Raw genomic sequence first — 60948 nt, forward strand, 5'->3', positions numbered from 1 at the left:
GGCTTTTGTGAGCAATGACTACAGCATCTTTTAACAGGACTCCCTTGAGTCACTGGTCTGTCTATTCAAGATCTATACATCTGAGAAACCTGAGCAAGTTTATAGAATAGACTGTTCCTGCTCATGAACTGCATTATGAATTGTAAAGTGCAACTGTGGGTAGACTGTCAATTAATTTCTAAATTAATCTCTCTTTTGAATAACAAACTTGTACTAATAAATAGTAACAATCCTTTTGCCAGATATTGCAAGTAGAATCTACTACTCTCATTTGATATTTCTGCACTGAGTAAACAGCTGCAGATTATTACAAACTTCCAAATCCCTGACCAAATGAGGTCATCCAAACAGCATCCCTTCTTCCTCTGCTTCTTTTGCATTCTCACTCTGCTCCCTCGTTACATTGCACAGGAACACAGACTTCAGAGCAAGGGCAAAACTAAGTGCTCTGTGGTCTGCCACTCAAAACACTTTAGCCAATGTCAATGACAGAAGCAATTTAAATTCATGTATGGTGGACAAGAAGCTCAACATGAGCTCTCAATGTGCACTTGCAGCTCGCAAAGCCAATCAGATCCTGGGCTGCATCAGGAGAAGTGTGGCCAGCAGGTCAAGGGAGGTGATCCTCCCCCTCTACTCAGCTCTGGCGAGACTTCACCTGGAGTACTGCGTCCAATTCTGGAGCCCCTATTACAAGAGGGATATGGACATGCTGGAACGAGTCCAGAGAAGGGCCACGAGGATGATCAGAGGGCTGGAGCACCTCTCCTGTGAGGACAGACTGAAGGAGTTGGGGCTGTTCAGTCTGCAGAAGAGAAGGCTCCAAGGTGACCTAATTGTGGCCTTCCAGTATCTGAAGGGAGCCTAAAGGAAGGCTGGGGAAGGACTTCTCAGGATCTCAGGTAGTGATAGGACTAGGGGGAATGGAATGAAGCTGGAGGTGGGGAGATTCAGGCTGGATGTGAGGAGGAGGTTCTTCACCATGAGAGTGGTGAAGCCCTGGAATGGGTTGTCCAGGGAGGTGGTCGAGGCCCCGTCCCTGGAGGTGTTTAAGACCAGGCTGGACAGGGCTCGGGCCAGCCTGATCTAGTGTGGGGTGTCCCTGCCCATGGCAGGGGGGTTGGAACTAGTTGATCCTTGTGATCCCTTCCAACCCTGACTGATACTATGATACTATGACAATTTTCCATAAAGACAGAGGACTGGCAAACTGTAAAGCAGCCAACCCACTGCTAAAATTCAATCTGCATGAGCTGACAAGCTGAATGATTAATGTACATTTGCAAATGGGAATGAATCTGTCCAAGATGGAAGAAACCAGGCAATAGTCACTGAAGGGAGAAGCAGCAGATTCTAAAAAGAATCTCAGATCACAGGGTCCAACTAATTGAACATTTTAGCATTGTTTATAAAGATCTGATGGCTGGTGGTGAGAAGTAAAGAAGAATGAGCCAGACTCTTTTGAAAAAATACCTTTTTTTTTCTTTTTTTTTTTTTCCCCCCATGTAGGAAAACCCTTTGATGAGAAGATCAGCTGAGGTACTTTTTAACTCCATGAAAGTGTTTTTGAAGAAAAAAAAATACCTTTGAAAAAAGAAAAATATAGCACAAGACAGCTCTGTCCAACCCATCTCTCTCTTGCACTGCACTATGGATTTTCAAAGGGAAAATAGTATTGGTCCATCCTTTAGGCTGTGGTTTCAAAGAGTATTTAAGAATGAAGAAATCTAATAAAAGTACAACTGTAATCATGATGCCAAACTTCAGTAATACTTATAAATTTATGGAAAATGTGGCCACCTCCTCCTGACTAGAGAGAATGATATGGTGTGACAGGCACAGAACTAAGGCCTACAAAGATATTTAGAATTTTAAGCTAGGTTGAAACACAAGGGACATGTACATATGAGTGGTGCATTTTCTAGATTACTGTGTCACCAGGACAGCAGCCAGTGTATGCAGCATGATGCACAAGAGCAGAGTGCCTTAAGGCCTGCTACAGTCCAAGAATTTCTTTTGCAGCCTGCACATTGATTAGGCCTGTGCAGCCTCTTTGTCCATCTATAATGAGCTGCAAGCATTCAGGTTACAGTGACCGGTTTCCTGTGCATCCTGCTTCTATGAAAAGCAGAACATCCTTTCCAAATCTCCTTCTGAATGCCAATTTTCAGAAGTGAAGGTGGAACAGCTTGTCTGCCTCTTTTGTGGATTACCTGAGTAGTGACAGCCTGGTCTCCACACTGGCATGCAGCAGACCCAGAGAGCTGAGGGCTGTTATTTGCAGCCTTCTGTCAGGCAGACAGATCAAATCCTTTTGGACACAAAGAGGATATTTTTAGAATAACTAATGTTCAATCAGTAACAGGTCAGACAAAGTGATGTATTTCAGAAAAATTGCTGCTCAGGAAGGAAGACTGATGATATCAGGGAAAGAGAGTTATCAGCTTTACAGAGTCATGTTAAATACTGCCAAATCTTTCCAAAAAGAAAAGAGGTAAAACTAAGTTGGTTAAAACCACAAAGTACCCCTTATAAACAAAATATTAGATTTGACCTGAGCTCTCCCTCTTGTGAAAAGAATAAAGAAAAGTTTTTCACTGGGACAGTGAAAGTTTTTCCTTTCTACAGATGAGGAAGCTGGTTGTAATGTAAATGCTTCCAGCCTTCCACCCTAACTGATGTGACCAGAGATATGCCTGTAGATAGGACTACATGGCAAAACCCCACAGAAGCAAAGCTCTGCATTTCTGATGCTTTGGAGCACTCTGGAATATAGATCTTTGAATCTGCAAAAAGTTGGGCTTGGGAATGGCATCTAACCAGCTTCTCCCTCAACCTTTCACTCAGCTTTCATTAACAGAAAACCAAACAAAAGTAGCACACATGCACACACAGAGAGGAATATAAAGAACATTTCTCAGTCTTACACATGCAGACTCCCCAGACACCGAGCGAAAATAACTGGGGAGGCTGCAGAAACCTTGTCATGTGAGTGCAAAAAGGGCGTAACTCACTCTCTCACATAAGCAAATTTCTGAATACCCAGAAAGGGCAAATTATGTGCTGGGTCTAGTGCTTTGTTTGTGTGATTCACCCGCAAAGTTCACTTTGTAAAAGAAGTGCAAGCAAGCACCACCACCATTTCTCTCTCTAAATCCGAGTCTGATGATTAGCAGAGGCCTATACCAGCTCCTCAGGCTGCCAAATGATGGGTTCTCTGCCAAACACAGAGGTAAAAGAGTAGTTTGCAACTTGTGAAAAAGAACTTTTTTACTTTTCTTTATTTCCTTTTTTTTTTTTTTTCCTTCTTCGCCCCTCCCCCCCCCTTTCAGGGTCAAATAGAATAAAATGAACTAAAATAAAAGCAAACAATAATACCCCCCACCCCCCCCCCTCCATTAGTGACTTCTAACATTTGCTGATTTTCTAAAATGCACCAGCATCATGCTTAGGTAGCAATGGTGACACAAATTCTTACAATTCATCAAACACGAAATAGTGCCAATTGTTTTTGCAGAAACCAGCTGCATTCAAAACCCAAGGACCACAACTTTCTTGACCAGCCCCCATACATTGTTAATATCTAGGTATGTAAAAATATGTATTTACTAATCACAGGTTACTCACATTTAATAGATCAGAAAGAAACTGTAGTGTAAGTTAAAATTTAACAGTGGCCTTCTCACTTGTGTGGCTGCAGACTTTGAAGCCATGCCCAGAATAAAGTAGGAGTTCTTTGTTGGACTAACCTGATTTGAGAATGGTTAGAGGGTAACCTTTGAAGGACTGCCAATACAAATGATCCTTCTTGATAACATCTGCCTTGAGCATGGTGAAATATCCCTTGGATCCAATTCATTGAACATTTCTGTTTGAGCACCTTTCAAGTTAAAAAAAATAAATCAAAAAAAATCACAGAATTGTAGTGAAAAGTTTACCCTAATGATAAGTCTAGATTGTTGACCTAAAATGGGGATTGCCCAAGCCCCTTTTATATTTTACTAAATGGAGATATTTGCTGTAGCATGATGTTAATTAATAACTGTCTGATGGGCTAATTTGAAGACCTCGGGATGGGACTGAGTGATCAAAAGCAGAAGCTCTTATCACTTAATTTACATTTGCTGCTACAATCAGTCCTTTAGACCTCTGCTTCAGTTCTTGTATGATGAATTAAAAGCAATGAAGGTTGTGTACAAAAATAGTTATATTTGCTTGCTGGAGCTGGGATGTAGAGGCACAGTTATTCTCATTCCCTATTTTTCTCCTTTCTTCCCCAATATGATAGTACCATTTTTTTAGGTATACAGCTTATGCTGAAAGTACCACAGAGCCCATAAGTAGGCAGCTACAGCTATGCAACAGAGAATTGCAGTCCACATTGAACTTTAAATCTCTGGCTTATGCAGTACTTTGTCAAATGGAAGCCTAAACATTCACCATATGTACCTTTCTTTGCAGCTCCAACAGTGGAGGGAAGCACAAGGTACAGCTTTTTGGTCCATTTTTCTCAGTGTACTTTATGCTGGTGTGCAGATTTGAGGAGTTTTCATCTGGAAGCCCAGGCCAAGCATTTCCCTTTATTAGCTACAAGATTTCCCAAACTTCTGAGGGCTGCTCCTCTTGCTTCAGGAAAAGAACGGTCCTGGCCCTGTACTGCTGAAGCCCTGCATCCTTCCTCTCATCCCTGTCGCATCTTGCATATTCCTGAGGCTTGTCACCACTGGATGGTGCCTTGTTTTGTCAAAAACAGCACCCCAAGTTGTAATTAAAAAAATCAAAAAAACCCCTAACAGCTTCTCTTCAGTATTTTAAGAGGTTGTTGGCAGTGTTAATATTGGTATTCACTACACCTGCATGCCTTGTGTATGAAACAGGTTTCACCTGTTATCCTTTCAGTGAAGTCTTATCACACTTAAATCCAATTATCACTAACTCAAAAGTCAGCCAGCAGTGGATGGCTTGTCTGTGTTTTCAGAAGCTAGAGTGTAAGTATCACAGGTTGAACTCTCTGTTCCTGATCGTTAAGTTTTGACTTTATTCCCAGAATGAAAGGATGAACTCTCCCCTTTAGCTCAGGTACAGGGTCCCTAGGAATCACCAAAACATTACAGGCATCTCTAGAGCCCTGGTTGGAGATGCCATGAAGCAAATTTGCAGTGGGCCAAAGAACCTCTGCTTTGGGTAAAATGGGCTCTAATCACCAAAACACATCAGCACATACACAGTATTCCAATACCAGCTGCCCAGTTCAGCAGCATGTGTAAACTTGGATTTTGTGATACGACACTTAATGACTGTAGGCATGCAAGGAAATACTAATAAAGCCATAAGCCTTTGCTGGGGCTTCTGCAGCATTAACGCTAATGCAGCAGAAAGTAGAGATTATTTTTCTGGTTATGGGAGAAATACAACTCTTGACAAAATCTTGTACCATGTATGAAGAACATAAAATGCTCAGGAAATGTAAGATTCTTCTTTTTCCTAATGTATTTTAGATACAGTCTTCCACTAATGTCTTCCAGAAACACAGAGGACAGCCTTGCTGCAGCTTAAAAAGTTACTCCTTTGCTCTGTGCTTTGTGTTTCAACACACTTCCCCAGATGCCACTGTCAGCTGAAAGAGATGTGCTATTTTTACATTTAGCAAATAAAACCGTAAACAATCTGAAGTTTAATGAACTATGCCACGAAGCAGACATCTTCCTGCACTCCCCAAACAAGCATTTCAATTGGCCTCTAAGCAAGTATTTAAACTTCTTTGAAGGCAACATTGCCAAAGTCAAAGTGGCTTTTATTCTATCTTCACACCTACTAGCTATTAAATGTAAAAATATCCTGGGACTTATTAACTGACAGGCTTCTGTTAACTAAAGAAGCTACTTTGTATACTTCAATGTGAGGTAAATGAACATCACTGAAAGAAAGGAAAAGACAGAGCTAGGGAAAATATTCAGCCACTGCAGACAGAGAAAAACCATCAGAGACTACCTATGCCATACCTTTGGTATCAAAATGCCCTTGCTTTCATCAGGCAGAGAAGCTTGATTCTGAGCTGAGCTAGTCTGCTCACATACCAATCCTGTTTCATGACATCTCTCTTTCCTTTCCCCTAGTCACCCAGTCTAGAAGGTCCAGGTGAGCTCCAGCTAAGCAGGGGCTTCCCCCAGGAGCTGGACACTTCTCTGGCTGCAGCTTTCCCCTTTTGAAGCAGGTTCAGAATTTTCTTCCCCAAGCATCCCCAACAAAAAGAAATCTTTGGAAACCCTGCAGTCTTTAGAACTGATTAAAAAAAAGTCAATCTAATATTCAGCAGACAAACATGCATATGCATGTCACCCTTGTATACGCTGCTTTGTGTTCATTCTAGATACACTGAAGAGGCTCTTCTCAGGGACGCTGGGCTGAGACCACACTAACATTATCAGGCTAGTGTAAGTTCTCCCTGCCCCTGGCAGGGGAGGGATTGGAACCAGATGATCTTTAAGATCCCTCCCAACCCTAAACCATTCTATTATTCTATACCATGTTGCATATCTATTTGTCCTGGTAAAGAGAGAAGTCAGTAGCACAGAGATGTGTGTTTCAGCTTCTAGACTTGTTCTGCTGATGCAATGCTAATAGAACACGTCCTGTAGGAAACTCTTTCTTTGGGGAATATGAACACCCTTCTGCTTAAATATGGTGGAGGTTTGAACAAAGAGTTATTCCATGTGTAAGAAAAATTTGCTGCTTATTGAAGAACACTCTTTAAAAAACTGACTGTGGGTCAATCTCAGAAAAGAATATTTGAGAACACCTTTCTGAGGGTGAAAAGGGGATACAGTAATACTTACACAGCATTGTTCTTTATTGATGCTATTTGGTTTCACCAGCTGACTCAAAGTTGTGTGTTTAGCCGCCCTTAATCATGGAAGTGTGTTAGTGTCATGCTATTTTAAGAAATTGCAAAGGATGCCCAGAAACACAAAGTTTGTTTCTCAATCTGTGAAGACATAGTTAGGAGTAGGCTGAGCCAGATGCAGAGAAATATGAAACAACCATATAAAGGCAAGGCAAGCTTGTTGTAATCACTGTCTGAGGTAAATCTGTATTTGTAAGAAGCATGTCAACTCAACGAACAGAAGCTGGCAGCTGTGTGTGCTATGTGTGCTAATTTTCCCAAAGAAAGGCCGATGGAAAAGTGGAGTGTGTATTCTGGCATCAAGACACCTCACCCCAGCTGAAAGCTTGCTATGTTTGTTCTAAGTCTAGAATTATCCTCATTCTATTCAGTGTATTATCATTCCTTTCAAATATATAGATATGCTTAAAACATAGGATAGTTAATTCTGGTGAGATTACCTGAATGCTCAGGAAGCAACAGGGTACTTTCTGCAGTTTTCTATTGTCTGGTGTCCTTCAGTATCCAGAGCTTTTACTAAAACACTGCATTGCTCCCACTTTCTCATATGTCAAAACCAAAGCCTAGGGGGATTACATGATTTACTGTAGGGTCAATGATTTCCAATCTTATTGCAGCCTCATTGGATAAAACTGACAACACACCATAATTCCCAGGTAAAGACTACTGGCTTTCAAAAAGACTGATAGTGAAGCAGACTCACATTCACAAAAGTAATGTCACTCATAAGCTATGTAGCTCAGGGAACGAGCTGGCTGAACTAAACCCAAAAGCAAAACAATGAAGTTTACCTTATTAGAGAGAGATGGGTGTCTCCCTCAATTTACAATGGCTCTAACCGGAGAAGCTACCTGGCAGCTGCAATGAGCAGGGCTTTGTGATGCAGTTCAGCGCCCCCAGGCTTGGGACGGCTGCTACTGCACCACCCAGCCTTACCCAGGGCCATGATCCGCGTCCAACATGTCCCATCTGTTCCCCATGCCCCACTGGGCTGCACATGAGTGCCAGCTGCTGCTTAATCTAGGTCACCCAAAAAGCCTTGGTACAGAGCCAGATGCTGAGTCCAGATCTATGGAGCTTCAAGCAAGCGCCCTCATAACAACCCCCCTTAATTTCCTACCAAATTACTTGCACTTATTCTCCAAGGTGTATGTATTTCTGTGAATAGAAAGAAAATAAGAAGGAAAAAAATAACAACAAAAATAAAATAAAATAAAAAAGAGACAGAATTTTAGATAAGCAGAGTCTCACAGAAATGATAACTGTAGAATTATTAAGAATTATTACTTGGTCTTTCCACCCAGAGTTGTAGTCCTGCTAAGAGAGTTCTGCAGCAACCCTGAAAAGACCAGTTATGAAGCATTAAATGATAATTTGGCTCTTACATAAAGAAATCCAGGGAAATTATTTCCTTCTGCAAATAAGCAATTTCATACCTGAATGAGAGAGGGTTCACCTTCAACAAAGTTCACTGTCATTATAACTGAACAGTTCTCTGAAATACATTTCTTTTTACATTTCAAGTGAAGTACTGCAAGACGGCAAATTTGAATCTTTAGATATTTGCCCATCAAATACATGTTAAAACTCTTTTTTTCCCCCCCAGGATACCTGCATAACTGATGTAGCGTGCAATACAAATGCACATCATCATACTAACTTCCTACAAACATACTTTTTGCTCATAGCATGAAAAGAGTTAAATTCAGATCTAGGCTTGTGTCTTTACTCATTTAATTGCCAGCTGCATTTATTTAGAGATATTAGTAACCAATTATGAGTCCCAAAATACCAGTGAATTTAATAGCCTACTAGGTGGGTTTTAAATAAATAGATGCTTTACCAACTTTGCTTGTGTGGTTGCTGGAAAGGATTTTGGCATCTCAGAGGTCCAAAACAACTCCTCTCCCAGAGAAGACAGGCACAAAAGGTATCAGAGCCTGAATCTGAAGTACAGTATGTATCAATTTTGAATTGAATCCCTATGTTAATGGACTTCTGCTCAGAGCATGTACCCTGCCAGGAAGATTTGTTTTCATTACCTTCTTATTTGATTTTTATAATGCTAATCCTGAGACAAGCTTGAAAAAGCAGAACACAATTTAGATACCCATCTGGTTTTGGCTGATTGTTTGTGGAGGTTGCAAAAGGGTTTAGGAAAAGATCATTTATCATCAGGTCCATAGCTTTCAGATCATATTTATTAGGAAATCTGCTATGATGACCAGCATTAGGGAAGTAGGACAGACCTTGCTAATGAAATCCTTCTTGTTGCTAGTAGTTTTTGCTGTATCCAAGACTTCATGATTTGCATGAAATGATGCCTCTTGTCATAGGCTGCTGAAGATGCTGACACTGGTTTTAAGTAGTAAATTGGCAAATAAGGAATGAGCAGGCTCCTATGGTGTGCCATAGCTGGTGTGGCAGATTAGCCATTTCAATTTGGTGGGTGTTTTTTTCCCTCCTAGCATCTGATATTGTATTCTACTGAATCCTGCAATCATTCATGCTCTTACTAAACTGGCAACAACATGGGACTTGAGAATGCACAGGGAAAGAGGATATTTTACCTTGTCTGCCATTTTCCTCCTCATTTGTCTATGCTTGCTCAGGAAGTCCTGCTGCTGCAAGAATGGTGAGCCTGTAACTCTGGTGAGTAGGCTCAGCCAAATACATTTTCCTTATGGGAGCCTCAGAAGTAGTTGCTAATGTGAATCTAAACTCACAGAATTAGAAGTTTTAGCTAAGAAAACCATACAACCTGTTATGTCTCACTTCATGCCCCATCTCTTTGTCAACTGCCATGCTAGCCTTTAAGAGAAGTGTCTGCAATATGCCACAACACTGAGAATATTGGAAACTGGACTCAAGAAAGATCTGAAATAGCATTTAAATTTGCCTGAAGTGTGTCTGGTAATTGCCAAGTCACACTAACACACTGCCTGCAGAACCTTGATACTGATAGGGCAGGCTGATAGCCTCAAGACAAATCCAGTCCAGCTCACAAATAGGCTTTGGCCCCTTCCTGGAGCAGCCATGGTGAGTCACCTCAGTCCCTTCTCCTTCAGGTTAGCGTCAGAAGATGCAGAAAGGCACAGCAGCACTGCCAAGGGAGCAATCCTTTGGAACAGGAACCAAAGGTGCAGCCCTCTGCTAGGAAAAAGCTCCTATTGATAGACCAGACCACTTGAGGTGACAGAGGAGGCAGGGCCCACAAACCCATCTTTATATAATGGGTGCCAGAGGTACCATGGTACTCTGTACTGCAAGCAGTCTGACGTCCGTAAGGCATAAATTCCATGGTTAATAGGAATCTACTGTGTTTCAAAAATGCATTCATTATAATTAAAAGGTGAGGTAATCAGATAATGGATAATGCTCTTTGATTATGGAAAATAAAAGCTTTAAGTGGACAAAAATGATAATGCAAGACAGGGTATGTTTCTGCAGATCAAATTCGTTCAGGGGGTTTTAAGCACGGGTTTTCTTTTCTTTTTTAATTTATGTTTTTCCATCATACTTGTGAAGGCTCTTCTGAGCAAACACTCCTTCACCTTAGCATGAGGATTTAATGTGGAGCTAAAAGCTTGGGGTGGATTCTTGCCCAGCATGAACTCACACATTGAGGATGGAGGATGGCTCTGCATGTTTAAATAGCTGTCTCCTGTTAACATTGGGAATCACAGCTTTTAGTGCTGACAGTACACATGACCTGAGCAAGCTCCCCACATGAACTCCACGTCAACCTGTCAACAGCACTTCTTGCTTTGGACAGAGTCAAAATTCTTCAATGAGTTTAGAGGAAAACTGATAAATGCCTAATATCCTATTAAAAAAAAAAAAAAAAAAAAAAGAGAAGAGAAAAAAAAAGAGAGAAAAAAGATGAGAAAAAGAGCAACAGACTGATGATTACACACACACACACAAAGCTATTTTAGAATAAATAAAACCAAATGAAGCTGAACAACATTTTTTTTTTTGTATTAGAAGTATCTAAAAGAAATATTTTGGTTAAGGTGATGACTTATGCAAGCCCATGTGGAGATACCAATACAAACATGTACCTGCAGGAACTGAAAAAGATGCAGAATATTTCATGTAGTAGTATTTCAATGCATGGGGAAAACCTACAAGAACAGTATTTACCTTCTGATACTTGAAAACAAATACTTCCTCAATTAGAACTGAGAGTATTTGTGTTTCAAGAGTATTCTAAGAACACCCTTCTAAGAAGTAACTTAATAATAAATCAGTTTAGAAATATTTAGAGGCAATAACACGTTTTTATGGTGCTTTGGGTATAAACTCTCACAAAACATCCAGGCTTGATAGAGGGGGGAAATATTAGAAGTTAAAGCGTTAAAAATGCCTTTTCATTGTGCAGATTGCAATTCTGTACACTAAGTTATGATTTTCATAAATAAGGAAAGGATGAATGACCAAGTTTTTAGGTTTGGGGAACATATTTTGTCAACTAGTGAGCATATAAATAGTTGTTATTAAAGTCTTTGCCAATTGGGTTGTCAAACTGACATTTCTACAGTCAAAACTTGAGTTCTATGTTGACAGCATTTTTACAAGTTGGCAAATACGGGATTCATCCAAAGCCTCCAGAAATCAGTGAGTGTTTTCATGGGCTTGAGTATGGACGATATGCTTCATAATGCAAATGACAGAGCATTCTCAACACCTGTCTCTGAAAAATTGCTTGAAGCTTCATAATCAAAGTGGATTGTTTTCAGCTTAGAAAAAATGTCAACATTTCAAAAAGTTTCATGGAGACCCCAAATACATACTTTTCAACACAGTAGTCTTCAAAACTGTCCATATGTCATTTATCTGCATAGAAAAAAAACACACCAAAAACAAGGGGGAAAAAAAGAAAAGAAAAAAGCCAGTAAGCAGTAAGTAGAACAGAGAACCACAAGTCAGGAAATCTAGGTTAGGTTCCATGCTGCATGTGATTTTGTGCAAAATGCTCAGTTCTGCTGTGATGAAAACAGTTTCCAAAAGCCATAGGCATGCTCTCCCCCAGCACTTGAAGGGCAAAGGTTTCTCTACTACAAAAAATAATCTGCAAAATGCACACGTCAAACGAAGCAGTGAAACTTATTTCCTTAATTATCAGCAATGCAGAGCAGAGTTTTGCAGAAGAAATGGCCTAGAAAGCATTCTTAAACATCTACTGGCTGGAATGGCTTCTGCAAACACCCACTGAAAAAATACATTTACAAATCTCTCCATATGCTATAGAAGTGGAGATTCTAAGATGCCTTAAATCATATTTGTTCACACAGATCTACTATACCTAGTGTGGGATGTGGAGTGAAATATTGAAAAGTAGCATTAAGAATTGATGATTAGGAAATATTTGCTAGTAAATTTGCACCAGAAAATAAAGCCTGCATCTGATGTGAAGGAAGAGTCCATGAGCTGGAGGTTCCCTGCTTTCTCTACTTACTGGCTCTTCAGCTCAAAGCCTGATTGTACACAAGCCCTCCTCAGAGAAAAAGGCAGTTTTCCCAGAGAAAAGAATCCTTTCAATGGGTCAAAGGCCAGGCAAAGACTCATTTGAAGGATTATGAAGTTATATACACAGCTCAATACAGCACAAAGAATATAGTGTTGACATTACAGTAAAACATGTCATCTTCTGAGTTCAATAATAAAACAGGTTAGTGTTTTGTAATTACTAAACAGTTTGCCATTATGCTTTTCACAGTCTTCTCTGCATTTTCTGACAGTAAGGTCTTTCTAGCTTGTTATTTTTGTCATTGCTCAGGAAAATCTTGTACTGAGACATGAAGGACAGTGGTACTTTAGTTCTTTGCCTTACAACACTTTCCTGAATGCTTTCCCATTCTAAGCTCCTTCGGCCCTCTCAGGTCATACCTGTCTTGGAAGCAGGAAGGAGGGTTTCAGGGACGACTCCTGTCCATGTTTAATATTTTGATTTAGCGGTCAAAGTAAAACATTTTCAGAAAACAAAGATACATCAAATGAAGATTAAAGTGCAGTACAGGGTTGTTTTGTTTTCCTGAGGTATGGAAGCAAGAGGTCTGGTTCATGCTGAAACAGAAATTAAACTTTTATTCCACATTGGGATATTTAACAAGAGCAACCACAGAAGTTAAACACTAGAACTCGTCCAGCATTCATGACAGTGGGAGAACACAGCTCTCTCTGATCAGCCCAAGTGTGCCTACCTTGAGTAGGAGAGGGCCCCCTCTACCTGACACAAACCTGATTTAGGAGCTCACAGGCTACATAAGTTCAGATCCTGCCCTCAGAAGACTTGAATGCCAGTCACTGTTCTGGCCATCTGAGTGTTGGATGGAAAGGTGAGACACCTTCCCCCTTTGCAAGCAGACTCTCCCCACAATACTCACAAGCTGAAATTAGCCATTAAATTTTATCAGCAATTTTGGATCAAATAAAACATCAGGTTGGTTCTGAAAACACAAGGGAGTATTGCTGTGGGTTTGAATAACTCTTAAGTATGCATACCCCCGGGAGCTATATTTTATGAATCCTTTATCAAATGTATTTTTTTTTTTATGTATACTAACTTATCTTGCTGCAAAAATCTGATACACTTGCTGTAAAACCGTCATGAGTTTTAGTAAGTCATTAGTAAGTGAGCACTTACATTACTGGCTAGATTTTTTACTGAAGGCAGGGAGTAGTTACAAGCTAGAGCATTGCCCTAGAGTTACCTCTTGCTTTTTTAATTCCCTTCAGCCAAAGGCATCCTATCTTATGCTCGTGGGCAGTCTGGGAACCCCAATAAAAATACTGAAACAAAGCAAATAAAAAGCCCCTCTGCCCTTCAGTATGCAAAAATAAATTAACCTTTTTTTTCATTATATGCAAGTTGCCAATGTGCAGTTAAGTATTTTCTGTTGTTTTCTTGTCACAATATGTCTATCCTAACAAAAACAGATGCAGGAGACTAGGAAGGCTTTATTAGAATAATTAGAATAAACCAAACCAGGTTGGAAGAGACCTTCAAGATCATCGTGTCCAACCCATCAACCAATCCAACCCACCCAAACAGCTAACCCATGGCACCAAGCACCCCATCAAGTCTCCTCCTGAACACCTACAATGACAGCGACTCCACCACCTCCCCGGGCAACCCATTCCATAGCACAATCACTCTTTCTGTATAGAACTTCTTCCTATCATCCAACCTGAACCTCCCCTGGCGCAGCCTGAGACTGTGTCCTCTTGTTCTGGTACTGGGTGCCTGGGAGAAGAGACCATCATCAGCCTGTCTACAACCTCCCTTCAGGTAGTTGTAGAGAGTGATAAGGTCACCCCTGAGTCTCCTCTTCTACAGGCTGAGCAACCCCAGCTCCCTCAGCCTCTCCTCATAGGGCTTGTGTTCCAAACCCCTCACCAAATTTGTTGCTCTTCTCTGGACTCGTTCCAGCAAGTCAACATCCTTCCTAAACTGAGGGGCCCAGAACTGGACACAGTACTCGAGGTGTGGCCTAACCAGTGCAGTGTACAGGGGCAGAATGACCTCCCTGCTCCTGCTGGCCACACTGTTCTTGATGCAGGCCAGGATGCCATTGGCCCTCTTGGCTGCCTGGGCACACTGTTAGGCTGTTAGTTCTACAAGATAATATGGATGTGTCACGTTCAGAATGTATTGTATGTCAAAATAATATGAGACACCTTCATGCAGCTGCTTTGGACTGGCAGTATTCAGTAATTGTGATGAAGCTCTGATCTAAGCAATACATTTCCACATTCTTTTTATGTCACCACTTTTAGGTTTGATAAGCCTTAATTGACTGGCTGACATTAACAAGTGATAACTCCAAACTGAAGAACTGAGAAGCATTTAGGCCTGAAGTAAAGGGCTGCAGCCAAACCCTAGGAAGAGGCAGCCAGCTTGCTATGCCCCTGGCACAGTGCTAAGAGAAGCACTGCCAAGCCCCAGCCAGCAGCCTCTGCAACAGCTCTGCTGCAGCAGCAGGCTGTGTCTGGCTCTCACTGAGCAAACAAGAACATTGGTTAAAAGTGGCTCTGTCTAGACAACTTGAGATAGATATTGGTAACTATTTAGCTTTCTAAATATTGTCAAATAGGGCAGAATTTCATAAGGTCCAAGGCAAGTCTTGCCTTCTTTCTTATCTCTTATGTGCTCAATTGCTGGATTTAAATCTGCATTCTGACAGTCTGAAAACAAGTGAGACTCATAACTGGTAGAAATTATGCAAGCATGATCTAGGACAAGATCAATAGTAAAAAACCCAAACATTCCCAAGGTAATCCAAATAATAATCTAATTGCAAGAAAAGGGGAAGAGGAGGTCAAATTACAATAACTGTACTGAAATTTAGTGTTATCCTACAGGGATTTTTCTCCTAGAGAGGTTGCCTTCAATATGAAGCCTCCATGTAGCTCCTCAGAAAGCATATCAGAGCTCCTTATGCTTCCCCCTGCCACCACCAGTGTTTTAAAAGTCTTGGTGGTTTTTCTTTTTGTTTGGTGTTTTTTTTTTTTTTGGTTAGTTTGGGGTTTGTTTTTGAGGCAAAGGTTTGCAAATTGCACCCTAAACACAGCACCTCTATAGTTTCTCAGCAGCTTTGTTGATGTGTTCTTCATTAATACTAGAATCACTTTGATTCATGAAAATGTGCTGCATGTAGCTAGGATAAGGACTGTCAAGAGAGCTAGTCATATAATTCATCTATGTAAGAGACAACTCAGTTCTAAAATGTCTATTAAATTCCCCTAAGTTACTCTGTGTCTTGAGAAAATACAAAATGAAACCTGAGACCTAGTAATTATTTTTTTTTTTCCAAGAGAGAGAAAATAATTCAAATAGCCTAAGGGATGATTTCTCAATCTAATGAAATTCAAAGTTTCAACTTCTTTCCTACAATTGCATATCAGTTTTATTATGAATGACAGCAGAGATCTTGAACGTAGTGAAAGGCAACATCACTCTGCAAAGTACAGATTGTTGCTGTAAGAAGTAGAAAGAACAAATTAGCCAGGGATTAGTTGTGCTGCATGGCAGTAGTAAGTTGTTCTTCATGGTACACCTACAAGCACAAAAATGCTAACTGAATGCAAGCTTAAGCATAGCATCTGCACTTATGGCATATATAATTAATAAACTTTACTAATAAAGACAGCAACAAATAAATTGAAAAGAAAGGGAAGGGCAAAAGATAAATTAAGAATACCTGTGCACCATAAAATATAAGAGGATTGATTCATCATCACCTGCTGCCCTGGAGACAAGGAATAGAAACCCAAATTTATTTTTCCTCTTGAACAACTAACAGCATGAAAAGTGACACAAGTAATTATAACTTCAGGTTCACAAGTGCAGGGCATCCACTACAAACAGTTGCAAATGAGAAACACACGCAACTACAGCTAACACTTGGGCACAGGAAATCAAGAAAAGAGCTCAAAACCTTTCAACACTAATAAAAATTCACTCCTGTTGCATCTCTCACCTTTTGGTTACAAGCCTACAGTAGTTTACACAAAATATATATGGAATGAGGAACAGAAGACACAGCTTCCAGCATAGCTGAGTTGATGCTGCCTGAACAGCTTTGTTTGTTGTATGATGTTTAACTCTTAAGATCAAATACAGGAAAAAAGTTGTACTGACTTTTCTAAATTAATTTAATTGAGATTTTAGTTCTGGATGTGTGAGGAGTTCACTGTCCACTGTTGGAAAGGAAAAATTCATGGGTATTGAGTATTTTAGTGTAAGAAATATATTTTTTTAAAAGCTGGAAACATATGAAACCCATCACAGTAGAAACTGGGCAAGCATGGACTAGGAAATGATCAATAGGATGAAAGCAAACACCCCCTAGTTAATTCAAACACAGCTTGGTTGTAATAGCCCAGGAAATTTCAGCCTCTTACCTGGCAACTAACAGAGCAAATTAAAAGGAATTATTAACCTGGAATCCTTTTCACAGATTTACAGTAATCTTCAGTAGACAATACTACTGGAAAGAGAGTTTGCAACTTTCAGAATGTGCCATTTGAGATAGTTTAATGCATTTCAATCAATATATGGAAACATGATACTGAATAGACTCTGAATTCTAAAACAGTAACACCTGAACGAAAGCGCAATGAGGTTGTTTATATGCAGCAGGAATGGTATTACTTTAAAAGCTTCAGCTTGAATGAGTACCAAGTGGTTTCAATGTTTGAGAAAGCTTTTCTTACACTGCAAACACTGCCACAGAAGTCAGAGTTCTGAAAGAAAAGTGATGCAGTGCAATCAGACAGTGCAGTAAATACTATGCAGATGTGCATATAGGAATATATTGCAGTTTACTCATGTTTCAACTTTAGTGTGGTGATTGAATTAAGGAAAAATAATTTCAGTTCTTAAACTCTCCAAGATACAAATCAGCAGAAAAAATTGAACTTCTTCAGTTAAGGGAGTAAAATTTTATTTCTGCAACTCAAAATCAATTCTACAGAGCTCCTGCATAAGAAGGCAGATCTTTTCTTCCAGTACTAACCAGCTTTTTCCTGTGCTCATCTGTTTTATGTAAGTCACATTTACCTCTTGTAATCTATTAATTTTTCTAACAATGAAGTGAAACGTTTAAGAATGAATGCATTTAGTATCACAGAATATGTCTTGTTAGGGATTTTAAAAATATGAGGATACTCCTCCATCTCAGAATCCAGAAAGATTTGGGAAAAGATCCCTTTGCAGTGTCAGTGAGCAAGATGACAAAATCAAGAGCCTTCTCTGTTTACTGGGACACATTGCCGGCCCATTCTTTCCTACTAATCAAGGTCAATTTTCAAACCTGCAAGCAATGTACACGCTGTCACCACAACCCTTGAAAACAAAGTGTGTAAGGTTACATAGTATCACTTTAGGAGTACCAAAACCAAGACCCAGGGGTCTGAGTTTAAACTATACCGTCTTCAAAAAGACTCCGCTTTGGCTACTTTATATCCAGCTGGACCGATTTTCCAGGAGACAAAAGGCAGTTCTTGCCCTACACAGTACCGCTACCTACACGAAGTGAGTAACAAAGTAAATGAGTGTTCTAGCTCTCTGCTAGAGTGAAGAGATTGAGGAACTGAGCAAACTCACTCACTGACAAGATAGTAGGAATAACTTTTATCTGGTTACAGATAGTGCTGTTCTGATAATGTGTACAGAGACCAGCAGTGGATGGATTGGTATTATCCATACCATGGCAGTAGACAGACTAGTGTAAAGAAAGACTCTGGAAACAGATGCATTTCTCCTGGTTAATATGACAGCATGCTACAGAGTTAAAGAAACACATAAAGAAGAAGCCCATAAATAAAACTTGACCATCATATATCTACATAACCCAAGATAGATCTCATGGGAAGAATATGGTAGAAGACTATTCATTACTTACTACAAATATAAAATTATAAAAACTGACACCAAACCCAAAAATGGTAAATGAAGTCTTGCTGTGGTAGAACACAAAACTCCTGAAACATGCAACAAAATCATGAATGTATGTACTCTAGTATTACACATACAGGTATTACTTAACACTAGCTCTGCAGAGGAATCCAGGAGTGAACCTGGGTGCTGCCCAACTTACACAAACTTCTCTCACCCTTCCAGTTTAATGATCTACCAGATCACCATCTACAAAACCTCTCTGGCTTCCTTGACCTCCAAGGTCTTTCCTAAATGTAGCCTGTAGAACAACTTATTTCTGAATCAAATATCCATTCTACAGTTATGAACACACCAAATACATCAAACTGCAATAACCCTTGTTTATATTTTTCAGAAAGCCATGAGGGGTTTTAGGGACTTTAATGATAATTAAATCCACAATTTGAAAGGTTCAGATCTCTGGGGGCCCCATTTTTGCTTGTTAAAACAACAAAGCCCACTTGACTGAATGAGAACATTTCTAACACAAGTGAAATGGCTGTGGCAGTCCAAGCTGACCTGATATTCTCCTAGACACTATGAATCTTTTAAAATGCAAGAAACTTCAACAGCACATACAACATAAAAAAAAGCACAGATCCTCAAGGCCTGTCATTATGGAATGGAAAATTACTTGACCCAAACAATAACAAGAAAAGCTTTCTTGGAAGACGACTAGGGGAGAGAAAAAACTACACGCTCTTACAGTCTGCCAGCATTTCAGGACATGAAAATAGAGGCTTTCATGGAACGTCAAGATATTTAAATTTTTTCAGGGAAGGATTTTGAACATTCAATACCACAGCTATGAAAAATAACAAGACACAGCATTTAACATTTGGAGCAAGTCAGACAGTACCACCACCAGCTACCACTACAGAGAAGGAATCTCATCACTCTTAGCCAAAAAAGTCGAAAGGAAATACTGCATTTCAATTTCTAGCCCCAGCACTAACCATCTGATCCTTAGTCAGAACAGGACAAAGCCAGCTAGGTTTCTAACATCTTTCTAAATATCAGTCTTGAAGCTATTGATTATTACTGATCTCTGAAGACTTTGGCAGAGTCTCTCATTGATCCCAATAGCACATTGGAAACGTTTCATGGAAAGATGTTTTCAAAACCCAGCACTAGATAGAAAGAACTGCTTCTCCCTCCACCACATCCATCTGCTCGAAGCCAATTTGTATTTGCTGACTTTACAAATCAAAAATTATTTGTGATACACATTTACATGACACAACTTTTTTCTTCATTATTTGTACTTAAAGCATCTACTGGTAAGAAGAAAATCTGGCACCCAATTAAGTGGTTTCAATCCTCACCTTTGCTGCCATCTGTAGGTAGCTTGGGTGGTACAAAGGAGATCAGACATCAGCCCTGAGTCCATGAGAAAGCATGACATTCTTGTTAACTGCCCCTCCTCGTTTTAACATTACAAACAGTGAGAAAGACAAAACATATAGCAGCTTGGCTATGTCTCCCCTTGTACCTCAAAGTAACCTTGCAACTGAGGGAGAAAAAAAAAGTAAGAATAACGGAGAATCCTTGTTATTTTACAGCATTATTACACTAAGGTATGCACTGTAACATCTATAATTTTGCCTATAAATATGGATTAGAATTCTGGGTGTATGTCTGGTAGTTGAAACTCAGTTTCTTTTCAGTGAGCCATGCAATGTTTTGGCAAAACTGTCACTGTGAAGAAAGAAAAGAAGGAAAAATGCATGGTTTGACCAACTTTTTCAATCCATTATGATCAGTTTTGGAAATCTAAAATCAAACAAGTGAGGCAAGAGCTTGAAATATTTGATTTAATGACTGCACAATTTTAATACATAAAAATAGATACTTGGTAATGAACCAGTTTGTACAAACCAGATTTTCTTCTGTATGGTACAAAACAATGACAAAGATAAAAAAAGATATGCTAGATTACAGGGCAAGACAAAGAACAGCAAAACATCATAGAGGAATCAAGTTTTTAAATGATCTGATGCTTATTTAATAAATACAGTACAATGCTTTCATTTAACAAATACAAAATTTACTATTTAATTTATCAACATCAGGAAATATATAAAATGTCCTTGAATGACAACCTCATTTAAAAACTAATGCAAATACAATAGCCTTCTTTAGAATTCTGAGGTAATATTACACAGTAAATTAAAAAGAAAAGCTTCAATAAATAAAACTAAACCAAAGGCAAAGTGCAATTCAGTGAAAATAAGATAAAGCTTTTATTTTAACAATAACAGATAAACAGTTATTAAAAGTGGACTTCAGCCATAAAAAAATATTCTGGCTCATTTGCCATGTTTTCAGATAAACTGTATAGCTATCTATTCACAAGCAAACCTTCTATGTGTGCAATTCTACAGAGAGGGGAAAGGGGGAAGTGTTTGTTTCCAGATTTCTTATCTACATCCACATTCAGCCATTAGAAATGGAACATTGTTGAAGCTATCTAGTTAATTCAGTGCAAAGTTTCATTTATTTCTCAACATCTGAAATCTTGTAAATTAAACTTTATTTTAAAATCTCCATTTGGGAGACAATATAAAATAAGCAAGTTTGAAGTGCTGCTTTTAACACTCTCCATGCTAACCAGGCTGAAGTCAATGGCAATTTCACTACTGGTTTCAAGGAGAGCACTATGAATACAGTGCCAAATATTTTAAAATGTCCCACTATTTATCTGCTTTAAACAAAGCAGTAAAGTCAGTGCCACCTTCTCTTGGAAATGGTACACAAAAATGTTTAAGAAAGTCCAGGATGTTCCTGGAGAACTCAAGATCAGACTTGATGAGGCCCTGGGCAGCCTGATTTAGTTGGAGGTGTCCTTGCTCACTGCAGGGGCCTTGATCAAGATGACCTTTAAGAGGGTCTCTTCCAACCCGATGCTATATGCGAACCCACAACAGCTTTGAAACAATGGACTAGGCAGATTAATTTGCTCATTGTGTGTAAATCTGTTGGTTGTATGTAAATAATATAGAGGGAGAAATAAGAATAGTATTTCACTCTTATTGATAACAAGTAATTGAGTACAGACACTATGAGATATAGAAGCATTGGTGCCCCAGCAGAACTCTGTGGGGAAAGCTGACAAATTAGATGCCAAAGTGTTTTGAACAATCTGGGCCTCATTCAGCTGAAAGAAGTCTATAGAACACGCAGCAGCTGTTAAAAACTCCCAACTATTACTGCATACTTATAAATTCTTTACAACTAATGAATAGACCCCAGGCTTATAATTAGGTCTGCATTTTAGATACAGTTTATTTCCCAGCTCCTAACTGACTAACTCAGAGCAGGCATACCAGGAATCCTTTTCACGTAGTTTGTACAGTGAAACCCACAAAACGCTGTCTTGTAAGTGCTGGCCTTCAGGATAATGAAAGCTTCAACGTTCTGCTGAAATGCTATTCTATACACTTTTGTCACAAATTTCAACAAATAGTGGCAAATTTTGTCACAAAATTCAATGAAGTTGCAGGAAAAAATGGTAGCACGATATATGACGTCAGTTTTCCATATATTGGGGATTTAATGATTTTCCTGAAGTATTTCACTCTATGTGGAATTTATTTTAAATATCTAGTTTTGTTTACTATAATGCTATAGTAAACCTTGTTATTTTGCTGTCAAAGGATAAACATACCAGTTGCTTAATACATGTACCCCAAACTAGAATCTCCTCAGGCGGCAAAAAGACCCTTTTAAGACTCTTGCACTGTCAAGTGTAAAAGCTGCATATAGAACATTAAAACCTCTTATTCATAAAAAATAATTTTTCTAGCAATAAATGGCACTATCAAAACCCTATTTGTTCACAGGCAGTTATTTACATGCTGCTTAGACAGCCTGTTTCATTGAGAAAGAAACCCAGAATACTAAAACTGCAGACATTTTACAAAGACTAAAATTATCTATTTACCTTTGTGAAAAAATATGGCTACATGCTGTATGTTGGTTTCTTGGGGTCTTTTTGTGTGTGTGTGTGTGTGGGTTTAACTTTTTTTTCCTCTCCTTCTTCTATTAGTTAGGTTAATTGAAAACTTTCTGCCACTGGGAGCAGCTAATAAATAAATATTCCGTATACTACCTTCCAGTGGAATACCTGCGATGTAAAAAGAAATGTGATTAATGATAAAGTGCTATTAAGAAAAAACAGAGAAATGGTATCTTAGGGATTGTCATAGTTTGGTTTCCTTCAAATAGACTAGCTTTTTGTATGAAGAAAGCGACTTTGTGTGACATTGCAAGCAGGAAATGTATTGCCATCCAAGAAGAAACATACGCTTACTATTGGAAAAAAAAAAGCTAAGTTGGGTAGGACTGGCAGATGATCAAGAGACATAACAACAAAAAGCTTAAAGGCACAATTAGAAGAGTGAATGCTACATAAAAATGCTGGTTTTGAAGCATCTCGTTTTATTCTAGACCAAACCCCTCTGCATTTGAAATTCCAATTATCAATTTTTGCTTCAGCTCCTTCTTGCTCTTGTAAGGAGGGAGACAAAGTTGATTGAAGCAGGTATGAGCCACAGGTAACCTAAAATAAGTAAAAACATAAGCAATAAAACACATTAATAATAATAATACAATAGAACCATAGAATGTTAGGCATTGGAAGGGACCTCCAGGATGGAGTCCAACCCCTTTGCAAAGCAGGGCTATTTAGGGGCAGGTCACACAGGAACGCATCCAGGGTACATTCCATCCCTTTATCTAAGTCCTTGATGAAAATGTTTGATCAAGACTGGACCCAGCACTGACCTCTGGGGAACACCACTAGCTACAGGTCTCCAACTGGATACTGCACCATTGATCACAACCCTCGATCCTTTTCACCATCCACTTTTCCAGGCCTACACATCTGCAGTTAAATATTACAAAAACTCTGTAAAAGGAAAATTTATCCTAATACTGTTGGTCCAAGTTCCATTGAATCCAAGACATCCCTGTCATATGCACCTCAGGTGAATTTGTTTGCATGGAACTCCCTCCCTACTTAATTTGTTAAGTTGGAAACATCTCCTTCGAGGTTTTGGAGACTCCAGGTACACAGGGCTTCAAAGTAAGTTTTTTACTAAATACAAACTCTGGGTACCATATGAAGAAGGAACGTGGGTCCTGCAGAAGATACAGAAACATCTAGATGAACTGGTTACTACAAGCATACGGAACTCAAAGTTCAGCCTGGTAAAATGCATCCTTGCAAACATACATTTCAGTGCATTGAGCAAGCTAACTGAAACCCTGGCAAGACAAATTTTGGTCTTAGCCAAACCAACACTTTCAGTTGCAAGTTCCTTCTGAGAGCTGAGTTTGAGTACATATTGCAGATACCTCTTAGGATTGCCTGACTGAAACCCTGGAACTCTGCTCCTTACTAGAATGAATTAGTTTGATGAGAGCTGCTCTTCAGTAGCAGAAGCATTTGACTGCCATCAGTATGAGATGTCATTAACATCTTGCCTCATAGCCACAAACAATAAAAAGCTACAGGATCTTCTTGGCCTTTACATTCTCAAGTAACACATGAGACAGAACTGAGAATTCAGACTTGTCCTACAACTGATTACACTGGGGGAGAAAGACAAGCTCAACCTCACAAACTGAGCAAGCAAAGATCTGTTAATCAGACTGGAGTCATGTGCTTTGGAATATGAAAAGTTGAGACAGATTCAACAAATTTAGGAAAGTTCATGGTGATTCACAGTACATTTTCATTAGCTCAGCTGTCATGTTAGGAACAATGAAGCAAATGATCTATTTGACTTGAAAACATGTCAGGAATCATTATAAAGAATTCTTGGACTCAAATGTAAACATTGTCTGGAGATGGAATATTAGACGGCCACCTGCAAAGTTAATGCAATCAGTAAGTATAATAGTATTTTGATGATAAACTAACAGAGTCCATGCAGAGTCCATGCACATTAGTTTGGTCTTATTTAAAAAGATATTCAAGAGCAAGGAAAGCTCTCAGGAGCTTTTGTAATATATAACAAGAAAATGTTAAAAATCTGGAAAACTATTTACCAATTAGTAGATGTTTCACTCTTTGAAATCTTGAAATTCAAATCAGCCATTCCTCCCACAGGTACTCTATCACTTCCTGTAGCAAAATGTAGCAGCTTCTTCTGAAGGTCAAGAGAAAATCCAAGTACTACATCCCAAAAATATCTACATTGAGGGCAGAAGGAAAGCAAATGAATTAAAAAATGGTGCAATGTCATGCGAAGACAACGTGAGGATAGTGATACAACCACAAATACTACATGATGAATGTCACTTACCAGGAATTTAATTAACTTTACATGCAGGACATCAGCAGTATCCTAATAACCAAGATGAAATTAATTTCTAAGCACTACAAATTTTGGAATGATGCCTTGTCAAATGATGCCCAAATCCACTTTTCTATAAAAATATAAATGCCTTCTACTCCTTAATATGAATGTCCTTAGCATTAAATAGAACTGAAAGAGGGAAAAACAACCAAACCAAACAAAAAACCCCCCACAAAACAAAAAACAACCCCCAAACCCCAACAAAACAACAAAAAGCCCCCACACAGCCATCGCTGGAGGTGTTTAGGAGGAGACTTGATGGGGTGCTTGGTGCCATGGTTTAGTTGATTAGATGGAGTTGGATGATGCATTGGACACGATGATCTTGAAGGTGTCTTCCAACCTGGTTTATTCTATTCTAATTATGAGCCAGATTCCGCTAGGCAGGACTTGAAGCTCTTTATCTCCATTTCAATGTGACCATCACTTTTTAAAGGACTTCAGGAATACATGACGTCATTCAGGATCCATCTCTTTCTACTTGTAGATAATTTAATAGTGTCTTTGTTGTACTTGGAAATAGGGTTTTCAGGTAATGCTTGAGGATGTTATTCCTGACAGTCTACCGTTCTATGATGTTTTATAACACTTGGTATTTAGAAGGAAAACAAATTCAGTTTACCGTATAGTAAGATCACTTTTTTGGTAGCCCTCGTATTGGGTACTTCGCTGTAAAGCTGACATATCCAGTTCAGGACTGCCACAGACAAGAATTTCAACCTCTTCTGGACGAAGCAGCTGCCAGAAATTAAGGATAAAATACCCAATTACTGGATATAATCAAATACTGGATATAATATTTTAACATATTTCTTTTGTTCCCCACTCCTTTTTTGGTTTTCTACTTGTTATACTGACTTGCTTGTCATCTGATTAGATGACAAATGGAAGGAAGAAAATTAAGTTTGAATTCAGAGGGAGGGTCATGATCTTAAGTTTCATTACAACTTCCATCTTATTTACCCTGAAAAGTCTAAAGTAAGTTAATGAGTAGCAGTTCCTCACAGAACTTGAGACTTAATTGTGTACACTGCTGTGTAAAGCAAATAGACCCAGCAATAAAGTAAATAGTAAGATAAATATACACCTGCAGAACCTACTTATTTACTGCAACACTGTTAAATTGCACGAGAGTAAGTCATGGTCTTTTAATGGACTTTCATTCTCTTTCCAGAACCTTCCCTGCTGTTAGTCACATCTCACTTTGCTACAAATGTGTCATACTTAGCTAATTTCACAGAAATGAAGCAAATTGTAGTTGCCTCTTTTTGATCTTCTTACTGCACAGGAAATGGTGTAAATTGATTTGATGTCAGGAAGAAGTTCTTTACCATAAAGGGGGTGAGACACTGGAACAGGTTGCCCAAGGAGATTGTAGAAGCCCCATCCCTGGAGGTTTTTAAGGCCAGGCTGGATGGGGCTCTGGGCAATCTGATCTAGTGTGAGGTGTTCTTGCCCATGGCAGGGGGGTTGGAACTAAATGATCCTTGAGGTCCCTTCCAACCCTAGAAATTCTATTATTCTATGATAAACTATTAAATGGCATTCTAACAACCAAACAGGAATGAATACAGAAGAATGTTTAATCTCAGCCTCACTGAGTGTTCCTGCTACAAAAAGTAATAGAGAAGTCACTCACAGGAGAATCCTTGATATCATTCACATGACAGCTCATGCGTTCCTTGTGAATGCATCCTAATAAATCTCTGTCGTGGAGTTTTATTTATCTGTTTTCAATGTAACACTACAGAGAACACTGATTTACCTGCTCAATATCTTCTGCTTATGTTGGATTAACCAACTACCTTGTTTAATATAGATAAATCATTGCCACACATTTGAACCAGAAATGAAGAATTATGTTTCATTTTACTCTTACCAGTAACGCATATGAAGCGCAAACGCTGTGAAATCCGTAATAGAAAGCTGCAAATTGTTTGTAGATTGATTTGTTGAGAAGGAAATCAACGTAGAGCTGCACATACTCTAAAAGAAAATAACATTTCGTTATGTCATAATAATTTTAAATAATAATTTGTTGTGCTCTCTCAAATGGTACTGAATTGAGAAAATCATAATGGATTTCATTTTAGAGAGTATTAAATTGGTAGGCATACCAGAAAGGACTACAGTAATTTCATTTTCACACTTTATTAAAGAAAACCTAGGTTTATAAGAAGGAAAACAAGGACATATTAAATCTACCTTTCCTATTCTGATTTGTGACTGGAATTTTATCTCCATTTGGCTTTAAGTTGTATGATTTTATAACACCAAATTCTTCCTGAAAAACCTGGAGAAAAAGAGGAGTCAAGCTCAGTACTGGAAAATACATTTATATGCTCACAAATGACAAAAGTTGTTATTTTGTGTAGTTCCCCTGTCTCTCTCTTTCGCATATGCTGCAACTCTGAGGGTTGTGGTTTTTAAAGAAAGTTACGTATTACAGCTTTCATCAAACTGCTCAGAATTCAGTACTCAAAGTAGAATAAATTACCTTTTTACACAGTGGCATGCATGAAACTGATCCTCAGGCTCTGGAGCCACAGAGTTTTTCATACAAGAGAACAATTTAGAAGCATCAATTATGGTTAGGAAGGTTTTTTTCCACTGTAGCTCACATAGGAACACAAAAGTTATCTGCTTTACAAAAAATTCTCATATGTTCTGCTAAATAAGGGAATTCAAAGTTGAGGAAGAAGAAAGGCCAATACTGGTCCAATACATATCCATAAACCATCATAAAATTTTACTGACTAATGTGTGTTCTAAAACAATCAATATAAGAAAAAGGCTCCAAGTAGCAGTTAGACATACAGGTCAGGCAAAACTATCATAGCTTGAACAAGCTATTCATTGTTCAAGTGAGACTTCCTGGACAAAGCATATAAAATAATATAATACAATATAATCAGAGTAAGCATTGACTAGCATCTGGGTTAGACAGAAAAGGAATTGTTTTGCAGCAAGATCAATTCCACAAACCAGGTCACTGGGTGGAAAGTGATGGTGTCAGAGCTGGAAAAGCACCAGCAGCTGGCCATGCAACCCCAGCACTCAGTATTGAAATCCACCTACAATCCTAGGGGACTGACCCATAACAGAACTAGGTCAAGGCCCTAGGACTAGCCAGACTTGAAGCAACCTTTTATGTCCATGCACTTATATTCCAAACAAACAGCAATTGCACAGTACTAGGCCATGTCATTGCAAAAACATTGGTAAAATTTACTGTAGAAGCTTGGCAATCATTTACAATTTTGTATTTAATAACCTGAAAGGTTGAATAAAAATCCTCTTCAACATTGCCTTCATACGATAGAAGTTCACTTAGTCCATGGGCCAGTTCCTACAAGATGAGTAAAAACATTTTAGTAAATCTATGAAACTAAGTGATGGACATTGTAAAGATGTGCCAGAACGTCACTTCATACAGAAAGTAACTTGGAAAAAAAGCTGTATATTCAAAATGTGTGCATAAATTGGAACTCACTGTGCACATGTTTGTATATATTTATTTACTTTGGTTTCAGTATAAAATGCTATTTATTTTTGTTTTTCTGTTTACCCGGGAAAATCAGTCTGAATGCTCATAACAGATTTCAGCATTCTAACTCCAGGTAGATCAACAAAAAAAAAAGCCCAAATAAATCTGGTTTTCTGGAAAACAGAGAATTTCTGTTTTCAACAGAATGAGATTTTATCTGTGTGTTGAAAATAGTGCTGGTTTTAAATAGTTTACAATTTCAGCATGATATAACAGGCTTTAAATCAGTAGCTTAGCTGTGTATTCCTCACAGATGAAACTTGTATCCACCTGGAGGAAGAATTGAAATTATCCCTTTGTGCCAATTGGGATATGGAATATCCACTCAATACCGTGCTCTTTTGCCCAGTTCTTTACAAGGTTGTTCTTGAAATGAGTTCCGTTGTCTGACTCAGTCCTCTCTGGAGTTCCGTGTCTCCACAGGATCTGTCTCTCCAGACCAAGAATGGTGTTGCGTGCAGTTGCATGTGGAACTGGATAAGTTTCCAACCATCCAGTGTTTGCCTCTACCATAGTAAGCACGTATTGCTTACCAGAACGAGAATGTGAGAGTAATGTAGTCAATCTGCCAAGCTTCACCATACTTGTACTTGGACCATCTGTCACCATACCACAAGGGCTTAAAAAGGTAATACTTACAGGCATAATTTGAAACAGGTCATCTAATGTGACATCACAGATGCCTACAAGTGTGTTATGATCACATGGAACGATAGGAGGACTTAATAATTTCTTGTAACAGCAAGGTGGGAAACGAATATCCAAGGTGATGCTATTATACACAGCAAGTCCCATAAGCTGTACATGTCAAATGTTAAGGGCAAACCACATACATCCTCATGATAGTTAACATTTTAAGTGATTTGGAACAGATCTTTTAAGATTTTACTCAGTATACTCTAATATATGCTAAACAAACAGAAGGAATGGATATTACTGGGGGTTTTCTTGATTGACAATTTTAGATGCATTTTCAAATTGCAAATAAGTAGTAGTAAAAAATGAGTAAAAATGGCCAAATGTGGCACTTTGACAGGACTCTTAAGAATCTTCATCATACTATCACACACAGTATCACCAAGGTTGGAAGATACCTCAAAGATCACGAAGTCCACTTGATGATGCTTGTACTATTCTGTACAAGTATTTCTAGAATAAATTGTTCAAAAGCGTTGTTATGAAAAAAAGTTTTTAAAGAGAACTGCAGATATATTTTTAATCAAATAAGTCTAGACAACTGAATATATAAATTTTTCTTTTAAATGAATTTAAAAGCACAATGACAAATGTGCAGTGACACCACAGCTCATCAACTAGCACATTTAAACCTATCTCATGAAACAAATCTGAAGTTATACCAAAAATTGAAAGAATTGAGTTCATGATTCTGCTTCTCATTAGAACAGAACATTTCAGTTAGAAGAGACCGGCACCTGGTCCAACTGCAATCAGTAAACTGGGGGTGTCGTCACCTCATCTTAATGGAGTTATAAGCACATATTAGGACTGATCAATTGCTTGAGAGCTTCATAAATGAGCATGTGGCTTCCATTCAGTTAAAACAAAAGACAATAAAAAAGTCACACTGATAAACAGAAACTCAAATGAAATATTAATGCATGCAGGATCGTTTCTGTCTACTGAAACTTAAAGGTTTAATACACAAAAAGTGCAATTTATAAACAAAACAGTTGCATGTTTCATCTCAATTCTAGTATTTTCTGACTGTGAAATGTGCCATGTACCCACACACCACCATGTTCTTCCTATTTTTAGTTCACTTGCTTGAATGATGTACTTTTTAATCGATTTGAACTGCAGCACACTGGGCTGAGGCTCCCTCATCAGCTGCACGCACATCGCCTCACCTCGCTCCTACCAATTCACCTAGCCGCCGCTCGATTAGCGCCGCCTAGCGGACACAAAAGGATACGGCTCCAACCAACCGGAATTCAGAATAGTTATCGCACTTAAAGCTGCTGAACCAGTGGCAGTGCGAGTCCTTGTGGTAGGTGAACATGCCTGCAGAAGAGGAATGGTGACATTTACAAAGCCTGACCTTCAATAGCAAGTCATACAACCCTCTGTCTTTCTCACATAAACACCCTTAAGAGTGCTCCTTGGAGCAGCTGTATCTCCATACTTGTTCTCAGCCTCATCTTTCCACCTACAGCAAGAGGTGGGGACCACCAATGTCAGCACAAACCCAAAGAAGGCCCAAGCCCATAGTCTTTGAACCCAAGTGCTGAACAGTTCTAAGGACATCTTGTATGCAGTACCTCACCACATCTGTGTTTGAAGATGAATTTGGAGAAAAATGTTTAAGTGGAAAAAAATAATAATCAAAACTCCTTCAAATAAAAAAAAAATATTCAACCAATATCCCAAAGACATCTAGCTCTTATGAAGATTTATAGGTAAAATTCTGCTTTTCACCCTACTCTCCTGAACAATCTAACTTTATCTTTTGAACTTCAGCTCAAAAAAGGGCTCATCACAATAGGTTTAGCCAGTGCTTTTACCAGAAGCCTCAGAATAGATGTGTGTAAAGCAGAGAAGGTTTACATACTGAAAGATGGCAGTGTGGTTGGAATAAAAGTTTCAAATCCTTTTATTAACTGTCCACACAGAGATAAAGAAAGCATTGTAACACACATAGGAATGCAGACAACTGAGTTAGTTTGGGAGCTTTTTAATTTCAGGGATTAAATCTGCATGATCAGCTAATCTGCAAAGGGTAATAACAATATTTTCCTCTGTTTTTTTCCTTTCAAGCTTCTCACATACATTATTTGCAATCTAAACAAAGAAGAGTATAGTCCCTTTCCAAGGGAAAAGAGTATTTTTGAACTCCTCCCACACTTTGCTGATAGTCACATCAATGTAAAAATTTACACTTTAAAATGAGAAAGCATGTCAGAGGTAGGAAAACGAAAAAACTACTCTCAAATGTTTCCAAACTCATCATCCAAACTTGGCTGACAGCACAGTTCTACTAACAGAACTGTCAAATGTACAGAACACTTTCTCCAGAGTAAGTTGTTTCCTATTAAAGTTGCTACCACCAAATGTTATCTTTCCACACAGAGTCTTTTTAGAGGAAAAAGGGCTATAGGCAAATAGTGATCTCAGCTGACTCAAGAACATATTTATGACATAAAACTCTGCACCTCTACAAGGACTCCTATAAACAACAGAGGATCATATAATTAATGGACATAACACTTCCAGAGAGATAGAGACACCCTCTTGCATTCTGCCAATGACTATCAGCTGCATGTTGAAGAACATGGGAACACTTTAACGCTTTATAATATCAGTAACATATCCATGCGCAGTTGAGGAAAGATGACTCATTTGAGAAATACCAGAGAGTACAGAAAAAACCTCATCCAGATTCATCTACAGCAACAGAAAGAAAGTAGGTTGAACTGCTTCTTTATGAATACTCAATCATGCCTTCCTATCTCCTATTTAGAAAAAAAAAAAGGGGCAACAACAACAACAAAACCCAAACCCCATAAAAAACCCAACAAACCCCCCAACAAACAGTCAAACACAAAAAAAACCCAACTGCCTTTTTTTTGTCCCCCCCTTGAGCCTTAAAATATCTTTATGAGCTCACAGGTACTGCTAACAGCAGAAGCAGGCCATTTCATTCAGTCTCACATCTGCCTGTACTGTCTCTGCACCTGACTGCAGGACTTTTCTCTCCTGAGACCATCTCAGAATAATTTGAGAATATTCGGCACACAAACACTCCAAATACAATATGCGATGGCAAAGATTCAGGCAAGTGCTAACCTTTACCTATACTAATCACAGAAATAGTGCTAGAACTTGCAGATGCTATCAGTGCACGCGTTTGTGCAAATGGAAAACATTGATCCACAGCAGGAGAGAGTCAGCAGCTTGCCAGAACTCAGCACAGTAACAGTGTGCAACTGTATCTACTTAACTAGCAATATGAAGTTAGCTGAGAAGAGAAATGGAAACAACCCTTTCAAAGGCCTGATTCCATCTTACTCATAAAAGATTTAAATTATCCTTGTCCTGCTCCATAAAAGAGTTGGCCTTGTTCCAACTGCCCAGAGGTGAGTCAAGATCCTCTCTCTGGGTAGATGTAGTGGTTTGAGCCTTAACTGAAGAGCTCAGATGTCAGCAAACCGAGAATTCCTCCCCAACCCCCCTCTCCTTTTCCCTGATAAGAGAAAAGGGAGAGAAAGAAATAAAGGGGTAGGGGAAAAGATAAAGGGGTAAATTTACCAAAAGATAATCTGGAGTCAATTTGGAAGTAGAAGGAAATTTTGTAACAAAATATATATCTCTCTCTATATATATATCTATATATATATATATATATCTCAGTAACAGGAAGGGTTTACAAGGGTGAAGAATAAGGATAAATAGGAAAATATACAAAACCAAGCTTGGATGGGCTTGTATTTCCCTGGATGCATGTGGATTTCAGTACTTTAGAGAAATGTGGATGCAGTAGGGAAAGACCAGGCCTGGCCATGTGGAAGAATCAGGAGGCTAGCTGCAGCTGTTGGTCCTCTCAAACACACGAGGCACACCAGAGAGAGCAAATGGCTGTACTGTCTTCCTTTTCATAGGTGTGCTGGACAGGAAGGGGGAGTGGAATAGACCACAGTTGGCCCAGAGGACCCCTCCTCCTGTGAGGGGGAAACCAAGTCCCTCTCTGCTCACCTGGATCAAATTTCTTTTGTCCCCTGGGGAAGCAGGGCTCTTGCAGCCCTCCCCACAGGATGGGTATAACCCAGCACAGTAGAGATGAAACCTGTTACAACACTGATATATCAAAGTCTTGAATCCCCTTTCTTCATATTCAATATGCTCAGTAACACAGGGATACTAACAAACCATAAACATTGAGCCTCCAGTTTCACAGAATCACAGAACTGTCAGGTCCTTTACCAGCTTTCTTGTAGGCCCCCTTCAGACACTGGAAGGCCACAGTAAGGACTCAGAGTCTTCTCCAAACTGAACAACCCAACTCTCTCAGCCTGTCTTCATAGGGGAGGTGCTGGTGCTCCTATGAGGAGAGGTTGCTGAAAGAAGGTTTAGCATGACTAACATCTTAAAAAGCTGAATCCCGACTTCAATTCTAAACCTTGCCATTGATCAAATATTTTTTCACTCTCTAATTTTGCCATACGATTGGAGTAAAATCTTAGTTTTTCAGCAAATGCTTGAAACTCCTTGTCCAAAAGCTAAGATCTTCAAAGCTGTCCTACCCTTCCATCAAAACTTCTCCCCTATATACAATTCTGACTTGTCTGCTTTTGTTTTTACGTCAATTAGTATCTGGTCTGCCTAATACTGTATTACTGAAGAATTCTTATCATCACCATTTTCATGATTTAAAATGAACAGATTTTCACATTGTACTTAGTGAGGAGACTCACCATAATCTGGGTGGAAAATCTGTCGAATCAGAAGAAGAAACCATTCTTTTGTCAGGCCACCCATATCAAGACCAGCTTCCCCTACAAATGTGACTTTCAACTTCTTTTTCAGGTCTGCTCTCTTCCTTGCTAGCTATTGCAAAACAAATAGAGAAGAAAAAGGAAATCTAACATACTGCTACCTCTAGACATAAATAATACATTTCTCTACCTCTACTATTCTTGCTTTGTTTAAACTAGTAATTTGCATTGTCTCCTCCCACTAGGTCAAAACTACATTAAAACAATGAGTCTGTCTGGTACATTTTGGACCTATACAATTTCTTGCCCACACAGAAGACATTCTGCCAGAAAGAAATAATAGATTGAAAATAAAGAATTAGATACCTTTTGGAGATATTCAGAAATACAGAGGCAATTAAAACTTTCAGTATTTGCACACTGTTCTGATCAGCATGAGATACCTGCCAGCGAGTATCAGCTGTTCTGTAAAACTGTTGTAAGACAAGGTTAACAAGCTCTTTTCATTCCTTTGTCTTGAGACAGGATTTCATCCAGGTATGCAAAAGACTTGCAAAGAATTAGGCTACAGCCTTTCACAGTTACCAGTGATCATGCTGGTTGCGTCCCTATAGAATTTTTCCTGTAAATTACAAATTACAGGCCAGCTCCAGAGAAAATGTTTAAACCAATGTGCTAAAATAATTTCTATTTTGTTACCTGCCCAAGTAAATTCCAGCTGCTTGGATTTTATTTGACACAAACTATTTATTAGCTGAAGTGATTTCCCTTTGTAATTTTTAATTCAAGGGAAAAAAAAAAAGCTTAAACCTGTATTTTCCCAACATAAGTAATTCAAATTTGTTTGGTCTTGTTTTCACCATTTGGACTTCTTTTTCAAGACCATCAGGCTTCTTTCAGTGTTAAGAAAGGGTAGGGAACTTGAATTTATTAAATAATTTTAATTGGCAGGGTTCAGTGGACACTGAAGAATTGCCTATAATGGACACATCTGTTGCATTTCTAAAAATGCAAAAAAATATATTCAAGAGTGTGAGAAATTAGTTAAATTCAAGGTAAGAACTTAAGAAAAGAAACCCTAACATACTGCTATTGAAAGAAAAAAATTAAAACATTCCAGGAATTAGACCAGAATTCAGTGATTAGTCATTTACTATTCATGCTCCTAGCATGGAACCAAGTCCTACATAACCTGATAATTACACACTGTATTCTTAAGACAAAAATTGCAAACACAACTACAAACTATGCAGTATGCAAAGATGTATGTTTGCTAGGAGTTTAGCTAGAGTGCAGTACAGAGATGGAAAATAAAGTTCAGAATGTCTGACCCAATCTGTCCTGACTGTAATTCAGTTCTTTTGTGTAATACCCAAAAAAATCTCATCGGTGCAAAAAAAGACTTAAATATGACTTATCAAACTGAAATTGAAGTGCAAGAGGTATTCTGCAGCAACACACGATTTAATTACATCTTTTGTTACCTCATCAAGTGAGTCACTAACAAGGTGTGTCCTCCTTACTTTCACATTTAGGAACAACATATTCATGTCAGGTTTCTGTCTGCGAGAGACTTTATCCACAAGGCTTTGCTATTTAAATGAAAAAGAAACATCATACAAACAGTATCTTCATTTAAAGGACAAAGTGACACACTTGCTGAATGTAAAAAAGTCATTAGTATCTTGCATTAAAGACATTACACTAAAGCAATAGCTGCTTCTAATAGATGATGAGCAATTTCTTTTCTACTGCATATAGCATTTACACTATATTTGAACTTCTAGGGAAGTTTAACAAGAAGGCAGCAATTGTGTAGACACCTTCTGAACTCCCCAAACAGTTAAAAATAAACCCATAAGATTCTAGAGACTGGCTTGTGCTTTACTTATGTATTCACAAGACATATACAGCAAGACAGAAATGGTGGTGCTGTCACACTGAGCACCAAGGAAACCAATATCATCTAACACCTGAAGAAAATTACCACTGTAGGATGCAGACAATGCCTTTTTCAAAACCAGAAGAGGCCACTCAGAAGAAGTGCCTCTTCTGTTATTGGTGACCAGGCGGTTCATTGCGGTATTCCATGGCAACATATCTTCACAGTATAAGAGAGGAAACAGTCCAAAATTCTCATAGAAGTATACTTCCTAAAGTATCTCAATAACTTAACATGCTAGCACAGTATGCTTGTTCCTCAAAAAAGAAATAAGACCCACCACCACCACCACCAAAAAAATCCAACCTGTAATTTTTTCTTAACAACATTGATATTTATAAGTATCCTAAACTTAAGCACATTAAAAAACAAAACAAACACCCCCCCCCCCCCCCCCCCAATAACAACAAAAAACCTGATAACCCTGAGAGAATCTAGCAGAGATATTTGCAGCAATCATAAAATGGCTCAAGTCCTTTTTCAGGGTAAGCAGAAATACCAGAAGTTGTGATGAAAGCCTGTATGCAATACCAATTTAACAAAACTTTTAAAAATACCACTGGGTGAGACAAGGATTTGTCACTAAATTACTTACCCGTGCAAAACTTATCATCTGTTGCTCTGAGTCCCTTTGAATAATAACTTTTTTTGCCGCTATAGAAATAATAAATGGGTACTGACAGAAAGAAAACCTAACAACAAGAGAAGAGAAAATATTTCCTTTTTAGCCATCTAGCATATTATTTTCTCCTCAAGATTACAGGACTGAATCTTTGCATTATCATTCAGTAACAACCCTCCCTCCCCTGACAGTAATGTGCTGCTGGGGTTTTTTTTGGTGTGCTGTATATATAGACACTAAATTCAGTAGAACAAACTGTTACTTCTAAATACTACTAGAAATTGAAATTAGTAATAACAAACACAGAGCCTGTTTATTATCATCAACAGACCTAATAAAAGCCAGTCAGCATCTGCTTTAAATATTGAATTTTAATTGCTACACTGAATTAAAGAAAACTACAAGATCTTCTTATGGCATAGAAGAAAAACAGCTATTTCAGTGCAGCATTCTTAGGTATACAGTAGAAATATTCCCCAGTCTGGCTTATGTGCTGCAGGATCCATTTTCAGATTTGACCCAGGGTTACAAGTGTTTAGGACTTCTACAATATGAGATCATAGCCACATTCCACTGCAATAAAGTAAGTTTAAAAAAAAACTTCAAAAGTCATCCAGATGAAAGATTTTTTTGCTGCTTGATATTGTGGTAAATTTTTTTGTTGTTGTTGATTTAGCTCTTGCATGATCAAGCAGAAGTTCCTACTGAAAGACCCAGAGCCAAATTCAACTTGCATGTGCACCTGAATCCCGCCTGTGAACAGCTCTGGAATTTTATGTCTTTAGGAAAGAAAGGAAAATACAGAAAAATATTTCCACTTGGTCTCCTGAAAACTCTAATAAAAAATGTTTTATCAAGGAGTGATGACTTAGTTTGAAGATTTAATCATTTAAAACTATTTCACGTGGAAGGTAAACCAGGACTTGACCCTGCTTGGCCATCTTAGAACTATACCTATAGTCTTGATTGCTATTCCTTGTTGTTATGGTTGGTTGAGTTTTGTTTGTAGTGGATACATTTAGGGTTTTTTTGTTTGTTTGTGGTTTTGGGGGGGTCTGTTGTTGTTTATTTGGGTATTGGTGGTGTTTTGATTTTGTGTGTGTTTGCTTTTTCTCTTGTGTTTCATTTTCGTTATTTTTGTTTTATTTTCTTCTCAAGCAGTGTATCAGGTATCAGACAGAAGCCTAGCCTAAAACACATGTTTTGGTAGGGCAAATTTTGCTCTTCATGGCTTAAAGGCAATGGAAATTGCACATGAAATAAAATAAAAAAAGCTACATTAGATGACGGATGTCTTTAATTAGATTGTTGAAAAATCTTTAAATATAAGGAAATGTTCATTGATCTTGTAATTAAAGCTATAAAGATTGGTATGCTGAAAAATCAGCTATATAATGTAAAATTTGTATTAAGAAAAAGTAGTGTTTGTTAAGAAAACAGTAATAAAATTTTTAACTTCAGCAAAAAGATTAAATGTCTTTTTCTAGGTGTTTCTAAACAACACTGTTGGCTGCCTCTCACCAAAAGAGGAATACCTTGGCAAGCTCTAAGTTTGTAAAGATTGTGTGTTTATTTTCACGTAACACAGGAAAAACCACAATTGATTTCACTGGCACAAATATGACTGGAGCCACAGGTATACAGGAAATTAGATACATTTTCATCATTAAGTGGCAAGTATGCACACCCTACCACTTTCTATTAATATATTGGAAGTTAAACCATATTTACAGTAAGACACAATTAGAAGTCTGTAACAACAAATTATAAACTCATGTTATTATCAGCCATCTGTATTTGACATTTTTTGCTGTTTTTCAAATGCATAATGAGATTTGTTACAGTCAATCTTACACCCATGCAGCATCAAGTATAGCAAGTAGTAGCTATACTATACTTTTCCAATGAAATACAGTATTTAATTTGTCTATATAGAAACATAAATGGTATGTATACCATATATACACACTGTATATCAAATAGACATACACAGCTTAGATACAGGGCTTCGAAATACTACATAACAGGAAAGCAGCAGTTATTCCTCATACCTGTGAGAATTGCCATAACATTGCCAGTTATGATATTCTTCCATAAGATCAATATGATCGAGTGTAGAATTATAGAAATCCGTGTATGAAATAATAGGAGGACTGATCAGACTATTTGAAGCATCTGCAAAGGAAACACAAGTCTTTCAAAATACTGCCTGGATTAGGAACACCTCTTTTTCTAGGCATCCTCACCAACAGTGGCCTCAGAGACTTTAAACCAAGTCAGTTACTATTAACTTTGCCTCACTCTTAGCTACAGCATTACAAGTATAACATCATACCATATGACATCATACTAATTGTTGTAGAAAATATTAAATCCCTAGCTCAACTCATTTATGAAAACAGAACCTTCACTTGACTCTAGCCTGCTTAACAATACATGCTAAGTTAAGGTTCCAGGGATAAAGAATGCTATGTTCTGATGGAATCAGTGAAAAGCAGTTTGATAGATGTCTTTCTTCAACAGCTTTATTTAATTTCAAACATAGCTCCAGATGTAACATCTACGTGCTTTCCAGGTAGCAATCACCTGCTTGAGTTTGATGCCTGTTTGTAAAACAGATGCAAAGGGAGGGGGTACAAAATGTAGTATGCAAAGATATGGCCATTTCCTCAGGTAACTACTGTATGAGCTAGACTTACCAGTACGAAAATAAAATACTTGATCAAATGAAGAAAATCAATTCACATTTAAGCTGTCTACCTTAGCACATAACATTCATATAATATCAGACAGCTCATAAGTTTTTCTCTGTTTGTACTTGAACATAACTTAACCTCAATTAGTCATAGTAGTGAATTTTGTATTATTCAATATCCCCTTTTCCCAGAATATAAGGAATTAGCAGCTTTTTCTTAGATTACTAGACAACATAGCTTAGGTTTAGATACAGTTGAGCTTGTATGTCTAAACTGTTGCTCTGGACAGGCAGGACACTGCAGGATGCTTTTAAGTTGACAGTGAAATGAAAATAGCCCCATTCTGATCTTAATTTTCACTTGGTAGTTTAAATTTCTCCTAGAAATAAGAAAGGGTTTTCGCCCATCAAGTAGAAGTGCCTGACTTTATGCCTTCCGTTTCCATAGTAAATGCTCTAATCACTAAACTACTGGGATGAGTGGAAGAAAAGGTTTGCATTTACAGTGGTCAGATTGGCTGTACTCTTTGTTGAACTGGACAGGGACTTACTTTTTTTAAGTTGCAGTTTTGGACTAAAGAGGCATATGTGTTGCCTAACTTTTCTTAGATGCTAAATACTTGCCTGGGGTTAAGCCAGTCACAGGATAATTCTGGTAATTACACATTTAGAACAGTTTGCTATAAATCTAAGGAAAACCTTAGGCATCTGGGGATTTTTGTTTGAATGACCTTCAGTTGTTGTTACAGGAAAATGATTTGTAGCAATTATTCTCCACTGGAAAGCAAGGATGAAAATTTGCTAATAGAAGATGGGGTTTTTTGATTACTACTTTTTGGCATTTTATTGTAGTTCATACTGTGCCACCGTCACTGCCAGCCCGCCCCAGGGAAGGAGAGGTATAAGCTATCTCCACCCTGTATGTGTACACACACACACTTGCATACATACACAACTCAAGAAAATACCTACTAAATAAAGACAGGACTTTGGTTGCTGATGGAATCCACCAGGTACATTTCACCATAGGTGGAAACTCTTCAGGTTTTGCAGGAAACAGACGCAAAGAAATAAATTGCAGTAACCTGTCCACCAGTTGCTTGAACCTCCTCTGTGTAATCCTAAAAGGAACATGCTGCAGTTACTCTCATGCGACCACTGTCTACATGAGAGTTTATATTATCACATCAGTGTTATTAAGAAAAAACACACACAAAGCTTTTGTTCTACACATAAAATCAAAATGAAGAAGCATGCTTTAGAAGAAAGCCCCAATTATCTACAAAGTAAAAAAACAACAATACAGAATCATTCCTTGTTCTTGACTTCCAGTAAACAAAAAATAAAACCAAAAATATTTCACTATTTCATTTCACAATCTGAATACTGAGAAAATCTGAGATTTTTATTTTGAGTTACTTGGTCCTATTGAATTAAGAGCAGAAAGTACTTCATACATTTGTGACAAGTGCACATAATATCACAACACACATACATGTGTAGATAATACTAATGCATCATTTTCTAAAGAAGAGCTCTCCTGTTTTGATGGTTTAGATTTCTAATATATTTTGAGAGTAAAAACCATGAGTATGCCTACTGCATCCTTAACCAAGATGCTTATAAAACCCCAATTCAAATTCAATATTACTGCAGTTTTAGGCAAAATAGACATTAGGGGGTGGTGGGAAGGAAATATAATTTACATCCTTGCAGAGAAGAGAATCCTTTATTAACAGACTCCCTGGGAGATGACAGAATTGCCAATATGGCCATTTGAACTGTTTTTTGTCTCCAGAGTGAACCTTTTGCACATTCATTGTATAGAAGGCAACTTGCATACCAACTTGAAAGCCTGCGCTTTGGGTAGTTATTCCCATATGATTTTACTAATGATGTCCTCTTGGAGTTATTTCAATTAAAGATCTAATGGCCAAGCTACATTCTCTCACCACCTCTATTACACTATGAAGCAGGGACTCAAATTCATTTCTGGTTTTGATACAATACAGTAAAGTTGCAGTATCTTTTTGCAAACTATGTAAGATAAAACCTTTATTTAAACAAAGATCAAAGAGATGTTTGTATTAATAACACCACTTAAACATGTATCTAAAAACTTTATACACATAAATTATTTTGCAAAGGAGGCTTTTTGCATGAAGATATTAAATTTTATACATTATATACAGTTTGCATCTATAAATCAGTATCGCATAGTGGACTATGTCCAGATGTACTTTGAAGACAATAAAAACAATCTCTTCAGTCAATTAAATCAACTTTCATGTAATTGATAAAACAGGCAACATCAATGGAAAGACAGTAACAACTGTAATCCTAAAAATGGAATTTGTAATTTTATTTTTTTATGTTGTTTTACTTTTTAGACCAGTGCACTAGGAAATGATGGTCAGCTTCTGTTAAGGCTGCTATCTGTCTTAGCAAGTGAGCATAGATGACATAAGTAGAAGTGTTACTAAATTGAGGATTCTGAAAAAGATTAAAAAAATGTGTTAGGTTAACAAACTGTATAAAGGGAAAAACGTCATTAGGATTTTTTGTTCTTATGTTTGCTGCTGCCAATACAATTAATGCAGGAAAGGAGTTTACAAGATTGCTGTAACTATTAAACTATGGAGAAAAAATATTTTAAACTTCCAGTCAAATAAAAAAAATACACAAATTCTATGTTGCAAAAGTATGATTTTTTTTTGTTTGTTTCACAAGAAGGCCCACAGGAAATAAAGGCAGTGCTTAAAATACTTGTCTGGATCATTATTTACTCTGTAGCACATAAATTATACTCCTCTGAGTGATGTGCTTTCCATCATGGTAACAAAGATTCTCACAGCTCCTGTCTTCCCTCACATCAATCCAAACTTATTTCCCCTCTTACTTATGAGTTCACACATCCCCACTTTTCAGTAGTATATCTTTCTTATAATTCACAGCTATTATACTACTCCAGAGATGAAAACCATGGTCTCAAAAAAATTAAACTACCATCTGATCTTCTCAAAAACTAGAAGAAACCTCTTCTTGTGTAAAGAGGTGCAAATTACAATGGTAAAATTTAAAGGGGAAATTTGCTACAAAGGCAAATTAAGTATAGTAGCAAAGGTAATGGATTAAGGCAGACAGAAATCAAACAATGTAGCCAGTCAGAGGGGAAGAGAGTCTGACAAAACACAGCACTGGAAGTTACACAGTGATATCAAAAAGTGCATATACTGAAACTTTCTGGAATGATCAGTTACAGCATACCAGTACAGCAAATCTGGGAATAAGGAAGAAATAAGAACAAATAACCTGCTAATACATTTGTTCTTTCAACCCACATAGCAATAGGAAATAATTACACATCTATTAGTGCATCATTTTAATCTATGCAACCTTTCTCCATCAACTATCTTTCATCAAGCTCCCATTCCCATCATGCACACCCTACACTTCTATGTTATAAAGCATTCTTATGACAGGAAATGTGAAGTATCTCAGCTATACAAAGTATCTTGTTTTGCATAGTATACTGGTTTATAGATTAAAAGTTAAGTGGACATATACTTAAATAGAAAGACTCTATTTTTCTTACCTGTAAAAGTATACAGTATGCTCTAAGATCATCTTTTGTTCGTGGCCTATGGATGGATGAAAGAATAAGCAGAGCCACATGTATATATCATATATACACACATTGAGAGGCATGAAATCATGTACCCTAGAATTTAAATTGGCTTTGCCAATACATGCAAAATACAACATTTAAGGATTTTTGTTGCTCTCAGATACTGAAAAGGGCACTTAATGATTCTGGCTACTCTCTGAAGGTGGGAGGTTATTTTAGCATCTCTCTTTGTGGCATAACACAAGACAGCAAAAAGAGGAGTCAGAATTGAAGATAAGAGGTGTTCCAGAGAGGTCCATGCGTTGTCTGTCCTGACATCATGGAAGAGTTTATTTGCCCCATATTTGATATTTCATGCCAAAATTTTCCATACACATCTACCATTACTGCCTCTGTTTTTCTTGCCCCTCCACCCCCCCCTTTTTTTTTTTTTTTTAAATTTATTTTACTTCAAGGGCTTTACATTCCTGCAAATACACATGCAGCAACACCACAGAAAAGGTAGTACAAGGTGGAGACAGAAATAGCCAAGGGTTGGGTCACAGTGAGTCACAACAAGGTGCCGTCTCTGTGCTGTATCTTTTTGTGAATGAAAGCACATGTTCTTACTTCTCTTACTTCTTGCAAAAATTTTATCTCCAATCCTCCTGCCTTTGGGCTATCTTTTTCTGCATCCTGCACTGCCCTTTCCATGCTGTTGCCACACATGAACGGTACTGTGAAGTAAACTTTGGATCGAGGTTAAAACATCCTAGTTGCTGTTGGGGGGTGGGTGGGGAGAATATCTTTCACTCCAGAGAAATTTCTTAATACATCTTACAGGCGAGATGCTCAAAAGATTGCACTGGCTGAGATTCTTGTGGGGGAATGTATGGCTCGGTTTGCCCCTGCCTCCTTAGGGGTTCAGTATCAGCTAACAGCATTAAAGACAGACTTCAGCAGATTTGCTTGCCAAACAGAGACAAGTTCTGACGAGTCAAATAAGTACCATCAGAATATTTTCTTACTTTGACTAAAACAATAAAGACCAAACATATCTCAGCTGTAAATGCTGGTACAGGACTAATGCAAACATTTGTTATAATTACCCCTTCCATTCTTGTAGCAAACCATTAATTATTCCTTTTAGGACTGACTTCTGAACATCTTGAGGCTATGGAAAAATGAGAGGAAAAATTCATATTTGATGTAATTACACATATTCTATACATTGCACTGTATGAACGAGTGAGTTTATTTTGCTTAGTATTCAAGCCAACTAAGAAATCTTTTGTCTTCTGATGCTGAGCTCCTAAGACTCTTTCCTCTCAGACTATTAACTGAAACCTGGAGCTTTGACAATGGGGGCTTTCAAAACTTCAAATAATTAAAAAACTCCAAATATAATTTCTAAACTACTCTTGACCTTTGTTTACTATGTAATGACTTTTTTTGCTACCTTCATCCTCACATTTTCCTTATTTCCACCATGCATTGTCCCATCATTGTCATGTCATATCTTGCCTGCTGTGCATCATTAGTAGCAAAAAATTCTTCCTCTTTTACTAGAGCAGTTTTCATGATTTTATGGCAATTCCCATGGGACCATTTTAAGTATGTTTTGAGAGATGCTTCAGAAATTGTGCATATCGAAGAAGAACTTTAGGTCTAATTGCTGCTTAGCATATTTCTTTCCTGTAATAACTGTTACGATGTTTTAAAATGGCAATTCTTTTCTTCTACTTACAGTATTTAATAAGGCATCATAGACAACATTCACAAACTTTGCATTGATTCCAGAGTCCTCAATGGTATTAAAGGGAGAACTGGTGTCTTTCTGTAAGTTAGATAATACATGAAACGTTTTTGAAATGTCTCAAATATTTTAGCTATCTTTGAAAAATGAAAGTTTAACAGCAAGTTTAAAAAGAACACACAGAGATAGAACTTTCTTTTCATCATCAGAACATAAGTCCTCCCCCTCTACTCTGCCCTGGTGAGGCCACATCTGGAATACTGTGTCCAGTTCTGAGCCCCTCAGTTTAAGAAGGACAGGGAACTGCTTGAAAGATTCCAGCACAGATCCACAAAGATGATTAAGGGAGTGGAACATCTTCCTTATGAGGAAAGGTTGAGGGAGCCGGTGCTCTTTAGCTTGGAGAAGAGGAGACCTGAGGGACGACCTCATTAATGTTTACAAATATGTGAAGGGCAAGCATCAGGAAGATGGAACCAGAGATGTCCAAGGACAGGAGAAGGAACAATGGGTGCAAGCTGGAGCACAGGAGGTTCCACGTGAACATAAGGAAAAACTTTTTCACTGTGAGGATAACAACATACTGGAATGGACTGCGCAGAAAAGTTCAGGAGTCACATTCTCTGGAGACTTTCAAAACCTGCTTGGATGCACTCCTGTGTGACCTATTCTAGGTAATCTTGCTCTGGCAGGGGGGCTGGACAAGATGATCTTTTGAGGTCCCTTCCAGTCCCCAACATTCTGTGAATCTAAGTTGCTTTTATTAATATGTGAAAGTTGAAGTGAAATAATAGTAATCCTACACATTGGCAATACTCAGATAACTTCATTACCTTGTTATTCTACTTTAAAAGTGTTTCTAATAAGGAATTGAATACAATTTTCATTGTTGCCAATCCACCATCAGACAAGACCAACAAAATAATAGCATCCAATATTTATTAAGTGACTAAAACCCATTGGTTATTGTGTCTAAATATCATGAACACACTTTACTTGGTAATAAGCAGGAAATAGTGATTTAGCATAAATTATTAAAGCTTTCACATGAATATAATCTTTTCCTAGGAAAACAGAGTATGCCATCTTGACACAAGAGCCCATCCCATACTTTTTTCATGAACAGGGAATATTTGTTTCCAAATTTGCCTGGGCCTCCATATTAACTGCATTAGCTTGCATGTTTTTAAACTGTAGTTTGTATAGAAAGCATCCACACCGTCCTAGTGTCAAAAATCAAACTACATACTCAGATTTTAAAGCTCCACATAAATTAATGCAGTATTGGATTATCTCCCAAAAGCAGGAGAGATCATAAAATGATCATAGTGGCCTTGAGTAACAAGCTTTTGTAAACACTTTGAAGATAGAAAGCACTGCAAGTACTAAATAGAAGATAATTTGTAATATTACCTTAAATGCAGCATTTATCTCCAGGAAAGAATCAAATGTTGTGGAATAAAAATTATGTACAGCTTTCCAATCTCCTGATGACTTAGCCTTTTCCACATCATCCCTAGAAAGAATACATTAAAAAAATTGACAAGGTTTCAAGCTTCCCAACCACTTAAACTTTAGACTGCACTGTAACTCTAAACTTCCTTCACTAAGAACATTTAGAAAGTATAGTATCAGTATCTTTCTAACATCTTCTTTGTCACTGCAAGATCTTGGTATTATAGGAGAACAAAAGCATACTTTCTGTTTGATACACTTGAGCAGTGTCTCTCATTCAAAATATTAATTCATGGTGTCACAGTTCAGAATGGTAAGACAATTAGCAGAAGAGAATTACACTGAATATACACTGATGTGATAAGATTTCTGTGACTAATTTATTCAGGTATGCAGACTCCTAAACTAGTCAAATTCATTATAATTTGTATAAAAATATTTTTTCTCTCTTTTTCTTTTCATATCCAGCTGCATCTTTGTATGCAACTGCAAACACTCCTTAAGGGGACAACAAAATCTATGGACTTAGTCTTAAAGCATTTTTAAATACTGGACCTTAAAGCACATACCTGTATGTAAGCTTTTGTATAATATCATACATTGAAAAACAAACACTTCCCCCCCTCCCCCCCCCAAAGACCCAAAACCAAACTAAACAAAAAAACACCCCAACCCAAGCAACCAAAAAACCCCCACCAAACAAAAAAATCTCCAACCAACCTTTGAAACAGAATTTTATTTTAAATACCTACAATGATAATGACAGAAATCCCAGTTTGCTTCCCACCTCCAGATAATTTCTTGGTACTAGATATTTTTTTACAAGCTACCAATTGCACATAGCAAAAGTTCTAATGACTCCTTAATGCTTTATTTGAAAGAAGAAAATTCTTGATAATTACGGTAGCAGTCAATAGATAGAAAAATTTGCACATAGAAAAAAATGTCAGCTCTTCAGATGACCTGAACACCAACTAAGATTTACCTCTCATCAAATTCTCTACTACATCCATTTCCTTTTCCACCAGCAACACACACTGACTTATCAAAACAGCAGCACTCTTCCTCATGAACTGCACGAAATTTCAAACCCGGGGAAGAGCAATGAATAGTATATACTCATACATCTGTGATTTTTTATTTTTTCCCCCCATCTGTTTTAAAACCAGAAGAATCAAGCTTCTTCATAAGAGTATTTCTTCCCATCTCCTAAGAACACATCCACACTAAACAAACACACTGCCAATACACGTTCACGTATCGCTGGCAGAATCCCCTACTGCAGATGCACCTTATGCTATTAGTGTTTCAACAAAATGATGCCATTTCCTCGAATGACAGCGTCAACACCAACATAGGTATGTTCTCCAAAACTGTTAAGTAAGGAAAAACTGTTCCTTATTTCTTTGTGCCCAGCAAATCAAGCAGCACATGGGAAACAAGCTATACTATTTAAAAATAATTCAGGTGGTTTCCCTGGAGACTTCTGCTAGTCAATCAAGTATTATGTGCCAGGCATCATGACAGTGCTGGAAGAAAAGTAATGCAGGTATAGTTTTGATTAGGAGTCTGTACTGACCTAGAAAATAAAAAATGGAACACTATTTCCATTCAACTCAAGAAGTAAGGATACATGAAAAAAAGAAACATATTGTTGCTATAAAATGAATACTGAAAACTAACACACTAATGTAACCCATGAAGAAACACTATCTGACTTTTAGCCAGTTACAATTGCCACTCCAGGTCCTCAAATAGGACGTTATACAGTTAAATGTCTGATGCGCAGTGTTTCACGCAAGACTGAGAATGCACGATGGACAGGACATACCATAAGAGTCAGTGCAAACAAAATACCCCAAATCAAAAGTGATTTTCCAGCCTGCAGTAAGACATACATATCTTCCCCCAAAACTAAACATACGCTGAATAGCAGGAACTGAATTTCTAAGTCTGAACACAGACACTTAAGCTAGAGAAAGTATTTTCATACATTTCACACCAACATAAATTATGGATCCCAGCATCACAAGACGACTAGCCCCTCATTGGTCTTACTGAACTGTTTTCTCGTTTGAGATTAACAAAATCAAATGCATGAATTAGGACAAAATTAAGAATGTCCAAAGACAGAAAGTACACCCTCAGAACAGCCAGAGTTACTTACTGAAAATCTTGCACAGTTTTGGTTCGGATGGGAACGGAAGGTTCAGGAGGAATTGGTGCTTTCACTTCTTGGGGTAGTGTATCTATAGAGATGCGCTGCTTTTGTCGTACATCAAGGCAAATGGGTGGTAGGTCTCTCACTTATTAAAGAATAATAAAAACCCCAAAACAATAAATACAAAGCAATCATACACATATTAGCCAATAAAACACAGATATATAGCAGCTAGGAAAAAAACAAACCACACCAAAGCTCACACTGTTTGATTCTACATCTTTAGATCCATATTCATCCAAGTACTTTTCTTATCATGGGCTTATCACAGACATGATAGAAACCACCTAATTGAGGGAAAATAAAACCTCTGGAAATGTCCTAAAAATGGGGAAAGTCTGTCCAGTCAATTGCCTGTGTAAGGCCTTCTTAAAGAAGGGAATCTCTATTATTCTATACATGAGCTTCTGGATCAAGTTGCAATGCCTGTTACAAAATCAAAGAAAGAAAACCAGTCCAGGTTTTCACAGCAGAATGGCTGCTATGCTGCTGTGGAGAAAAAAAACAAAGGGGTGGTGGGGGTGGTGGTGGGTGTGCAGAGGGAAAAGGCAACAGGCTGTTGACCTGCGTTCCAACTCATTAGGGAAACCATTAAAATATACTTACATAAGACATGCTGGTATTACATCAGTAGCATGTGCTAGTATACATACAGCAGTATTAACATCACACAAGAAAATCCCAAATTCCTATATAATTTAATTACAGAAATGCATGCTGCAGAATTTTCATTAAACCCATTTGTAGCCACAGATGCTCAGCCTTCTGAACATTAAGCCACATGCATTCTAAGCTCAGATGCACAAAATGCCTATTTTAAACATCCCATCTACCTGAAGTTATGAGAAACTCAAGCTAGGCAAGTTAGAACACAATTCCCAAGAAAACAAAAAAGTTAAAGGATATCAGGGAATTAGAGTTTGCTGTTTAAAAGACAAGCCAAGGAGTCCATGACTGATAACCATTAGTCAAAAAAGTAGTGTTTGCGTAAATACTGTACATGCAAACTGTAACACTGGTGTTTCCTACATGCAAGGAAAAAAAGTCTCAAGCACAAGGACACCAAGCCCTTTGATTGTAATTGGAAAATGGACTTCCTGTCTTTATCTATGGATTTTCACTTTATCTCCTCTGTGTTCCATTGAAGAGGGGGAGTGATAGAGTAGCTTGGTGGGTATCTGGCAGCCAGTAAAGGTAAAGCCACCAAAAGTAAGAAAAAAAAGTATTTCAATGCAGTATACACAGACGTCCATTTTACTGACAACATGTTTTCAAACACTCTTAAATCAGACTAACAATGCATTTATTTTTTACTGCACACTTTTAAAAGCATTTATAGAAATTACAGTGTATGTTTGGGATAAAATACACTATATAAGGTAAGTGTCCTCAAAAGTCAAACATATTAAACCAAAATCCTCTATGAATTGACTAAGAGTCCTCAAACACTTCAGACAATTGTTAAAAAAACCCAAAACCTAAACAAAAACTAAACATCAGAATAGTATTACTGCTCTGCTGTCTACTCCATTTATCACAGCAGGAAAATAGATGCTAACAAAATCCCCAGAACCCGAAAGGAGATTCTTTTCATTCATGCTAATGACAGAGACACTGTCATTGTGACTTAACCACCATTTATCAAACAATAGATCAGAGCTGCCCTCAATCCCCTGAGTAAGGCATTGATTACAGATATCAAATCTTGCCACTCTGGCAACTGGAATTTAAAGCTACTTAAAGAGAAAAGCAGCAATTTAAAAACCAAAGTGGACACATAGACACTAAATTAATTCAAGCCAAGGTGTTGAACAGTCTCACCATGCATGTGCTCTGCTATTGCACATCATTTGCTGAAAGCAAAATGGATCAACTGAAAAGCAACCAAGACTGTCTTATTTTTATACTCTGAGAAAAACAAGTCATCTTCACTTAGCTCTTATTCTGTCTTCTCAATTTGAAAGGGATTAAACATTGAATTATAACCATCTGAATACACTGAAGAGAGGAAAATATTCTCCTATATCCTCAGATGAGCTGGCTGTTGACAGAAGCTGTTCTGCATTTCAGTAAACTGAGGCTGCAAGTGCTAAGCTGGTAACTTGCATGCTGCCAGCGATGCAGTTTTCTTTGGAATATATGCAGCTTAAATTAGATGTACTGAGTTTTAATAATGTGTTTAATAACGACTATCAAATACAGTATGTTTTGCCATAATTCAAGTTGATTTGTAAATAGATTTATTTGCTTGCCTGACATTCAGAAACATTAATTAAGATCTGCTACTTGAGTTTCATTGAAGAGAAACTTCATGTATTGAGTTGATAAGCAGCAATAACACAATAGTACAAGACAAGAAAAAACCAATCATTTCTGGCTGTTTGCCCAGTTACATCAAATAAAAAAGACTCAGCAGTGTATGACTGCATAGGGCATGATCGAAACCTTTGAGGAAGAAAACCTCTTTGATACAATGCAGAATTTACTAGTGCAAGGACATTCAAAATTAATTTACTTAGAACAGTAGTTGTTTTCATGGTGACCAACACAGCCACTGGCAGATGAAAATTTTCAAAGTAAGACAAACAAACCTTACTTATATTTGTAACATTATAAAAACTAAAACCATCTAGTTAATATATGGATCTCATGCCAGACTGCTATTGCATCAGAAGACCTGTTATATAAACACAATCTCTGTTGCAGCTACTCAACAAATATTATGCTACATTTCATGCTGTATTTACCAGCATTACTTTTTCCAAGCTTTTATTTTCCAATGAAATTAACATGGGAAAACACTGGAACAGGCTGCCCAGAGTAGTTGTAAAGGCTCCAACCCTGGAAGCGTTCAAAGCTCGTTTGGATGGGGCCTTGAGAAACCTGGTCTAGTAGGAGGTGCCCCTCCCTATCCAAAGCAGGAGGATTTAAATTAGATGTTAAGATCTCTCCCAATCCAAACCATTCTGTGACTATAACAAATATTGTCATGCATTAGTATGTTGAAAATTAACTACCGAGTACTTAATGAGGCAGCAATTACAGCTGGGACAGTATCATCTGCAGCAAGAACTGAGGGTACTTTTAGAGAGAGGCATTTAAAGTTTACCACGTATGTCAGGTTAAAAAAAAAAGGGGTGGAGGAGGGATTTAATTTTTAATGAAATGAATTAAATGAATTGGTACTGCACTTTTCATACTGCTTAGCCCAATGCCAGATTTAATATTGCTTTGTTCTAACTTTCATTAAGCAGGCGTTCATATCAGAAGGTTGTATTAAGCAACTATTCAAACAGAAGCTGGACAGAAAACAATTAACACTTAAATGATGAAGTTGGAGTCTATGAATCAACTGCATGCATGTTTAGAATGCTAGCTGCTGAGTTAATACTGACATGAGGTCATATTTAGCTTCTGAGGAAAACAGTGGTATCTGAGAAAGGCAAAACATTATATTTTTCTGAGGGCTTCCAGATTCCAACAATATTACAGTTGTTTACATGCAAATCATATACAAAGACTTCTCTTTAAAAACAGATAGGTGAGAGTCACCTGAAAGTTATACTTCCAGTTTTGTTATTTTGATCTTATAGTACTTTGTGAGAACCAGCAGAGCTCTTATCTGCTTTGCAGCATCTTCTTTTTGCCTCACTCAAAGTATCAGCCTCAAGAACACCACTTCCACCTTAGCTCCAGCAAGATACACAGCAGTGGAAGAATTCTTCACTGGCCTTGTCCAGCCACCTTGACTTCCTTTGTGTAGCACAAAGTGACTTGAGCAAAGTACAAAATCCTGTCCAGCTGTCATTTACACATAATTACCTTTTGTGTTTCAGTGATTGCATTTTTGTGGGTGTTTTTTTTTTTTTTTGTTTGTTAATTTTTTAAAGGCAAAGTAAGCATATTTCCTTGCTCCATAATAAAAATTGCTTAAAAAGGGAAAAAAAAATGGTATCTTGCACTGACTTTTACTTTTGAGCACTACTGGCAAGGAGACATAGACTATTTCAGTGAGGATCCAATCCTGCAACGTGCAAACCACCTTCTGCACAGCTTAGAAACTGAGTATACCTGTACATAATTTTGTTTCAAACTCACACTATTGAGATCTCTTAACTAATACAGTGTCTTTATAATTCATTGAATGTTTAGAAATACTTGCATAACCACAGAATAGTAAGGCTGAGAGGGATGTGCTCAGAGGCAAGATCAATATATACCTGATAAATGTTTGTACAACCTGTTTTCAAAAGTTTCAATTTGCTGAAATACCATATTTTGGCCCAAAAATCTAATAAAAATTCCAGGTCTAATCACAATGTCATCACATCAGGGTCCAGCCTAGCTTACTATACTGAATACACAGCTCCACTTACTATCATTACCTCATCATACCACATAAACCTTCCTTCTCACCTTTAAAGCTCTTCAGAACCTAATCTTTGCCTGGAAAGATGTTTGGTGTCATCACTGGCCTTCATCTGCACTGGAAAATAGCAACTGTCTTCCTTAAAAGCCCTATGCCTGCCTCATCCCTGCCATCTTTCAGATAGCAACAGAAAAATCTTCTCTACCAAGTTCTGACAAAGTTTCTTGTGAAACTGCAATCTGATTGCATTTATACAAACAGCATTTGCAGACAGACTACTGAATCTGTAACTCTCGTTAAAACTTCAGATCATTTCATCCTCCAGGTCCCTTTTCTTTTGTTTTTCAATCCAGCCTGTCTCTATGACATAACCTCTACAGACCACAGACTATTATCATGTATATCAGTGCCTGTACAACGTACTGAATGAACTCCAGACTTCTAGATTTATTGGCACTACCACAATACAAATACTGGCAGAACACTGAGCACCTTAACTTGGTAACTAAGTAACACAGGACTTTTATTCTCTTACCATTTTTGATGCTGGGTATAACAAGTTGTGTGGGTGAATTTCTGTTTCCGATGCCTTCTTTCTTTTGGTTGATACTTGTGATGAAACTGCTGAAAGAGGAAAACTGATTTTTGGCTCCTCTTTCCAACCCCTGTAATTAAGATGACAGCATGCTATAAAGTGCTAATACATTACTGCAAGAGTAATCTTACCAAATTAAGTATTACACAAATACTTACGTAACTTTTATCTTGAAAATAGAGTAGTAATACCTAAATCAGACACAAATAATGATTCTGCAAGTTTGTTTCAAACTGAATCAGGAGAGCTACCATAAAAATCCTTTCCGTTACATTCAAACCCACATGTATTAATTTGCATCATATAAAGTTATTTTTGGATTAACGTGAGGAATCCTAATTTCTATCTACTTTTCCACTCCTCACTACAGCCACCTCAGTTTAAACAGATGACAGTGCCACATTCCTTTTGTTTTCTAATAACTCCAATATACTGAAGTAGTTTAGACAAATTTCTTAAGATTTGAAATGTAGGGCCAAAAATTATGTATGAGCTACCTTGCTAACAAAATTTAAATGACAGCTACCTGAATGAAAATGCCTAATGATTCAACATTGTTAGTGTCAGTTGCCAATGAAGAAGGGCCAGCCAACAAACATTTGTTAGCACAATGGTCAAAACCACCTGCTCGAGTACCTGTATGTGCTGTCACCAAGGAGTTTGCACAAGCATTTGCATGAGCATGTTTTAACAGTGAACAGAACTTAAATTACAAAACAAGTTTCCAGAGAATTGCACCAATTGGTTTGTCTGACACCGAGGGCCATTAGACAGAGTTACTTACTCTGGAGATTTTGCGAAGCATAGGTGTGTAAAGGGGCTTGCCCAAGACAACAGAAACTGCATAGTGGGGATGTTAATTTCATCTCAGATCCAAGTCAGCTGATATCAGGCAAAGATGGATCAGCTCAGAAAAATTTACAGACTTTCCCTGCACATGATGATTTTCCACCTCACATTAACTTAATGATTCATTTACTTATCTGTTATCTGCCTGCTCAGAAAACCAACCAACCCACCCCAACCAAAACCACAAAACAACCACAAACACAGTTTCATGCAAATCAAAACTCATTCTGCAAAGTGCAATAAAAGTTCTAGATTAATTAACATAACATCCTGTCTTTTTTTTTTTTTTTTTTCACCTATACATTTCCCTTTCCCCTTAAGAGCTGTAAATTTGGAATAAGACATGCAGGCAGAGTTCTGAAGAAAGCACTTCACTTCCACCACAACATCCTGAAATACCACCAGGAGGGTAATAACAGAGCCCATAAACCTGCCATGCCACAGTGTATGTAACCTGGTATGCTGCCAGGAATTTTAAATAACTGTGACACAAAAGCTGTTTTTCCATGGCTTATAACTCAGCAAATTATAAATCTGAACAATCAGCAGGACCTCTGGCTTTAAAAATACCAAGTTTCAATTTCTAGTTCCAAATTCCTTGCATGCAACAAACATTCAAACATAAAATGTAATTACCACTGTAATTTTCACATTAACTTCTTTTATTCTACAACCTTTGAAATATCATTAAGATGTTTCTTAAAAATCACCTGGTGCACAACTGCAGATAAACAGACCATGGACAAATATGCCAAGACATGACTGACTGGAAAGGGACTCTTAAACATTTCCAGATCTGAGGTTAGTCTTCTGTGTCGCAAAAATGTATGCTCTATGTAGAAAGCCTCTGGAGCTTGGATTTAGTCTAACTATGAGTAATAGGGAACATATACCACAGATAAGTAGAAAGAGGAGCTTTTATGAAACAGACTATCATGACAACCTTTTTGACTGACTCAGCAGTCTAGGTTTTACTCCAGCCATACCACTGAAATAGTATAGTTATTTAAAAATGTTCTTAATGCCACCTCCCTCAGCAGTTATCAGAAAGAACAAGTCATACGTGCTAGTTAACTCTATCATCCTGCTTCAAGTGCGCTTCCAACAATGTTGAAAAAATCATATGGACAAATGCTTTACTGGAAAGACCTGAGGGAACACTGGAGAACTACACGCTCCTTAATGAGGGTCTCTGACATCCTGGGAGAGTAATCTAGAACAAGTGTACAGCACTATGTCATACTTCCAAGATTTTGTACAAGACCAGCGAGCCTCTAGAGCCTAAGACTCTACACACATACCACCATCAGAAAACCAAACCCACACCTAAAGAATGAGTATACATAGAAGGAGTCAATGGATCAAAGTAATCTTTAATCCTCTTTTTCAAAAAAAGAATATTAATCATAGAATCAATAGGTTGGAAAATACCTCAGAGATCATCAAGTCCAACCTGTCACCCAACAACTCATGACTAAACAGAATCATAGAATCAATAAGGTTGGAAAAGACCTCAGAGATAATAACTCACAACTCTGCTGGCTTGTTAGTGGAAGTTTTCCAAAACATCAAGCCCTCCATAAAACTGGAGACATACTAGCATTATACTTTATAAATCTATGATTTTCATTATTGAAGTTAAATTAGATAGTGGAAAACAAGTCAAAGGAAAGTCTGAACTCCTTGCAGGATCATGTTAATTTATTTGTGGAGTAATTTAATTTCCACAATGTTCCTTAGTAAAAAAAAAAAGGAGCAAAGAAAAACAACAACCATTCTTTCACAATCCCACAGTGGCCTTTGGCTAGGAAAGGCCAGGATACGAATGACAATAAGCACAGGATCACTTTATTCCAACTTGCAGCCATCTTAAAATCATGAGGAGACATCTTTCACATATGCTTTTAGGAGAGAAAGGATATCACATTTATCTATTCACTTGAAATTCTTACCATCTCCACAGCTGTTATGGAAAACAGAAACTGTTTAAACAATGTCATGTCTTTACACTGCCTTTTATGAAGCTCTAGTCATGCCTCCTTAGTTACACATATCTATGGTGAATCCTCAGTAAACTGAGTCAATCACACAAAATCTATGGGGATGCTCTGAGACAAGGAGATCTGAAGCTCACCCCACATAGAACACACATATAGTATCTGTATGACTATGGTCATCATATGAGAACTATAAATTTAGAAATAATAGGCATAGAGAATAATAAAATTAAGGCCATCTGGAGGATCACTATATGTATGTATGGACATGTATTTTTATGATAATTTTAATGGGCAAACCCCCCAAAATAAGCAATTATGTGGTTTAGAAGACAATAATTTGCCCCTTTTGTCATCATGTCATATTACAAACCCTTCCCCAGTTTAATGAGGAAGATGAGAATTTATTTCTCTCTTTAAAAGTGTTCAGGAAGATTTCAGTAAAACTCATTTTTTGATGTTCAATTAGAAATTCTAATACAATAACTTGAATTAAAGTCCTGCTATATATGATGAATCTCACAACACACTTTGAAGTACTGGAATCACATGTAGTCTGGTTACGACCAGGGCTTAGCAGACCAACAGTCCAACACCTTCTTACAGCAACTCATATAGATCTTGCAAAAGCATACCTGTATTCCCTGTTTGATATATATGGATGAGAAACTGCATTCTATTGCAGAGAGTGAAATCCAGGGTTACAAAAACGTTTATTACATCTCTCCACGCAACTCTCTCTCTGTAACAAATTATTAAAACCCATATGCAGCTATTTGTAAATTCAAAATCCTATGTGCATTTGACAAGCAAGCACACCCAGCCAATTTGAGCTCCTCTATAGGTCAACTTATACAACTTCTGCCTCTGAGCAATAGCTCAGATGTACATGAAGGACGTACAGCTACAAACAAGCTCTCCTGATTCTTTAAGGCAACTGGAGTTCTACATGGCTGCCTAGTTGCACACATTTTTTCATTAACTGAGTCTTACACAATTCAGACCAATTGTATCTTCATTCTAAAGGATTGGCATTTGCAACTCAAAGTCTGAAGCAGAGAATTCAAAAATAACTCCTGGGCACTTGTCCGTTAGAGACTTCGCCACCAAACCTGTACTTGAATCACAAGAGCAAGCACATTCTTCCACATTCAGATAGATTTGCAACACTGAAAGTCTTTCACAAGGCTGGAACATTGTAAGCAAAACACAAAATTGGCAGAATTGCTCAAAGGATTTTGCAGTTTGCCTGTAATTACTTCGTTTAACATTATAATTATTTCATGACAGTTATAAACATTAGATGCTCAATCTTTTAAACCCAAATTATGTAAATTTGTAATTTCTAGCAAGACAGACATTTATCAAAAATGCTGAATTGAAATCTAATAACTGTATTCCAAGGCTAGTAACATTTTTTCTCTGTTGTTGGGCTGAAATAACTTCCAGCAAGCTTGAACAGTGGGGCTATGCAAGACACTCAGCTCACGCCAGGAAAGTGTTCACGTTCTGTAATATCGTATGGTCAGCAAAAAGATAATCACAACGCCAGCGAAATTAAAAATCTCAAAAGAGGTTTCTGAAATTATTCTGCAAAATAACACTCTCACCATGTGTTTACCCATGTCAACTCATTCATCAGTGACTAAAATGTTTTTGCCATCTTCGCTTCCATACAAAGTGAAAACCGGGACAGACCTTTCAAGAAAAAGTTAAAAACACACCAATACCTTCCCGCTAGCTTCCTTAAGTGTACTAAGAGCTGAAACCCTCCACCCCCGAAAAGCCCTAACGAACATTCAGCGCCGCAAACCCTCAGTCATGACTAACCCAAAAGAGCAGACCGTTGTAAAATGTTAAAGAACTATAAGTAGGTGGAGAATTTATAGCTTCATTATGTCACTGCTTACAGATGCACTTGTTATTTTTAAGAAACTTGAATGAAAGCCTCTAAGCGGAAAAGAGTATGAAAGAACAGGAACATGATGCTCCCCCATCACCACGAATAAAGCGGCAGACGGAGCGAATGGCAGCGGAGACCGCAAGGACGGTCTCGTTCCCCGGGGCCGGGACCTGGCAGGCAGCAGCCCAGGCGCTGACGGGTCGGTCAGCACCGCCAGCAGCTGCAAGAGACCTACCCCGGCTGCCGCGCTGGATCCTGTCGGGATGGGCGGCAGTATCTCTTGCTCCTTTTCTTTCTCTCCTTCTTCGTCCTCTTCTTCCTCATCCTCGCCGCCCTCCTGGGCTGACGGGGGCACCGCGCTGCCCTCATTCAGTTCTGCTCCCGCCGGCAGCCCCTCGCCGGGGCCGGAGGGTAGGTCAGCTGCAGCAGTGGCTGCTGACGGGCTCTGCAGTGACATGGCCCGGCTGCCGCCCGGCCGTCCCGCTCCTCTCTGCTCACGTCAGCCCCTCGGCTTCCACTGGCACCCGAGCCCCCGCACACTCTTCTTTTTCTTCTCCTCCCTGCTGCCGCCCCCGAGCCCCTCCGAGGAACCCCCGCGGCACTCCCAGCACCGCCGCTTCCACCTCTCACGGGGCGGCAGCGGCAACGCAGTAGCCGGCCTGCTACCGGGCGCTCATACGCCCCCGCACGGCGGGGCGGAGCGCAGGCCGCCCCCGCCACGGCCCCGGGGAGGAGGGAGAGCGCGGGACGCGGCGGAGCAGAACGCAGCCGGCGCCGCCAGACCTGCTGCCCCTACGCCACTGCGCCCCCTACAGGTGGCGGGCAGGAAGCGGGGCCGCTACCGCCATGTTGTTTAGAGGCGGCCCGTGGAAACGCTCTTGGCGACCGGGGGCGCCGCACGGGGGCAGCGGAGGACACATCTACGGAAACGGTGGCGCAGGAAAAGCGGCGGTGCCAGCCAGGCGTCAGGGAATCGGGGCTGTCCCCCGCGCTCTGCGCAGCCGCCGTGGCGAGGGGCGAACGTTGCGCGGCGGCTGAATGCCTGCGGTGCTTCGCTCGCCGAGGCACAGGTGTGGGGGGGTACCGCAGGTGCCGGAGGTGGCGGGGACCCCCTGCAGCATCCATCTCCCGCACCCCCGGGAAGATCCGCCAGCAGGGATCTCCCGCTTCGCAGCGAAGTCGTACCCACCGCGAGCGGGGAGCGGTCGGGCTGGGGCATGGCAGCGAGTGAATAAGCGAGTAATAAATAAAATCCTGCGGTGCAGGGACCTGCGCCGTCTTCACAGCGGGCCGGTGTTGCGTGTTGCGCACTGCGCTGTTAACGACGCCTCTCGCACCGCCCTGTCACCTCAGGGTACCTTGGTCACGACTTCGAGTCACTCTCTAACAAGGAAAATACAAAATAAAGTGTAAAAGCTTAGTCTTGTCTCTCTTTGCCTGGCAAAGCCTGAGCATTGCCAGGTCCTGTGTGGATGGCACAGGTCTCAGCCCTTTGGGGCTGTCAGAGCCGCTGTGCTGAAGCTTTCCTGTGATAATGTAAACCAAAATCTTCAAACACACTGTGTTGACTGGTTGCAATAAATATGCGGCATTTTCCTGTAGGGTACTACTGACCATCACTTGGTTCGGTATGCAAAGGTATACAGCCCTTCAAACCATTAACTGCCAGATGAAACAAGTTTCTTTCAGATCACTCTAATTTTGTGTCTGAGAAGAGGTCTTTTCCCAGCTTCAGGATCAAAGGAGTGTGAATAGCATTACAGACCACTTGAAACAAACCTTCAGACTTGTTTTTCAGATGGAGATAATCCACGTGATCGTTTTTCTCAGCATTGGCATTACACAAGTAGCTCCTGTAGGCTGGGGTTATGGCAAAGATCTCTGTCAGCTGCATAAAAGCAAGGGCATAATAGGTACTGCAGTGTTAATCTAACACGTTGAAAAACGCTTTCTCTTTTTGAAGGAACTGGCAGACCTGGAGTTTACCACGTTTCATGAAGAAATTGCTTTGTCTCCTTACAAAGTTAAATATGAGAGCTGGTTTTCAAAACGTTCATACCTCACTGTGCTAACTTCCCAGTTGCTCTCAGTAGTTTGCATGAATAAGTGGCCTGCTGCACTTAAACAAAGCCCCCCAAACACACACTTATCTTTTTCCTTTATACGTCAAGAAATAACATAATGATAGTAATTTCAACAGCTTCAGTACAAGCAGCTGTACACCCAGTGGCAGTCCCCAACTGGAATTAATTGACACAGCTTGTGCCAACTTGAAACAGGGAAGGATCTGCTCCCATGTGCTTGCAGAGAGAGGTGAAGCCAGGGGAAGTAGAATTGTAGGAAGACAAGTATACAAACAAATTCATAATGCTTTTTTATTGCTTCTATTTTTTTTAATTATTATTATTTTTTTAATTCCATTGAGCTATAAGATCTCTGATAGCTTCAAAACTGCTGAAATGGTCTTCTATCAGTTTTTTTTTTTTTTTCACAAAAAGCTCATGTAACATAAAGGCATCAATTTTTGCTGTCCATACTGTTCTGTGCTATTGAAACTGAAGTGTTCTGCTGAACTGAACTAGTTTGGATTAATGTCTTGACCCATGATAATTATGAAAAAAGCCACAAAAGTACTCTTAAAGAAAATTACTTCCTATTTTTTTATGAGAGTAGAAGGACCTCATAATGAAGGACAAGCAAATACATTTTCATATTTCTAACAAAGGTAGCATACATCCAGTGCCTAGGGTGTGTTACTAGAAGTATTTCTGTCAGTCAAAGAGGTAACCACAGCTGGGAAAAGCATGTCTAAACTGGCTTTCAATTTTCTACCAGGGATTGATGCTAACTGGGTGCAGCAGTGTTGCAGGTAATGAGGCAGGGTAGTGGGCAATGGAGCAGTGAGAAAATGGGATAAAGATACTCTGTCTTCTAATAAAACAAGATTTCTAGTATGTACAACATGCAAAATTTTGCAAAACTAAACAGAGGTATGCAACTGTCATTTTAGAAGATTTTACAGAATCATACAGTCAGCATTACAGAATGGTAAAGATTGGAAGGGACTTCTGGAGGTCACCTAGTCCAAACCCCCTGCTAATGCAGGTATGTCTACATCAGGTAGCACAGGAAGGCATCCAAGCAGGTTTTGAAAGTCTCCAGAGGAGATTCTACAACCTCTCTGTCAGCCTCAAAGTAAAGAAGTTTAGTTCAAGCGAAACCTCC

General features: G+C 38.5%; 1 protein-coding gene across 1 annotated transcript; it reads right to left on the reverse strand.

Annotated features, from left to right (window-relative positions):
* Positions 1 to 21610: 21610 nt before the first annotated feature.
* On the reverse strand, positions 21611 to 58470 carry HECTD2 (HECT domain E3 ubiquitin protein ligase 2). The gene is made up of 21 exons (XM_068139690.1): positions 57959 to 58470; positions 52915 to 53044; positions 47957 to 48095; positions 45748 to 45850; positions 44326 to 44415; positions 43688 to 43752; positions 42567 to 42612; positions 41355 to 41464; positions 39944 to 40092; positions 38328 to 38451; positions 36250 to 36346; positions 35197 to 35304; positions 33692 to 33824; positions 30196 to 30284; positions 28902 to 29060; positions 27990 to 28064; positions 26921 to 27008; positions 26595 to 26701; positions 25338 to 25453; positions 24405 to 24548; positions 21611 to 22911 (listed from the first exon to the last, which is right to left on the reverse strand). Exons 1-21 carry the CDS (start codon positions 58178 to 58180, stop codon positions 22791 to 22793), a joined length of 2415 nt encoding a protein of 804 aa, XP_067995791.1. The 5' UTR covers positions 58181 to 58470; the 3' UTR covers positions 21611 to 22790.
* Between the last annotated feature and the right edge of the window lie 2478 nt (positions 58471 to 60948).

This window comes from Melanerpes formicivorus, unplaced genomic scaffold (genome assembly GCF_026170545.1).
Source record: "Melanerpes formicivorus ecotype bairdi unplaced genomic scaffold, bMelFor1.0.p_v2 SCAF_6, whole genome shotgun sequence".
NCBI classification, from domain to species: Eukaryota; Metazoa; Chordata; class Aves; order Piciformes; family Picidae; genus Melanerpes; species Melanerpes formicivorus.

Excerpts from the sequence above, each read along its gene's own strand:
- HECTD2 (XM_068139690.1), bottom strand. The coding sequence starts at position 58,180 with ATGTCACTGCAGAGCCCGTCAGCAGCCACTGCTGCAGCTGACCTACCC. Across the intron at positions 42,613-43,687 it reads TTGCTACAAGAATGGAAGGG|GCCACGAACAAAAGATGATC; the intron begins GTAATTATAACA and ends ATCCATCCATAG. Across the intron at positions 38,452-39,943 it reads CAAAGTCCTGTCTTTATTTA|ATGCTTCAAATAGTCTGATC; the intron begins GTAGGTATTTTC and ends TTTCCTTTGCAG.